General features: G+C 39.4%; 2 protein-coding genes across 2 annotated transcripts; both read right to left on the bottom strand.

Annotated features, from left to right (window-relative positions):
* Positions 1-39,258: 39,258 nt before the first annotated feature.
* On the bottom strand, positions 39,259-39,681 carry LOC107801595 (uncharacterized). Its single transcript, XM_016624941.2, has one exon. The coding sequence runs from the start codon at positions 39,679-39,681 to the stop codon at positions 39,259-39,261; it is 423 nt and encodes a 140-aa protein (XP_016480427.2).
* A 533-nt stretch (positions 39,682-40,214) lies between these two features.
* On the bottom strand, positions 40,215-41,012 carry LOC142176234 (uncharacterized). Its single transcript, XM_075243356.1, has 2 exons — positions 40,866-41,012; positions 40,215-40,715 (listed from the first exon to the last, which is right to left on the bottom strand). Exons 1-2 carry the CDS (start codon positions 41,010-41,012, stop codon positions 40,215-40,217), a joined length of 648 nt encoding a protein of 215 aa, XP_075099457.1.
* Between the last annotated feature and the right edge of the window lie 31,077 nt (positions 41,013-72,089).

Below are 72,089 nucleotides of genomic sequence, written 5' to 3'. Positions count from 1 at the left end.
CAATTATAAGTAGCTATACTCAATTCCTAATTTGATTCAAACAAAGTAAAACATGAAATAAATCAAATAGTTACCATTCAAACAGCTGAAACTAATCGACGACACGTATCGAATCGACTATACCAATTATAACATATACAATCAATAGCCAAGGATCGAAATCGAACAGTATTGAACAAGGGGTTCAGATTGCACTGTCAAAACAAAAAAAATGACCCTGGGAACCAATTAATCTACCAATTTTAATATCAGTTGGTTGTACGGTTTACACATACACACATTATCAGTAAATGAAGAAGGACTTGACCAAATAAAGAGGTCTGGGCAAGGTGGACAGAAACAGTCGACAAACAATTCAAAATAAAATCAACTAAACATTTGGGGCAATGAACAGACATTTAACTACAACAAACACATGAACTGATAAAAAAAAAGAAAGCAAAAATACCTTAAAATCTTGAAAAATCAGCAAGCCCTAGCTCGGATTTGAATCGACCTTTCTTGGGGTTGAACGAACTTTAATCGAAGTGTTCTCAACTGAGAACACTTCGATTAAGGTCCATTAGACCCTAATCATCTGGTTCAAACGGACACAGATCGGACTCAGGACTTCTAGGGTTCCTAAGGGCAGATTTGGGATTTATGTTTCCCTGGTTAGATTCGGACCAAACCAAGCCTGGTTTGGTCACGAGGGAGGTTAGGGGAGTTCCTGGTATGAATCAGGGTAGATCAGTGTAGATCGAAGTTCTGCTCGAATCTTTAAATGAAGATTCGAGAACCTAGGGACTGATTCGAACTAAGCGGTTGGTGGATTTGGATTCAGGGTGGTGAGGTGCATCTAGGGTGTTAAGGTGGTGGTCACCAGCGTGCTTGCCGCCGGGTTTAATGGTGAGGGGAAAGGGGGCGGCGTTAGGGTTTCGTGGGGTTTAGGGTCTGGTGAAGGAGATGACTCAAGGGAGGGGTGCTTGGATAGGGGGGCAGGGTACGATATGGAGGCTTTTATACGGGGTGGATGGTTGGGTCTTGGCCGTTAGATCACTCGAGATCAACGGACTGGATCCACAGGTTAATCCAAACAGTGTCGTTTGGTTTAGTATTGGGGTCGGGTTGGTCCGGGGTTGGTCCGAGGTTGAACGGGTCGGGTTCGTATGTGGGTATGGAGGTGTGACGAGGGCCGTTAGATCAGTGTGGTTTGAACAGCTGAGATGGGTCTCCCCCTGGAACGACGTAGTTTTGGTGTCAAACTACGTCGTTTGGAGGCCTGGGAGATGGTTCTGCTTGACCGGTTGCCTCGGGCTACTTTTTTGGGCCTCAGATTTTAAAATAGGAAACGAGCCCAATCCTGATTTCAGACCAATTTGCACTCTTTTTCTTTTATTTCTCATTTAAAACACAAAACCTAATTAAACAAAATTAAACCCCATTAATTAACACTTAATACAATTATTACACACATATTAAAAATATTAAAAATAGGTGAAATCATACCAAGGCAACAAATAGGACAAAAGATGCATATTTTGTGATTTTCCTTTTAATAACCGGATTACGATCCAACTACACACGACACATTTTTTGTATTTTGTTTGATAAAAAATAAAAATGGACAAGATCACAAATAACTAACAAAAATACCACGTAAAATCCAAAAATTGTACAGCAAGACCATTTGCTATTATTTTTTATTTCTTTTGGAGTGATTGTCGCGTAAACAAAAATCACGTGCTCACAGCTGCCCCTCTTTGTTCGGAAACACGAAGAGTTTTCGTGCAAAGATAAAGTGAGCGGATATGAGCAATTTTTGCCTATTGGAATACTCCGTGTGAAGCACATTTTGAAAAATTTGACCGAATCTTCGCTTCAAAGATTTCCTACATATCCTGGGCTAAACAGAAATCAGGTCAATGTAGTTCGGGAAACTTTGGTAGCTGGGACTACCATGGGATTGCAATGCTTGCTGTTACTGCTGTTGCTGTTGCCACTAACTGCTTACCAACTCCCTTATTACAACCAAAGGAAAATTGAAGCTGAACTAACTACTTATGCTTGTCAACTGCTAGTTACAAGATTCCTATCTATGTTTTTTTGCAACTTGATCTTGGGTCTTAGCTGATTCCGCTTGTAGACTTCGATCCGAATCTTGATGCTTGCAAGTTGTAGGCGCTTGTTCATTTCTGCGATATTGAGTGAGAAGGGATCGGACGAGCTCGGAACCTTGATCAAATCTTGGAGCGATCCGCCCTTCGTTTTTCCCAATATCTCGGAACATCTTTTTTTTGTCTTTTTCTTCTTTTCTTTATTCTGGGTTGAGACTCATCTCGTGGGTCGTATCGATCCATGCTCCTCGAGGTCAGACCTGCGGGGAAAAACAAACAAACGAAATTTTCTGCCCCAGTTTCACTAGGAAAATTTCGTGAGTTAATTGATAGGAAGTTTATAGAATTGATGAAGGGATTGGAAAATTTCAGTCTACAAAAATGCAACTCAGAGGCTGGAGCCCTAATGTCGCCAAAAAAAATGCTCAGTTCAGGGTTGGAGCCCTAATGCTGGCTAAATGGAAAAAGTTCAGTTTAGGGTTGGAGCCCTAATGCTGACTAACAGACAATGCTCAGTTCAGGGTTGGAGCCCTAATGCTGGCTAAATGGAAAAAGTTCAGTTTAGGGTTGGAGCCCTAATGCTGGCTAAATGAAAAAAGTTCATTTTAGGGTTGGAGCCCTAATGCTGACTAACAGACAATGTTCAGTTTAGGGTTGGAGCCCTAATGCTGGCTAAATGGAAAAAGTTCAGTTTAGGGTTGGAGCCCTAATGCTGACTAAATGGAAAAGTTCAGTTCAGGGTTAGAGCCCTAATGCTGACTAACAGACAATGCTCAGTTCAGGGTTGGAGCCCTAATGCTGGCTAAATGGAAAAAGTTCAGTTTAGGGTTGGAGCCCTAATGCTGACTAAATGGAAAAGTTCAGTTCAGGGTTAGAGCCCTAATGCTGACTAACAGACAATGCTCAGTTCAGGGTTGGAGCCCTAATGCTGGCTAAATGGAAAGAGTTCAGTTCAGGGTTGGAGCCCTAATGCTGACTAAATGGAAAAGTTCAGTTCAGGGTTGGAGCCCTGATGCTGACTAACTGGAAAGAGTTCAGTTCAGAGTTGGAGCCCTAATGCCGACTAAATGGAAAAGTTCAGTTCAGGGTTGGGGCCCTGATGCTGACTAACAAAAAATGCTCAGTTCAGGGTTGGAGCCCTAATGCTGGCTAAATGGAAAAAGTTCAGTTCAGGGCTGGAGCCCTAATGCTGACTAACAGACAATGCTCAGTTCAGGGTTGGAGCCCTAATGCTGGCGAAATGGGAAGAGTTCAGTTCAGGGTTGGAGCCCTAACGAAAGTATTTTCCGGAAGTTCTCCCGTGACTTCTTTACCTTTGTACGTAACCAACGTTCTTTGATAGTTCCACGGCACTGTGGACGGGTTGGTCATCGGCTTTTGTGGCACGCGTCCGATAACCACTGGCTCATTCAGCCGAGGTGGTTGAATCGTCCCCCGGACCACATAGGCCCCTTTTTGTACGTACATAGGTTTTGCCCTTTTGACCTCGAAGCTCTGCGGCTTCTCTGCTCGACCTCGCGAGATGTAAAGAACTCCATTCTTCACAGGCACCGTCTTCTTCTCCACCTTCTTTTCGGGCTCGCACTTTACAGTACTAACCTTTTCCCCCTTTTCTAGTTTCTGGGCTGTTTCAGGCTTTTTCCCTGCGTCGACGATGGCGATTATAGCTTTCAAAGCAGGGTCAAATTCTTTGTCTTCGCAAATCATTCCGATCAACGGCCCGTTATTGTGAGCTGGCAACGGATTGTTAGTCACATTTGGGACCTCCTCGTCCCTTAGCACTATTTTCCCTTATTCTATTAAATTCTCGACTACCCTTATCAAAGCCCAGCAGTCATTTGTATCGTGCCCTTCTGCTCCTGAATGATAGGCGCATAAAAAAACCCGGTTTTGTAAGAAGGTGATGCCGGATTGTGCCTTGTCTGAGGGACCGGCTGCAGGAAACCCAACTGGACTAGCTTCGGGAACAAAGTAGAGTATGGCTCACCGATGGGCGTGAAAGTCCGCCTTCTAGGTGGTTCCTGAGGGCGGAAGTTATTTTGAGGAGGCTGTGGGTTATAGTGGTTGCAGTATGGAGGCTGATATATGGGAGGTGGAGCTTGGCCTCGATTGGCTTGCTGCAGTGGATGGACATATGGTTGGGTGTTCATAACCATGTAGGGTTGAGGAGCATATGCCACACTTTGGTGGGGGTAGTAGTGTTGTGGGGTCCTTTCTGGAAAACGGGGCCTGGGATTACGATATTCCCTTGCTTCTAATGCTGCCATGGCCGTTTCTTCCTTTTTCTTTCATCATGCCATTCCTCCGGACCCGCTTTGGACGGCTTGGGAGGTTGCCCTTATGGCTGCCTGACTCAAAATTCTACCCGTTTTCAGACCATTCTCCACCATCTCCCCAATCTTAATCGCTTCTGCGAAAGGCTTTCCCATGGCTGACATCATGTTTTGGAAATAGTCGGACTCTTGAGCCTGGAGAAAAGTAGTGACCATTTCTATCTCGTCCATGGGAGGCTTCACCCTCGACGCCTGCTCGCGCCACTTAATAGCATATTCTCTGAAGCTTTCTGAAGGTTTCTTTTTCAAGCTTGACAGAGAATTTCGGTCTGGTGCAATGTCGATGTTATACTGGAATTGTCTCACAAAATCTCTGGCGAGATCATCCCATATATGCCATCGGGATATGTCCTGGTCCATATACCATTCTGAGGCTATTCCTACCAGACCTTCCCCGAAATATGCCATTAGCAATTCCTCTTTTCCGCCGGCTCCCCGCAATTGGTTGCAATATTTCTTGAGATTAGCAATGGGGACACCGTGCCCATCGTACTTTTCAAACTTTGGGGTCTTGAAACCCACTGGTAGGTGCACGTGAGGGAACATGCATAGATCGGTATAGGAGACGCTCTTCTGTCCGCTCAAACCTTGCATGTTTTTCAAACTCGGCTCAAGGCTTCTCATTCTTTTGGCCATCTCATCATGTTCAGCAATTTTGGGGTTCTGATCCTGCCCAGGTGCAAACTCGCACTGAGGCTGTGGAAGATGAGTGCTGGTGGCGAACCGAGTTGGTTCCATTGAGAAAGATGGTGCTTGGAATGTAAACGAGGATGAGTCAAAATTTGGCTTGTACGCAGCAGGTTGTGCCGTGATCGGGCAGGGTGGTGCAGTAAAGATGTTTGCGTTTACATCCGTTGTTGACACCCGGGGATAAGAATCAGAGGGCGATCCAGCAGAGAAGGCCGAAATGGCTGGGTATCCGAATGGGGCAGCCGGATAGCTTTTGGGGACGTTAGAAGTCCCGCTTGTCATGGAGAACAACTCAGGGATGACACTTGGTGGCTCTTTTCCGTTATTCCAGTCATCCAGCATTTCCAATATGCGGAGCCGCAGGATTCTATTCTCCTCCGCGGTTGCGGACTCGGGCGTGAGGACGGCCGAGATCGAACTCTCCTCGGAAACAGGAATTGTCGGCAAAGGGATTTCTGAAGACATTTCTATGCTTCCTTTTGACCTTGTGAAGTAAGTGTGAGCACCGCCTCCTGACTTAACAACAGGTAATTGAACACTCCCTTTCGACCTCGTGAAGTATGAGTGTGAGGCCAGACTTTCACCAAACCAACCGCCTTTCTAAAACCTGGAAAAACTCAACGACAAACGAACGGTTAGTTCGAAACAAATAACAGATAGGCAATCTCACGTTGGGGCATGATGCACCTATACAGTTAAGTGAATTCCTATATGTTTGCGACGAAAGCATGCGTCATTCCGGCTTCCTTTTTAGGCTTCCCTTTTTATTTATTTATTTATTTATTATTATTTTTATTATTTTTCTTTTTTTCTCTTTTTGTTACTGTTTTCAATTTCTATGGTTGAAATGTGACCGGATCCGATGAGGATTGCCTACGTATCACGATGCCACGCGAATCAGATCATTACGTAGTTCAAAAACAGATGAATGTAAAAGAAACACATATTTTATTACTGAAACGATCTATTACAAGAAACATTTTTGAAAAACAAAACTTGAAAATAAACATAGACTCAAACAGACTAATGCACCCTGATGCGAGAAGACGGACAGAATATGCTATGATACAGACTCGACCTATGAATACATTAAAGCTTCGAAAATTGGTGCCCGCAGGGCATCGTTCGGCCTTGCCGCGGTCCTAGGTGTGAGATCCCTCTCAAGTTGCTCCAGCTCATGCATGGTTTGCTTGACATAACCCATCACTGCTAAGAGAACGGTAATGCTGGTCATGTTCTTACACCGTAGACATCGTCTGATGATGGCGTGGGCAATGGTCCTGATCCTATCTCTGGTTTGTTTCTTCTCTATGAGCTGGCGTTTTATCTGATCAGTGCACGTTTTTAAAACCTGGGAATCTTGTATATGCTGATTCTTCAGTTGTCATACTTCTGCCTTTATTGGGGCCAACTGGTCGTAACAGTATCTGCTCTCAAATTGGAAATCCTCGGCCTGCTTAACTGCCTTAACCTCAAGCTTAGCCATCTCTCTCTTCATTTTAGCAACAGTTTTCTTGTGGTCGCGTTTCAATTGGTTCAAGTATCGGCGATGCTTATCCGCTCTTGTACCCCACTGTGCTTTGAGCTCTGCCATGACATTTTCAGACTCTTCTAAACCATCTCGCCATTCCCTGACCTCTCTTTTCAACCCTTTTATCAACTGCTGGTCTGATCGACTTCTGGGCTGTTCATCAAGAGACAATCTCAATTTCTGGATTTGGGCCTTAAGTTCTTCATTTTCTTGGACCAATCTATTCTTTTCGCTTCAATCCGCAGCGATTTGTATGCTGTTATCGAATTTCAGACTGTCAATCAGTAGCTTCAAATCACCGATCTCTGCCCGATACCCCTTTTCTTTTGCTAACCAGTTCCATTGCTCTTGGGACGACTCAACGAAATCTTTGAGATGAGGTCTTTTTGTCGGTCTGTCGCAGGATATGCCACCTCTAAACCAAGCGTGATACCCGGGGGCAACTTCCCCTTTTGCCGTATCCATCACACAAGTGTTTGCTGTCAGATGTTGGCACTCACTCCAGATTTGGCGAACTTCTTCTTCAGGGAAATGACTGTCCGGACTGATTTCAATCACTTGGGTACTCAGATCTTCATCTTTTGGCACGACTTGATACCTCCCAAGTTGCCTCAAAACCCGATACGATGCATATGGTTGGATGCTTTTAAGTCCCATTAATAGAAAGTGGGGCCTGGTTGCCGGCATGTATATGATTTCCTCGGCGGGCAACCATCCGATCGTCCACTGGATTTGGTTGGCTGTGAGAGTTCTGAAAAATAAGGTCCATGCTGTGACTCCCTCGGGTAGACTGAACCCTTTGATTCTTGTGTAGAATTTTTCAATACAAGTTTTCTCGGGAGAACCATAACCCAAGAGCGGGGAGCGGTGACATAAATGATCAGTCATCCATATTTGCAGCAGTAGGTTACATCCTTCAAAAAAGTCGCCCCTGGCTCGGCAAGAAGTAAGAGCCCGGAAGATGTCAGCCATAATCATAGGCGCCAGAGTACTTTTACCTTGGGTGAGTAAAGTACTGACGACCCCAGTTACTTTTAGATCAATGTTTCCGTCTTTTCTTGGGAACACTATAAGACCCAAAAAGGCTGTAATAAAAGCTACCAGCCTGTGTTCGTCCCACTTTTGTCGGTTGCCTCTACTGTATAGTTTGAAATCCGGCTTATTGAACCCGCCCACGTGGCCGTATCTAGCATATATGAGGTGGAGACTGCAGAATCCTTTGGCAAGATCTGGATGGTGAAACGTTCGGGGTATTTTTACGAAATCCAGAAACCGGTGTACCGTGACGGCCCTAGGTGAAATCAAGTATTTGAACCTTAACGGAGCTTCATCACCTCCGATGTATCCCGCTATTTCTTCCAATGTCGGGGTGAGCTCAAAGTTCGAGAAATGAAATACGTTGTGTGCTGAATCCCAGTAAGTGACCAATGATCTGATAATATTACCCCGAGGCTGAACGTCTAGTAAATCCGAGAGGTCTTTCAGATATTTCCTTACTTTGTCTTGCCCCTCCTTGCCTAAGTCGTTCCACCATAATCGCAACTCAAAAGGGATCTTGGTCATTATTGAAAAGGGTTCGTTTTGTATCGTGCTCATCCTGCACATTTATTAGGGTGATTATGCTAATGAAAAGACTTTTATTAGACTCAAAATAAAACTATCTAGATTTTTTTTTCAAGATTTTTTTTTATTTATTGTTTTTATATATTTTTTTTTCAAAACGACGAACTCGATTTTCAAATGCGGCCTTTTAGAACTTCGAGAATAAAGACTTTAAGGCTGCGAGGATCAACCGATCAAAAATGATGACCGAAGATGGCCGTTTATGCAATGTCAGCCTTCCGGCGTCCCGCTTGGGAACATTCGGCTGTTTTTACAAAAAAAACGGCATCACCTGACTCTTTATAAAAGTGCGACATTTTGTCATTTTTTTTTGTTTTTCTTTGTTTGCTTTTTTTTTTTTTTGCAAAATGGGAGGTTGGACCCGATGAGAGTTGCCTACGTATCTCACACCCTGTGAGAATCAAACCGGCGTAGTTCGGTCGGATCAGAAATAGGGAAACAAATAAAATCTTTTAAAGAAAAAGAGGAATAACTATTTTTCTGGAATTTTATATATATATTTTTTTTATATTTTTTTTTGAAAAGAGACTAAGGAAATATTTATAAATTTTAAACTTCTTTTTCACTCTTTATTTTTGTTTGAAATTTCGAAAATCTTTTAAAGAGATACTACAAATGAAACAATAAATTTTGAATTTTGAATTTTCCCCCCTTTTTTTACTTATATATATATTTTTTGGATTTCGAAAGTGATTAAAAGGAAAATTTTCTTTTTTTTTATATATATTTTTTTAATAAATCAAACTAAAAGACAAACTTTGTTTTCATTTTCTTTTTAAGAAAATTCCTGCCAGGTTTTGACACTGCTTGGACATTGGTTTTATTTCTCCCAAAAATAAGTAATTATCTCCCTACGCTGTTATTTTCTCTCTTTTTTTGGACCCTTTTTTAGAAACCGGCCAGCATGCAGATCTGAAGCAAATAAATGTGCAAAACAAACGGGATGCAGCAGGATGGTCTTTTCATTTCAGGTTGCCTGTCCTAGACGGACTCAACCCCTGTGTTGAGCCCCCTATGTCAAATGCAACATGATGCAAATAAACGTTCCTACTAGGGATCCGGCATGAGGTTTCGTTATACTAGGTTTATAACCTGGGTATATGTTCTAAATTGTGTACCCGAGCGGACAACTCGAGTCGAGGAAGGGGCAACTTACCGGGAACCAAAAGGCCATCCGGCTTCGTAACTTGTCCGACCTCTTTCTTATTTCAGGTATTGACACTAAAAGAATAGGGAGTCTCAACCAGTAAGCACATCCCCTGAGGTGAAGAGAAGGGTTCGACATAGTTTATATACATTTCAGATAATATCAAAGCGGTAAAAGACAACATTTAGCACGTTATGTCAAAACATGTAATAAATATCAGATGATAAAGCCAAATATAACAATTATTCTAAGCTCGAATTCTTGAACCCTGAACCAGTGGTTCTGGGTTTAATTCCCCAGCAGAGTCGCCAGAGCTGTCACACCTTCTTTTTGCGCGCCCGGCCCCGAAGGGTTGAATGCGCGACGGAGTTTCTCCAATTTAAGTGACAATATTCGAAATGAGATTATTTATTTAATTCAGAGTCGCCACTTGGGAAAGGTTTGGCTTTTGGTGTCCCAAGTCACCGGTTTATCTTGAATCCCGAATCGAGGAAAATATTCGACTTTTCCAAATGAAGTCTGGAACCAGAAATTCTAAGTAAGGAATTCTGTTAACCCGAGGGAAGATGTTAGGCACCCTCGAATCCCGTGGTTCTAGCACGGTCGCTTAAATTGTTATAATGGCTAATTATCTGATTTAAATACATGTTGTGACTTATGTGCTTTTATTAAGTTTAAACCGCTTTTATTATTATCATTTATTTTTATAGAATTGCAACGTCGTAAAAATGCGTCTCGAACCACGTCACAATCAATGCACCCGTGGTTGTTAATGCGTTTCGACTCCGTTGAGATTTGAATTTGGGTCACATAAATGCGCACCCGAGTTTAAGAATGTAATTTAATTAAATCGCGCCTAAAGAGTCTAATGCGTTATTACCTTTGGGGAAGGCAGTGAAATTCACTAAACCGTCCATCCCGAATTCTAATTATTTATTATGATCAATTATTGAGGGCCCCACAATTTGCATTTTTTTTATTTGGCGAGGCTCGTCTCATTATTTTTAAAGGATTATCTTAGCATGACTACATTTCCTATATTTTCTTTGTTTTCTTAAAATAAATGGAAGAAGGAAAGTACATTCTAACTAAGTTACATGTTTGACCTAACCCGGATTCTTGTTAGTTATCTGGTCAATTATTTACGAGGCGGGAATTGTTTCGTGCCTTATTCCATAGGTAAACATGCTTTAATTTGATAAAGGGCATTGCATACGAAATTTGACGAAAGGCTAAACTTACTCCAAATATTTCTTGAGTTGAATTTAACTAACTTATTTAGACTAGATTAAGGGAATTAACTACTGGAAACTGTTACTAATGGAATTCGAACGTGGTCCTATATACTGCCTAACGGGATCCGATAAAAGATTTAAAATAAATCAGAACTACGTTGTATTTAATAAGGTTGAAGCATTCTACCCTATACATACAATATATAGCTGAAAAGGAATCTAGTTATCACTATGTCGACTATTCATGCATTCTACGAATTGCATAACTGCATCCTTCGCACAACCAAACAACTATGAATCATAATACTAAAAAAAACTAAAACTTCAGTTAAGTATAAAACTAACTATCATTTTATGCTATTGAATTACAAACTAGCGAGTTACACGAGTTTATCAATATACTATGAGTATTGCAGCAACTAATTAAACTTCTTCAAAATCTTTCATTCTCATGCTTTCAACTGTTACGATTACATCGATGTAGGATTCGAAATGTGTACCTGGAATGCTGAAATGCAAAGAAGAAGAAGAGGATAGGGAAAAGTCAGCAGCATCAGCAGAAGATAGCAACCACAAACAACAAATAACAGCAGCAATGGCAAACCCAGGCAGGATAAACCAAAAGTAACTCAATGATTTAGTTCCCAATATTCAAGTAAGAGAGTAAAGCCCAGTTGAGACCCAGGAAACTCCAATGTCATTCCAAACAGGTAACAGATGGATCCGATACAACAAAAGAGTACAGTTGCTGATTTTCAAATACTTCAAAGCAAGGACCCTTAGTCTAAACTGAACCAGTAGCAGATTAGAGCTAGTGTTCAAAAAGAAAAGATGAAGAAAACAGTGTTTTCAGTTTCAATCAAACAAACAAAAATCTCTTTCTATCTTCCCCTGATTTCTGAACTCTCTTTTGCTAAGTTTCATAACTAAAACCCTGCCCTTTCTATTGCCTCATTGAATCTTTTAAATTCAGAAAATGTTTTCTTTCCTCCTCCTTCCCTCTTTTGTGTGTGTGTATCTGTATGTGTATATGTCTCTGTGTATGTCTATGTATATCTCTCTCTCCTCTCTCTCGTGTCTCCTCCTCTTTTTCAATGGAAATTCCCTCCTCTATTTATAATTGTTTCCAGACCAGTCACCACCTGTAAAACCATTCAGACTCCCTCCTTTTCTGCTGTTTTTCCACTCAAACTTTTAAAAGTAAAACCCCTCCCATGATATTCCCCTGACAGCCCTTCTATCATCTTATTAAACTAAACAGATGTATGGTCAGCCTAAATATGCCCTGACAGCACATGCTGTCAAGTTATTTTAACCTCTAAAAGGCCTTAATGCACATGCTGTCCACAAGTGCACATGCCCTCAATTCAGACTGCAGCTATAGACCAATCCTTAATTTTTCTGATTCAAATACACCAATTATAAGTAGCTATACTCAATTCCTAATTTGATTCAAACAAAGTTTCAACAGGAAATAAATCAAATAGTTACCATTCAAACAACTGAAACTAATCGACGACACGTATCGAATCGACTATACCAATTATAACATATACAATCAATAGCCAAGGATCGGAATCGAACAGTATTGAACAAGGGGTTCAGATTGCACTGTCAAAACAAAAATAATGACCCTGGGAACCAATTAATCGACCAATTTTAATTTCAGTTGGTTGTACGGTTTACACATACACACATTATCAGTAAATGAAGAAGGACTTGACCAAATACAGAGGTCCGGGCAAGGTGGACAGAAACAGTCGACAAACAATTCAAAATAAAATCAACTAAACATTTGGGGCAATGAACAGACATTTAACTACAACAAACACATGAACTGATAAAAAAAAGAAAGCAAAAATACCTTAAAATCTTGAAAAATCAGCAAGCCCTAGCTCGGATTTGAATCGACCTTTCTTGGGGTTGAATGGACTTTAATCGAAGTGTTCTCAACTGAGAACACTTCGATTAAGGTCCATTAGACCCTAATCATCTGGTTCAAACGGACATAGATCGGACTCAGGACTTCTAGGGTTCCTAAGGGTAGATTTGGGATTTATGTTTCCCTGGTTAGATTCGGACCAAACCAAGCCTGGTTTGGTCACGAGGGAGGTCAGGGGAGTGCCTGGTATGAATATGGGGTAGATCGGTGTAGATCGAAGTTCTACTCGAATCTCCAAATGAAGATTCGAGAACCTAGGGACTGATTCGAACTAAGCGGTTGGTGGATTTGGATTCAGGATGGTGAAGTGCATCTATGGTGTTAAGGTGGTTGTCACTGGCGTGCTTGCCGCCGGGTTTAATGGTGAGGGGAAAGGGGGCGGCGTTAGGGTTTCGTGGGGTTTAGGGTCTGGTGAAGGAGATGACTCAAGGGAGGGGTGCTTGGATAGGGGGGCAGGGTACGATATGGAGGCTTTTATATGGGGTGGATGGTTGGGTCTTGGCCGTTAGATCACTCGAGATCAACGGCCTGGATCCACAGGTTAATCCAAACGGTGTCGTTTGGTTTAGTTATTTTAGAGTTAAATTTGCAATTATGTTTTGCGAACGTATACATAATCGCAATACTAATCTAAATCAGACCTAAAGCAAACTACGAATATTCAAAGCAATATCTATGCTAACTTTATATTTATATAAGGGCCATAAATTATAGGATTTTATTTGTGTATGGCACACCTCCAATTATTAGTTCTTGATCTAAATTTGTGAGGGCCATGTGTTATAAGTTTAAAGCAAGGCACACCTCAAATTATTTTAAGAAAAAGGTTATATATTTTAAAAGGCAAACTAAAGGTACTCCTATTTTTAATCTAAATTAAAAAAAGTTATCACAACCACGTAATGGGAGCCATACCCGTAGTTGTAATAATTTAATTGTGCGCCTAAAGTAAACTACAGTATTCATGAGCTGTTGAGGCCAATTAATACGGTTATAAAAGTCATAGCCATATGGAATTCATTTGCTGAAAGAGATGCATTAACATTATTAAACAAATTAAATCCAAAGGGAATCTCTCAAAGCTCACCGATTCAGTTGAAATCGTGGCAAACTTAGTCGAAACCAATTATGACTACAAGTAATTAACACTACAGAAGAAAAGACTGAGATTTTGATTAATTCTACAATGACTTTTGATTTTAAAAAATGAATTACGAGTTTGGAGAGGAGAGTAATGATTTCAAGAGCTTTAGTAACTGATTTTAAAGGCCAAGAATCTGGATTGGTAACTTAATTAGATTCTTAATGGATCTGGATAGAATATGCAAGGATGGGCCGCTTGGCACGAAGAATTGGACTAAACAAAAATTTCAGTTCGGCCCAACAAGAAGGAGGTGTTGGTCGATCCCGACACAAATTTAATTTTTTTTTACAAATCATTAATCTATCCATGAAATCAAACTCACATACAAAATCAAGAAAGATATTAAAGGCCAAACAAATTACAAATATGTTCAATTACAATTCCCTATTCAAACGTTGAATCATCAAAAATCCTTTGGAAAGAAAAAATCTCATTGTTTCTTGTTTCTGGACTATTTTGCCATTTTTTTAAAGTATTATTACAAGTCAATGTTCCCGAGTATTATTTTAACAACTAACACAATCTACATCTGCAAAAAAAACGTCAGGACCATACTGCTTTTTGGCCTAGAATACACTTGCAAAAATTATTCTCCAAAATTACTACTCCACATGTAGAGAGCAAAGATACAGAAGCAACACAACCTTCATGACTAAATAGATGAAAGCAATTATATCATTTTAGACCTTTATGACTAAATCGATGAAATTCTAAAAGAAAAAAGATACACTTGTTCTCAATAGGATACTCAGTTTCTAGAAGGAAGTGTTTCAAATTAACAAGTGAACTTCATTTCCGTTTAGAAAAATTAACATAGAAAGAGCCACAAATCCTTCCACTTTGTGTTGCTACTTATAATATGAATCTCATAATGGACATATTGTTCACCAAATCGTACATCATATGACAAACAATATCAGATTTTATTTATTCATTTGCATAGGTAAATACAGAGAAGACATGCAACTCACCTGGTGTTAGAAGGAAATCACTACCAACCAAACAGAAATCTAAACGGAGAAAACAGATAGAATCCGTCACATTTGACAAAAACATCAGCAACCAAATAAAGGCTGAGAAAGATATGAATTGAGCCCAGCCAACGCAAAATTAGCAGTCAAAATCAACATAAATAAACGGCAAATCCACAGCTTCAAGGACCAGAAATCAACTCGATCCAAACTCATTCTTGAGAAACCAGAATCAACAAAAAATGCTGAAAACATTTTTGTGCTTTTCTCTGATTTTTCTTTTGAAAATGAAACTCGAATGAAGAAACAAACTCAGACCATTTTTTTATTTTTTATTTTTTGAACAAAGGGTGTCGAATTAGAGAAGAGAAGGTAACAGAAGAAGAAAAACTTCAAAACCCTAGAAATTTACTACTAAATTTTCTGAAGATCTTTTTTTCGATTTATTCTTCTAACATAGCAAAAAAACTTACCTCATATATATAGCCTTCAAAGATATCAAATTTTCTGCCCAAAAAATTCGAAAATCTTCATATTTTTGAACGTTTTTTTTGGATCAATGGAAGGCATGGATCGATTTACATCTATACACGGCTCCTATTCATCCAGCAAATCATTCCTATAGTACAGAAATCATGTGATTTTGAGAGAATATCCATATTCTTTCTAACAAAAACCGTTGGGAATCAAATGACGTGGAGGGGAAGGGTCCCATTTAAGTGAACTCGCCTGAGTTCCAGGCAAGTTGAGGGCTGGGTCGAGGGTTGAAGAAGAGGAACAGTAATGGTGCAACGTTTCTGTGTTAGGTCTAGGGTTTGGAATTGGGGAAATATTTATAAGATGGGGGTTTATATGGAGGGGAAATGGGCGGGCCGGTTTATTTTTGTCACGACCCAAACCGATGGGCCGCAACGGGCACCCGGTACCTTACTCAACCAAATACCAACGTAATGCATCTTTCTTATTACATCATCATATACACGTGACATACGGGCCTAATAGGCCAACATAATCATTTATAATCTCAAAACATAGGCTGACAAGGCCGTACAATCTTTCACATACACGATATATGTCTACAAGCCTCTAAGAAACATAAATATCATAAAGGCCGAGACAGAGTCCCGCCATACCAAACAATATATGTCTAACTCATACTAACCAAACAAGCAACTCCGAAGCAAATGAAGCACAACAACATCTTCCACTGAGCTGATAGCCTACATGGAGGGCTCTCGACCTATCTATCGGGACCTGCGGGCATGAAACGCAGTGTCCCAGGCAAAAGGGACATCAGTACGAATAATGTACTGAGTATGTAAGGCACATAAATAAATACATAAAAGACATGGAAGACATATAGAGTACATGACTCAACCTATAAGTCTTAATAACTTTGTAAATCATAAATTACCTTTAACGTCAAGCATATGCGTATGAATGTCATGTCGTGCATAGGTACATATTTCATAATATCATCAGCCTCTGAGGGCATCCCATCATATCATATCGGCCACTGTGGGCAAAATCATCATCGTATACCAGCTGATCAGGTGGTGGTGCGTATATAACGCCATAACCTTTCTTATATTTCATATACATATATACATACATATATACGCGTATATAACGCCATTTGAATCATATTTACATATATATGCGTATATAATGTCGTTTGAATCATATTTCGGCCACTGTGGGCAACATCATCATCATATACCAGCTGATCAGGTGGTGGTGCGTATATAACATCGTAACCGTTTCCCATATCCCATATACTTATATTTACATATATACTATGCGTATATAACGCCATATGGTCATGGGTCAATGTATATGAATGCAATGCATTAAAAGTACGTCAATAAAATCATTCGGAAGGTCATAGGACCACTTTGCCTCTTGAGCAATATCATAAAGTAACATCTTTTCAACATTCGTATTTTTCTGAGACCCATGGACAGATGATAAAATATTATGACACATGGGAATTAAAAGAACATACATATTTCTATTACTTCTATGAGTAGAGTCACTTATGAAATTTGTGCATTTTCACGTTTCGTTCATATCATATGGATCATGCCAAAAGAAAGAAGGGATAGCCTTAACATACCTAGAGTAGAGAAAACTCTGTATAATACTCTTGGAGAAGATTGCACGTATTCCTTTAGGACCGTCAAATTTTATGTTGCTACGATTGTACCAAATTCTCATTGGAATCGTGTTGTTGCTCGTTGGATTGAGCATAAAATCATAGGAACTGAAACAGTTGTTGTTCTTGAACCAAGAAATGAAAATATTTTTATTGAAAATAGCTACTATTCTTAGTTCATTTGTTTGGGCTTGGTTTCCACATTTCCTTGGTTTCAAAGTTCATAGGATTTAATGTTTAAATCTAAAGCAATGTTCTGTTGCAAGGTTAGTCTTTTAAAGTGAAGATGACTTGAAAGTTTTAAAAGAAACCAAACCTTTACATACACCTTTAATGATTTAGTGTTTTACACGTAGATACTAGGTGGCCCCTAACTTTATATGACTTAATTAGTCATATGCTTGGTAAGCTTTCTTGCTGCCACATTGAAATTATTAATGTTTATCCCCTGATTAGTTAATTAGGCAATGTTTCGTTACTCGGTAATTAATTAATTGCCCAAAAAATTGAGAATTATTCCCACTTACTTAAAATATTACTCACTTTTCACATACCTTATACACCTTTATATTATGGTCATGTAGTACCTTGTATGACACTAGTCCATAAATACCGGGTATTTTAGCTCGGGTCATTCCCCAACATGCCAAACTTTGACAAAATTCATTTTCTTCGATATTACTTACCCTCTTACCTTCACGAATTTACTTGTCACTTATAATCCTTATAATCTCCAAATAATCTTTTCCTTGGACTGATGTCAATTACCTTACGACAAATTCAATGTACAACACTACAGGGTGCAACATCGTCATAATGTAGTACTGCGGGACGTGACATCCCACTTCCCGGCTCTCATTAATTTATTTATGGCGTATTTTCATGTACGAAAATATGGGGTGTAACAATTTTTTTTGGCTGGCCGGTGGAAAGGGTTATTTTGGCTTGAGGGTTAAATGATTTTTGGGATCAGATCTGGGTTGGATGAGAATTAGCCCAATTTCAAAAGATAAACCTTTTTTTTTCAATTCTTTCTTTTATTTTCTAATTTCTTTTCTTTTTCTTTTAATAAAAATCCTAAAAAAATTAAAATCTTAAATTATCTAAAAGTGTGAAATTAACTAATTAACTTAGTTACAAAAATTATAAACATCACTTAATTCTAACTTAAAAGAGAAAAATCAATAAACTAAAAATTAAAAGACAAAAAATATAATAATGAGATATTTTTGTGATTTTTAAATTTTTATAAAACAAATAATTACTGCTTAATTCAAGAAATGTAAAAAAAATGCATGATATTTTGGTATTTTTTTCATGATTTAAATACAAATCAAACATGCACAGAAATGCAAATAATTAAGAAAATTCTAGAAAATTTCTAAAAATGGCAAATAATCAACAGAAAAATCTATTTCCTTGGGATTCTGTAGGAGTAATTCTGATAGGGCAAAAATCACATGCTCACAACTTTCCCTCTTTGCTCGAAGACACGAAGGGTTTTCGGGCAAAGATAAAATGAGCAATTACGAGAGATTTTTGCCCATTTGAAACTCCGTGAGAAGCATTTTTTGAAAGAGTGTGACCAAACCTTTCTTCGGAGGTTGCCTACATATCCTTGGCTATAAAGAAATTAGGTCAGCGTAGTTCTGGAAGTTTTGGTAGCTGGGAATACTGGGAAACTGTGATTTCATTGCTGTTGCTGCTGTTTCTGCTTGCTAAGCTCCTTATTACACCAAAATAAAAAATAAAAAGCTAAACTAGCTAAGCCTATCAACTACGAGTTACAAGATTCCTATCTATATTCTGAAGCTTGATCTTGAGTCTTGGCTAGTTCTTCGTGGAGACTCTGATCTGAATCTTGATGCTTGCTAGATGCAACTACTGCTTTATTCTTCTTCAGCTTTTGGATCAAGGCGGGACATGCAATGCTTATAACTTCAATCATACCTTGGGCAGTACACATCTTTTCTCCGCTTCTACATTTAGAGTTCAACTTCTTTTTCTTGTTCTTCTTTTATTTAATTTGGGTTGAGACTTCTTCTTTTGGTCATCTGAAACCTTGTGCCTCATGGTAAAAATCTGTTCAGGCACAAAAACGAACAAACTAACGAAGTTTTTCTGCCCCAGTTTTCATTAGGAAAAATTCGTGAGTCATTGTAACAATATCTAAACTACTTCATTATTCAATGCAATTAAAATCGGGATTGTGTATCGCTGAGGAAAACGAGATTAGGGAGTGAAGCCCTATATCTATACTAAAAACCAACTATGGAGTGGAGACCCTAGGTTTAATATAAAGTCAACTAGGGAGTAGAGACCCTATGTTGGAAAAGAGACTAGGGAGTGGAGACCCTATGTCTAAAATAAACTCAACTAGGGAGTCGAGACCCTATGTTGGAAAGGCGATGTAATGGCCCGAACCGTCGTTTCCTGTATTTTCATCCCGTATTCCCCGTTAAATGCTTATTCATGTTTCAATATGTGTACTTGGTGAATTTGAATCAATTCGGATCGAGTTTGGTATGAAATGGGACAATTAGTCTCTTTAAGGAAGAATTAGTTTGGAAAATTCAACCGGACGTTGACTTGTGAGTTAGAGGGTTCGGAATTGAATTTTGATGATTCGGTTAGTTTCGGGGGATGATTTAAGGCCTATGAGTGCAATCGGAATTAATTTTGGAGGTCTGGTGAAGAAATTAGCTCATTTTGGCGAAGTTAGTATTCTGGCGATTTCCGGTTGATAGGTAAAATTTTGATCCTACGGCCGGAATGGAATTCTGAGAATTTCTGTGGCTTCGTTATGTCATTTTGGACTTGTATGCAAAATTTGAAGTAAATCGGACGTGATTTGATAGGTTTCGGCATCGGAAATAGAAGTTGGAAATTCTAAAGTTCATAAAACTTGGATTGGAGGTTGATTCATGATTTTAGCATTGTTTGATGTGATTCGAGGCCTCGAGCAAGTCATTAATGTATTTTGGGACTGGTTGGTATTATTGGTCGGGGTCCCGGGGGCCTCGGGTGTGTTTCGGATGCCCAACGGGTCATTTTTGGAAGATTTTTGCCGTTTTGAGCATAAATGTAATGATCTAAAGGTTCATTTTTAGTTCTAGAGATCCAAATTTGATTTTGAGACTGCCAGAATTTAAACCATGAATTATAGGACTGATCTGGAAATTTTAGTTTAATTTCATCAAGTCGCGTTTGGGTTTTTGACGTGAAATGTGAGTTAATTGTTTAACGAGCGAAATGGGTACTGAACTGGGCAAACGAGCTCCTAATTGAGTTTCTATTGAAGTTTTGTGTTCATATTATTATTTTTGACTCATAGGAACAAGAATCGTCTAATTCCGAGTTCGTATGATGGAGTTAAAGCCATTTTAGTGAAAAATGGCTGTGCTGCAAATTTCTTAAAAGCTGCTGTATTTTCTGCAGCAGTGCCCCCGAGTGAATAGTAACCGCGCGGGTAAACAGTGAACAGTGACCTCACGCGCATGAACAATGCCCCCGCGTGAACAGTACCGAAAATTTCTGGACAGATTTAATGTCCAACAGTCCGAGTTTGGTCATTTTTTTTGACTTCCAAGCTCGGATTTTGGGCGATTTTTAGCAAGAAATCTTGGGAAATCTTGAGGTAAGTCACTTGTGATTATTTCTACTCTATAATATTGAATTATCATCGAATAATCCGACTAAATTACATGTTTTTGAGGAGTAAATTGAAGATTTAGGCCTAGGGATTTGAAAATAAGATTTGAAGATTTGAGGGGTCATTTGAACTTCGATTTTGGTAAATTTAATATATACGGACTCGTGGCAAGACGAGGAATCCGGTGATGTGACTTTCGTAATTTTTCGAGAAGTGGGCCCGGGGCTCGTGTTTTGCGAATTTCGTGAATTTCGATATTTTTCGAGTCTTTTTGATTGGGTTATATTCCCTTAGCCTATTGTAATGTATTCGTTATGGTTTTGACCAGATTCGACGTGCGAAGAGGTAAATTCGAGAGGCAAGGGCATAGCGGAGTAGACATTGGACCGTCTTTAGGTGAGTAATGATTTTAAATGATGCACTGAGGGTTTGAAACTCCGGATTGCAGAACATACTGCTATGTTGAGATGAGACACGCGTTGTATGACGAGCGCGAGGTCATTTACTATTGGGGATTGTGACTAGGTCCATCCCAGTTGATATTTTTACCGTGTAATTGATAAAAATTTATTGTTTTTCACTATGATTGGGCTTATTGCCATATTTGGGCTTCGTGCCAATTATCTGAAATCTTTTGTGAATTTACATCACTATTTTCCTCATGAATTGAAATATTATTTGAACTCAGTCCAATTGAATTATATTATTTTGTGAACTCAGCTACATTTATACTTAACTCGAGATTTAATGATATTTATAATGTTGTTGAGTTGAGCACTATTGTTTTACTGATGCCCAAGAGGCATATGATTATTTTTTGGACTGATTGAGGCCGAGGGCCATACGTGAGGATATGTTGAGTGATGTGAGGAGGCTTTCAGGCCTCGAGTGTTATATGATGAGGCTTTCAGGCTTCGTGTGTGATGTGTGAAGGCTTTCAGGCCTATTGATATTGCGCTTGGGCTGTAGGAGCCCCTCCGGAGTCTTTACACACCCCCAGTGAGCGCAGGGTATTCAGGTGAGTTGGGAGTGGGCCAGAGAGGCCGTTGCGTGTGTGTGGTGAGTTGGGAGTGAGCCCGAGGGGCTGATGTTGTGTGCTGGTGAGTTGGGAGTGAGCCCGAAGGGCTGATACTATACTGAGATTTACATATTGAGCCCGAGGGGCAAGATTTTGATTTATCCTTACTATGGAAATTATTTGTCTTTACTATTTTAAAAGAAGAATTATCTGATACTCACTATTTTACTGTATAACTGATTTTACTGCTTGGGATAGCGCTATATTGTGCCGTTATGAGATTTCATGTTTTCAGTCGTTATTTATTTTTATTACTCACTGGGTCGGAGTACTCACATTACTCCCTGCACCATGTGTGCAGATACAGGCAGAGCTGAGTTCGCTCCTGAGCGCTGATTCTTTCCAGACCAGGCGGTGACTAGGAGTAACGAGGTAGCTGTTGACGTCCGCAACCCCTTTTTCTCCCTTATCTTTGTTATTTATGATAATTCCAGACTTTGTAAAATATTAGTAAACTCTGTAGTAGCTCATGACTTGTGATACCCCGACTTCGGGCTGAGTTGGGAGGGTTTTCCTTGTTCTATCACGTTTATTTTGCATTTAAGATTATATTACCCATAATTTAGACCTATTCCTGCTAAGTAATTATAAAGAGATGTACTGTTTTGTTGATTGGCTGGCCTTGTCCTCACGAGAGGCGCCATCACGACCGGGTTGGAATTTTGGGTCGTGACAAGTTGGTATCAGAGCCTAGGTTACTAGGTCTCGTGAGTCATGAGCTGGTTTAGTAGAGTCTCGCGGATCGGTACGGAGATATCTATATTTATCCTCGAGAGGCTGCAGTACCTTTAGGAAAATTTCATATTCTTGAATTCTTATCGTGCATCCTTGATTCAGCTGGAAAAAAAAAAGTAACTCTTACAATTCCATCCACGTGTTCGTATGCTCGAACGAGTGCTCAGTATTAGATGTGCCTTGATGGCTTGTAATTCCCCGGACCAAGGGCGAGACGTAATCGCTATGAGTTTGATGTTAGGCCAGCGTGGAGGACTTGAGGCTAGATCCTTGCCTATGGCTTGAGCACCGAAGTGCTGATTGTGCGAGCAAGAGTTTTGAAATTATATGTCCGGTATTGTCCCTATTAGTGGGAATGATGGTTGGATAGCCACGTGAGGAGTATGTTAGTACTACGAGATATATCTATATGACTTGGAGGTGATGTGGAAGGGCATCAGGATAATAGATGAACTACTAAGTGTTTGATTTTCATTGTGATCTGATGTGTAGCCCCAAGTTATGGGCGCGCGAAGAATCTTTTCATGTCTCCTGTTTGGAGTGAAGTAAATTTCATGTTACGGTATGAGTTTAGACTCAGGAAGACTAAGTGATTGTGTAATGTGAATGACGGTGGAAGGTATACAAAAATATTAATTAGAAGTGAAACATGTGGGTTATCTCCTGCGGAGTGTTCTAAGGTGGTGCGATTCTTATACTGTCTATTAGAAGATCTCATTTACAAGTAAAGAATATGCATTGAAATCTAAATTTGGTCGCCTAGAGAGTGGGCTTAACTATTATGTGAGTGAATGCAAGAATTGCAGAAGAGTTAAAATTCTAGATGATTTGTGTTTCCACAAGCTTATGAAGGAGTGAGTTCAATCTCACTATGGTATTACAACAATAATAGAGTATGTGCGTTATGATTTATTGAGTGCGTTTTGATCTATGTATTTGATCCAAGTTGGGGAGTTTGCTAGTAAATAAGTTGATTGCACGATTTTGTGCTATATTAGTTCCAGTTTGAGCGTGTTGGTGAGTCGGTTATTGCTTACGGGGATTAAGGTCGATCAAGCGGTGGACGGGCCTGTTTTTTTTATGTTATTGCTTCAAATGTTGTCATTACATGAATTTTCCAGTCTGCCACAGAGATGCCTCTGTATTATTCGATCCCGGTTCCACCTATTCTTATGTGTCCTCATATTTTGCTCATTATTTGGGTACGCCCCGAGAGTTTCCTTCTTTACCTGTTCACGTATCTACCCCGGTGGGCGATACTGTTGTTGTGGACTGTGTTACCGGTCATGTGTTGTGATTATTGAGGGTCTGGAGACCTGAGTTGATCTATTGCTATTGAGCATGGTGGACTTTGATGTTATATTGGGCATGGATTGGTTATTTCTGTGTCATGTTATTCTAGACTGTCATGCTAAGATAATTACTTTGGCTATTCCGGGTGTTCCGAGGATCGAGTGGCGTGGCATGACTGATTATGTCTCTAGCAGAGTAATTTCTTTCTTGAAAGCCCAACGTATGGTTAGGAAGGGTTATCTATCATATCTGGCTTTTGTGTGGGATGTTGGAGCTGAGACTCCTAGTATTGATTTTGTCCTAGTTGTGAGGGACTTTCCTGATGTATTTCCTGCAGACCTGCCAAGCATGCCGCCAGACAGGGATATTGATTTTGGCATTGACTTAGTGCCGGGCACTCAGCCCATTTCTATTCCGCCATATCGTATGACACTAGCAGAGCTGAAAGAATTGAAGGAGCAGCTTCAGGAACTCCTAGATAAGGGGTTCATTCGGCCTAGCGTGTCCCCATGGGTTGCACCTGTTTTATTTGTGAAGAAGAAAGATGGCACAATGAGAATGTGCATTGATTATAGGCAGTTGAATAAGGTAACAGTGAAGAACAAGTATCCTTTGCCTCACATTGATGACTTATTTGATCAGCATTAGGGAGCGAGAGTATTTTCTAAGATTGATCTCCGTTCGGGCTATCACCAATTGAAAATCAGGGAGTCGGATATTCCCAAGACTACCTTCAGGACTAGATATGGTCACTATGAATTTTTGGTTATGTCTTTTGGGCTGACCAATGCCCCAGCAGCGTTCATGCATTTGAGGAACAGTGTATTTCAGCCTTATCTGGATGCATTTGTTATTGTATTCATTGATGATATCCTGGTGTACTCGCATAGCCAGGAGGAGCATGCCCAATATTTGCGTGTAGTGTTGCAGAGATTGAGAGAGGAGAAGCTTTATGCAAAATTCTCCAAATGTGAATTTTGGCTAAGTTCTGTGGCATTTTTGGGACATATAGTGTCCAGCGAGGGTATACAGGTTGATCCAAGGAAGATAGAAGCAGTGCAGAGTTGGTCTAGACTGTCCTCAGTCACAAAGATTCAGAGTTTTCTTGGGATAGCAGGCTATTATCGCCGATTTGTTCAGGGGTTTTCTTCTATTGCATCGCCTTTGACCAAGTTGACTCAGAAAGGTGCCCCATTTGTATGGTCCGGCGAGTGTGAGGAGAGCTTTCAGAAGCTCAAGGCACTTCTGACCACAACTCCAGTGTTGGTGTTACCATCAACTATAGGTTCATACACGGTATATTGTGATGCTTCCAGAGTTGGGATTGGTTGTGTGCTAATGCAGGAGGGTAGAGTTATTGCTTATGCTTCTCGTCAGTTGAAGCCCCATGAGAAGAACTACCTTGTTCATGATTTGGAGTTGGCTGCTATAGTTCATGCCTTAAAAATTTGGAGGCACTATTTATATGGCGTATCTTGTGAGGTATTCACTGATCATCGCAGTCTTCAGCATTTATTTAAACAAAAAGATCTTAATTTGAGGCAGCGGAGATGGCTTGAGTTACTTAAAGACTATGATATTACCATTCTATATCATCCGGGAAAGGCCAATATAGTGGCTGATGCGTTGAGCCGAAAAGCAGTCAGTATGGGGAGTTTGGCTTACATCCCAGTTGGGGAGAGGCCTCTTGTAGTTGATGTTCAGACCTTGGCCAATCAGTTGGTGCGGTTAGATATTTTTGAGCCTAGCCGGGTATTGGCTAGTGTAGTTTCTCGATCTTCCTTATATGATTGCATTAGAGAGCACCAATATGATGATCCGCATTTGCTTGTCCTTAAGGACAGAGTTCAGCATGATAATGCCAAAGATGTGACTATAGGTGATGATGGCGTATTGAGGATGCAGGGCCGTATTTGGGTGCCCGATGTTGATGGGCTTAGATATTTGATTCTTGAGGAGGCCCACAGTTCGCGGTATTCCATCCAACCGGGTGCTGCGAAGATGTATCAGGACTTGAGACAACATTACTGGTGGAGGAGAATGAGGAAAGAAATTGTGGGATATGTGGCTCGGTGTCTCAACTGTCAGCAAGTGAAATATGAGCATCAGAGACCGGGCGGTTTGCTTCAGCAGATGATTATTCCTGAGTGGAAATGGGAGAGAGTTACTATGGATTTCGTGAGTGGCCTTCCTCGGACTTTGAAGAATTTTGATTCAATTTGGGTCGTTGTGGATAGGCTGACCAAGTCAGCGCATTTCATTCTGGTGTGTACCACATATTCTGCGGAGCGACTGGCTAGGATCTTTATTCAGGAGATTGTGCGGTTGCATGGTGTTCCAGTTACTATTATTTCGGATAGAGGTACTCAGTTCACTTCTCAGTTTTGGAGGACTTTTCAGCACGAGTTGGGCACTCAGGTGGAGTTGAGTTCAGCATTTCATCCTCAGACGGACAGACAGTCCGAGCGTACTATTCAGATATTGGAGGATATGTTGCGTGCATGCGTGATTGATTTTGGAGGTTCTTGGATTGAATTTTTACCACTTGCAGAGTTTGCCTACAACAACAGCTATCAGTCCAGTATTCAGATGGCACCGTATGAGGCCTTATATGGGAGGCGGTGTAGAACTCCAGTGGGTTGGTTTGAGCCCGGTGAGGCTAGGTTGTTGGGGACAGATTTGGTCCATGGTGCCTTAGAAAAGGTGAAGGTGATTCAGGAAAGACTTCACATAGCTCAGTCGCGTCAGAATAGTTATGCGGACCGGAAGGTCCGAGATGTGTCATTTATGGAGGGCGAGAAGGTTTTGCTGAAGGTTTCGTCGATGAAGGGTGTTATGAGGTTCGAAAAGAAAGGGAAGTTGAGTCCGCAGTTTATTGGACCATTTGAGGTACTTAGGAGGATTGGAGAGGTGGCTTACGAGCTTGCTTTGCCGCCTAGATTGTCGGGTGTTCATCCGGTATTCCATGTGTCCATTCTCCGGAAGTACATTGGGGACCCGTATCATATGTTAGATTTCAGTACAGTACAGTTGGATGAAAATTTGACTTACAATGTGGAGCCAGTGGCTATTTTGAGTCGATAGGTTCAAAAATTGAGATCAAAAGATATAGCATTAGTGAAAGTACAGTGGAGAGGTCGGCCCGTGGAGGAGGCTACTTGGGAGACCGAGCAGGAGATGCGGAGCAGGTACCCGCACCTATTTGAAACTCCAGGTATGTTTCTTAACTCGATCGAGGACGAGCGTTTGTTTTAGTTGGGGAGAATGCAACGACCCGAACCTGGGGGGGGGGGTTGTTTGAGTTCATCTTATTTTTCATAGGATCTTTTTTATGTAGTTGTGGAATTAAATGCTTTTTCATGATTATCTGTAGCTAACGAAATTAACCTTGAAATTTCTTTTATATTATCAAGTGTGTATTCTAAGTATTTAATATCTTTAGTTTTTTGATATTCTTCTATATTTTTTTCTAATATTATTTTTGACATATTTATATGTTTTAGAATTTCTAACCAGTACTTAAAATATTTGTAACTATCAATTTTTGATTTGTTCATATTAATACTGAGATGTATACCTGTTGATACATATATCCATGGTTTCTATATTTCTCAGTGTTATTTCTTTTCTGTGTTGATAACTTTCAAGTTTATCTTCATAAAATTCAATTTCATTTTCTATAGTTAATAAAGCTTTATTACGTAATTTATTATATCTAATAATATCTTTGCAGGTTTTAATATTGTATTTAACACAATCTATTTTTCTATTTATGTTACTGAGGTTTTTAAAAAACTGGCGATTGCCTCCTGCTTGAGATCCCCCATGGTTGAAATTTCCTGCAGACTTAGCTCTCTTGCTGAATTCCCTCTCCTTCTCTCTCCGTAGCCGCTCTTCTTCCTTCAACCTGTGTTCGTTCCATTGAACAAACATCTTAGTGATGGTCATGTCATTATTCTGAGTAGCTATATTAGCATCAGCAAAAAAATCATCTGAAAGCCCCAACACAAACCACCTAACTCTGGCCCTCATATCACGTACCATTTCCGGAGCATACTTGGCCAGAGAGACGAACTTGAGGTAGTACTCATTCACACTCATATCATTATGTCTGGGTCTCTCAAACTCCAAAGCCTTAGCTTCCAAAACCTCAATGGGTAGAAAGTGCTTAAGGAACGCATCTGCAAACTCCTTCCAAGTCGTAGGATCCGCATCCTCCCCTCGGGACTCTTCCCATGTTTCATACCAAGTGTTGGCAACATCCTTCAGCTGGTACGCAGCAAGCTCTACTACCTCAGTGTCTGTAGCATACATCACTCGAAATATCTTCTGAACCTCATCAATGAAGTTTTGCGGATCCTCATCCTTTTTGGACCTTGTGAAGACGAGAGATTTCATGTTGAGGAATTCCCTAGACCTGGAACTACCCATCTCATGAACATCAATTGTTTCCTGCCTTTGAGCCTGATTAGCAACAATCTGGGTGAGCAACTGGATAGCTCCCCTGATATCTATGTCTGAAGCACTGGGCACTGAGCCCGATGCAACGCCTTGGGCTGGAGTGTCCTCCTTCTGAGTAGCATTAGTTGTGGCCCCCTGGATAGTAGCTGTTGACCTCCAGGTGTACTTTCTTTTCGCAGGCATTTTTCTGAAATACGCAATTCACATGGGTTAGAAAGATTCCTGAAAGCAAAGCTCTAACTGCACGATCTAGAGTATGAAAGAAATGAAACAATCTTAGATGTCTTGGTGGTCAACTGTTTACATGTGTGGCGCGTGCACACACATAAAAGAGACCCCCCACTAGACACGACTTCGTAGACTCCCTAGGACTCTTGAACCTAGGACTCTGATACCAAGCTTTGTCACGCCCCGGACCTGAGCCTAGACGTAACACGACACTCGGTGCCTGACTGCATGTGACCGAGCGAACCAACTGGCTGGATGAATCAACATGTGGTGTAACTATGAGCTATATGTAAATATAAAACCTAATAATCTACTAAAGAGTCTGACTGAAATATCATAGATGTGGAAAATACTGAAAGGTCTGCAAGTATAAACAAGTAGCCAACAAGGCTAACACATGAAAACCTGCTAATATCTGACTGACTCGTTTATAGTCTACGAAACCTCTAAAAAATACTAAAAAATGCTAACTGTTTACCGGGACAAGGTCACCGGTATACCTTATTAACTGAAATGCTATAATGACTAAAACAAAAGAGAGATAAAGCCCCGGAAGACTAGGGCTCACCAATAGCCGATACGAGATGTCCTAGCAAGTAGAATCGTCAACCTGCAAGTCGTTACCTGCATCGCGAGATACAGGCTCCGGGCAAAAGGGACGTCAGTACATTTGAATTGTACTAGTATGTAAAATATCTGAACAAAAGAACTGTCAATACTGAAACTGAAACTGAACTGCTAGCTGATAAACTGATAACTAAACAAGGAAGTAAGGATGTGAATACTCCCTCTTCTGAATGATGAACAACCTGTTGAACTGAATATTAAACTGCGGCCTTAAACTACGACCTCAGGCCCAATATATATATGTGCACAAACTGCGGCCTCGGGCCCAAGTATATGTATACATAACTGCGACCTCAGGTCCAAAATGCATAAAGCATAAACTCCGGTCTCAGGCCCAAATGCAGGTGTTCAACATTCATGAATATAAGATCAGGAACTGAGAATCATATTACAATACATGATACTAAAAAATGAGCCATACCAAGTTACATGATACTGAATTAGTGAATAGGATTAGACTGAGATTAGTATTCGTAATAAGTTGATTTATCATATCTGAAACTCATAGAATATCGAATGATTATGAGACTATTCCATCTAGAGAATAGAAGTTCTACTACTATTCAGGGAACCGAGGCATAGTTACATTCTCAGGGAAGCTAGTAATGGCCATAATGAATGGGACGTAGGGAGAATCATAGACATTCCCAAACGTAAAGAGTTAGCCTTACATACCTCAATTTCTCCCCTTAGTGATACTACAATGATCCACAATACTAAGAACCTTCAATCTATAATAGCAACATCTAATGGAACCCAATATTAGTAACAAATTCCATAACTTAAGCCATTTAGGAATATTATCAAACACCTTGTAAGCCTAAATCTCTACATCTCATCGTCATATAATTAGTTCATCTAACTACTACCATTCATCAACAATTTATCCCACCATCATGATTAGCCAATTTATAACTCCCAATATCACATATATGACCATCCATCCACACTCAACCAACAAAGTTCCATTAAATAAACATCTTTCAATCTCTATAATAGTTGTGTAATCAAATTGGGAACTTATGGTTTCCAATCATCATACCAAGAGTTCCAATACTTATTCATACTCATATTCCCTTAATAAATCCATACATGTAAGTATAAGGGTGTAGGATTACCTTTTTGGAAGAAATCTTGCAAAACCCTCCTTTGAGTTCTTGAAGAAATCCCTTGAAGATCTAAGTATTTTATGTGTAGATTTCATCAATATGTATAAATGATGACATTCACAGCAAGATAATGGGGATTACTTACCTTGACGATGGGAGGGGTTTGAGGTCTTGATATGGTGGAGGAATACCCTAAAAGTCGTCCAAATAAAGTGGGGAAAATAACCCCTGAAGGTTTTAAATCAAAATAGGGTCAGGTTGACAAAAAAATGCAGAATTGCACAGCCGCGGCGCCTGGAGTGACACATGGGGTGATGCATGGGGCGGCGTGGTAATGAAAAATGTGTTTAGAAATGAAATTTGGAGGTGCTCTGTTAATTTACACAGCCGCACCGCATGGGGCGGCGCGGTAGTGTAAAAGTCTGCGCTGCTTTTGGTAATTTGGTCATAACTTCTGGTAGGAGTGTCCAAATGACGAATGGTTTGAAGCGTTAGAAACTAGACTAAAAGACCTTTCATTTGATGGGTTGTGAATCACATAATACCTTAGATAAATGTATATATGATCGTGCAAAATTTGGTCTTGTGCATGCTCATTTGGAATTTTAGTTTGTCATGCAATTTTCAAACTTGACTAAGACTTAGGCCTATCCTTGGACCCCAAATCACTTATGATATGCCTCGTACACTTATTATCATAACCAATTGATAACAATCACATGAATACTCATTTAATACATCCACAACGGATTCAAATTTACGGGGTGTTACAAACGAATTATCGTTGATTTTTCTTCGATTGAACCCTTTTTACCTATTCCTGACTTGGTTCATTCGAACTAAGCCTGTAATGTTGATTTTACTGGCTGTATGATTGATTTCCTTTCCTTTTTATTTACAAACCAAGTACTAATGGACTTTTGCCTTAAATAAACGCTATGTATTTACCCTTTTATGCTACTGTGAAAAGATTTTAATCAAATTTCTTTGCTCAATTGTATTCTACCTGTTTTAAATAAAATCCCTTAACTGAAGGAAGATCATATGAGACTGATTTCAAAGTTATTTCCTTACCTTTATTACTCGTTTCCTACACTATAAAAGGGACTACCTTTATACACTTTTGACACCACTTCGAGTTCAATACCTCGAACTTTTAGATCAATACTTTCAATTTACTTACACACTTTATTGCTTTGAGTTCAATACTGTTACAACATTTTGCTTTTTTCTGGGATCTTTGGAACTTTTGCTTGCAGTTTGGCTTTTTCAAGACTACTTTTACTTGTTTGTTTTCCCTGAAACTGGTATGTTCTAATTTAGCTTTCCTGCCTCACCCCTATGTCTTTATTTACAGTTTTCTGCAATCTGTTTACTTTGTTGTTCATGATTAATGTTAACTATGTATTTTATTTCCTTGCATTTGTTTCTGTTATGAATCCCTACCCTTATTCCCTTCTATGTGCCAGTACTCCCAATTGTTGGGCATGACCACCAGCCTGCCATGGCTTTCCTGATCCCCCCCTATGCACTTACACTTACTCTTAGACTCTTAAGTTCTGCCCTCCTCCTATGAGCCTTGCTCTGGGACCTTGAGTTTCATCTGAACTTGGACATCTGAGGGCTGGCCCTTCCACACTGCACTATGATCTTAATTCTGCAATGTGTTTGGGGTGTAAGCACTGCCCGGAGACCCTTTGAGACTCTTAGGAACTTTGACATATTCCAAGTATGAGAAAGGCTTTTGGAAATCCGATCCTGGAAGTTGGTTTATCTCATATTGTTGGACTTTGAGTCTGAATTAGGCTGTTTGGTTGTAGCTGGAACTTCTGATGTAATTTTTACCTTTTTTTTCTCTGAGTCATTCGGGTCTATCATAATTTGTAATAACTATTGGGATGGCTAGTGGAAAGAGATGGGATGAATGTGTGCAAAGGGGTAGATAACTTGCCTATAGGATTTTCTGATTCCTACATTCACATAAGCAACATGCCTATAGGTTACTTATAAATTTCTGCATCTTAGAAATTATGCCAATAAGTTCTGCATTTTTGCATATAGAAATCTTGTATCTAGGTTTCTGCATTTCTGCATATAGAAATCATGTATCTAGGTTTCTACATTTCTACATATAGAAATCCTGTATCTAGGTTTCTGCATTTCTGCATATAGAAATCCTGTCTCTAAGTTTCTGCATTTTTGCATATAGAAATCATGATCATAGGTTTTCTGCACTTCTGCATATACATGTCATTAGTCAAACAATCATAGGTTTAATAATAATCAACTTCATTCTAGATATCATGCCTATAGGACTCTTGCATTTTTTCAATCGTTTAAAAACCAATAACGCTTAGAAATCATGCCTATAGGAGTAATCAATTGAATCAGTTTCGCTATTCCATCTTTGAGTTTAAAATCAGTAGTAATATCGTTTACAATCTGCAGAACTATTGTTTATAAAATCAGTAATCCTTTCTTTAAAATCAATATTGTTAGATGTCATGCCTATAGGTCTCACCTAGGCAAACCATTAGGTGATTAATTAACTGTGTCGGTTTTGATAAACTTCAACCAAACAAGGCTAATTCAGACTCCTCATCTGAGAAATATGTGATAAATCAGCCTGTCCTAACCCTTTAATTCAGACCATAACCAGTATTTGAAGTCATACTATATATCTGCTCCTCTGAGTGAGGAGGCTTGTTTGAGCCTTAACTACTATTTGTTTTCCCCCTAATTGCTTATGTGTTTTGTTTGTCACCTAGACTTTTTATCCTTTTAAAACTCTGAAAAGCCCCAACTCCCTCCCCTTTAGGATTAGTAGTCTCAAATGCCTCCGGGACTAATAGGATTGGGATGGGTAATAGCATGCAAACGATACTATTTCGCGCTTTAATACCTTAACGGGGTGGGAAGGGTAGATATGGATATGATGACCGGTGCGCTAATACAACGTGTAGCCCCTCTTTTGAGAAGTGATTACCAGGTATTGCATTGATGTGATCCATATTATTTGTAAACCTAGCACCCCCTTTCCTTTATTTGTTTATTTTATTCTCAAACTATTTCTTTAAAATTTCTGCTTTCTTTACTTTCGTCAAACTCTCAACTTCCTTGCAATATTATGTGAAAACCCCCCTCTACTTGAGACTTCTATTTTATTACTTGTTATTCAAATTCAATTGTAACATGGCCGGGAACCACACTAGTGGATCTTGGGGGGTGCCTAACACCTTCCCCTCGAGATAATTTCTAGCCCTTACCCGAACTCTGGTTTTCCAACTCGAACTCTTCTTTAGTGTCCTAATTCACTTTAATCATTAGGTGGCGACTCTTCAACCCAAAAAACCCAATTCCCAAGAGGGAACGATTTGTCCTCCCAAATGTCATGAACCTAATTTCGCCTTAGAAAAAGGGGCGCGACAGTATAGAGACTCTGCTGGGGACTTCTTTAGGCTTTTACCATCTCATGTTACTTGTGACTTGACTGCTTTTTTATTACCTTTATTTAATGTCTTTACCTCTTTTCTGCTATAAAACTGACTTGGCTCTTTGTTTCTTTTCTTTAATGCTTTCTTTTACCGCTTTCCTTCAATGCCGTTGTAATTATGAGCAATTATTGTAATTATTACTTTATGAACGTGCAAATACGTGAAAACTTGTTTCATTCTTGTAATTGCATATTCAACATCATATTCCACTTGTGCCAAACAAAATACCATAGCAATGCTTATAATGAGTGGTTGGGACCTTCCAATATTATCACCCCTAAATTTGGCAAAGGCATATTTGTGGTAAAACGTGTCGATCAGCGGTGCAGTCGACAGTTCCGTGCCTTTCCCATTTGAGTTGTCCGCTCAAGGGTACCAGTATAACACCCATAGAAACCTTACTCTAATCAATTATGCATGCATCACTGTCAAACCTAGTCGAGTCAGTTATGTTGTTCTCATAATGACTCTTTAAGATAGCCTTGTCCAAAGTCCACTGGGTTTCCTAGAAACCCAAACAGACGCTACCATGTCTGTGTATTTATTTGGAGAACTAAATGTCGCTCATACTAATTGTTGATATTTAATAACCGAGTCTGTCAGAAGTATGGCCTCACCCTTTTGTTTTGCAAAAATGAATGACAAAGTTCCCGACTTTGGTATGGTCAACATACCCTCACTCTTGCTGACCTGGTGGAGGAACCTCCCATCAAGTAACCAAATCAACGAATGGAAAGAGAGAGTCACCAGGGCTAGTGAGAAGCTGGAATATCTAGAATACAGTCTACTAGAGTTGGAAGGGAAAGTGAGGAAAAGAGTCATCCACTGTCAAAACGCTGAGGAAGGCAAATGAGAATGCTTGGCGAAGGCATGTTTACTAGAAAATCTGCGTGAGCTGGAGGATCTGATCAACTAAAACATTCAACCTAAAGAAGGTCCTTCTGGGACCAAGTAGCTAGGAGTCTTTTATTTTGCTTTAAGAATGTAATAAGGCTAATGGCTATTAGTGACATTTTATTTTCTGCTATTTTTAGTATTGTTTTGTGATTCGTCTTATTTTTATCAATAAAATGAGGCATTTAGCATTGTAAGTTCTCCAAATAAACTTGTTGTTAGGCCTACCTCGGGCACAACGAGGCTCCAAAATTAGGACATGAATTATATTATCGCATTGTGTTTAAATACCGCAACTTCTTTTTCTTTCAACCCGCACTAACTTGCTACCTTTGTTTTTATTTTTTTTGTTTTATTCCCATCCCAAAGGTTAGTTCGTGCACTCTGGCATCGTCATCATACTACACAAGATCTAAGGGTCCTCCTCCTCCTCCTCCTCCGAGTCCTATCAGAAACAAGAACAAGGGAAAACTGGAAGATTTAAAGGGTAGAGGTTCCTTAGGGTATTCAGGTTTCCAAAGAAAGTGCCTCCCAGCTCGAGCAAAAGTTGTTGAAATTTCAGGAAGAACTGGACCAAGTTCAGAACTTGGCAAGCTTGTCGTTTTCCCTCACCATCCCCAGATGTCAACTTTCCCAACACTCAAAACCCCATACCTCCACAAAATATCCCGAAACCACAAAACCAACCCGCTCCCCATCACCACTGCAACATATGCCACACTTCAAACAACACCCCACTGCTTATCCATAAACCACTAAACTCCACAAATGATAATATCCACAACACCCCCATCTATGTGGAAACCATACCACACTATACTCAACCTATTTCAAGCACACCTGAGTCTGATGACAAAGACTCTATTATCAAGAATCTGGCTGCCGAACTCAAAAAGCTGACTAGCAGAGTTCAGGGTGTTGAAGGAAGCAAGGGGATTGAGGGATTGAATTATGAAGACCTTTGCATTTAGCCAGATGTCGAACTGCCCAAGGGGTACAAACCTCCCAAGTTCGAGATGTTTGATGCCACCGGGAATTTCAAAGTTCATTTGAGGACATACTACGATAAGCTGGTCAGAGTAGGAAAGGATGAAACGATTCGCATGAAGCTCTTTATGAGAAGTCTGAAAAGGGATGCTCTATCTTGGTATATTAGCCAAGACCCGAAGAAGTGGTCGAATTGGGTGGGTATGGCGTCTGATTTCATGGACAGATTCAGATTTAACACTGAGAACGCACCAGATGTATTCTACATCTAGAACTTAAACAAGAAACCTATGGAGACATTTCATGAGTATGCTACTCGTTGGAGATCAGAAGCTTCTAAGGTCAGGCCGACTTTAGAAGAAGAACAAATGAATAGGTTTTTCGTCCGGGCTATAGACCCACAATACTATGAAAGGTTGATGCTGATTGAAGGCCAGAAATTTTCCGACATCATCAAGCTAGGGGAGAAGATCGATGAAGGCATTAAAAGTGGTACGGTCACAAACCTTGAGGCTTTGCAGGCTACCAACAAGGCTTTACAGTCTGGTGGCCCATCCAAGAAAAGAGACGTAAGCGCTATGATGGTTGCACAAAGAACAAAATCCCCAATTGAATACCAAACCTACCCAATACCTCCACTCACCCCAAATTACCAAGCACCCTTGCCCTCTTACCAAACTCCACCACCTACTTACCAATCACCTCCACCTCCACCATATCAGCCCACTTCGCCTAGATACTCTCAACCCGCACCTGTATACCAAGCCTACAACACCCAACAAGCCCATTATCAATCACCTACCCCTCGCCAAAATTTCCCTAGACCCCGACCAAACTTCGACTGCAGACCCCCCAAACAGTATACCGCCATTGCTGAACCTATCGACCAGCTGTATGAAAGGCCCAAAGCTGCTGGTTACGTCACCCCTATCCTTGCCACAAACCCCAAAAACCCCTCCTAATGGGTAAACCCAAACAAAACTTGTGAATACCATTTAAGCATGAAAGGGCATACCATTGATGAGTGCCACTCTCTGAAGGATAAGATCCAAGCTTTAATTGACAACAAGATCATTGTGGCAAAGCAGCCTACTCCGAATGTCCGTAACAACCCTCTACCATACCACAAGGGTTGAGGTGTTCACATGATTGAGATAGAAGACGATTGGGACCCCAAAGGGTTGATTGGATTGATCGCCGAAGGTGATGAGTCAAAGAACCCAAAAGTCACCCTTAACCCGATTGTGGTCCAGATGCAACCTTCTGGAGATGCCGAAGTGAACATGTCCATACCACTTGAGTTTGAAGCACCTTTTTCTGCAAAGACGCCAGGGCCTATTGAGGTCGAGTTTGGGTCCCCAAAGGCACCTGTAGCATTTGAGGTTGTTGTATTACCTCCCAAAGCAATGGTGCCCATTCCAGTGGCAATGACAGCCGTAACACCGTACCACCTAAAGGCCATACCGTGGGATTACACCGCCGAGGCGAGAAGAAAGGGAAAACCAAATCTAGAGAAGCAATTGCAGCATAGGGTATGACAAGAACCGGTAGGATTTATACTCCAGAACATCTAGCTGAGTCTAGTGAGCAGGCCTCTGGACGACCAACCATTACTAAAATTGGGCCTGATGATCTCTGGAGGAAGATACGAGCCAAAGTGTATTCGGTCATTGATCAATTGAACAAAATGCTAGCCCAGATCTCTATCTCGGCTCTACTACAAAGCTCTGACACATATAAGAATGCCTTATTGAAGGTGCTGAGCAAGGCATATGTTCCCAACAACATAACTAGAGGAGAAATGGCAAACATGGTAGGGCAAGTATTGGAGAATCACAAAATCACTTTCCACGAAGATGATCTGCCACCTGAAGGGCTAAGCCACAACAAGGCATTGCACATCACTGTGCAGTGCGAAGATTATTTCATCACCAAACTGAGCTAGTAGCGACCCTCTCTCGTGAGATCTTCCTTATATATCTTGTGCTGAGGATCGACCCAAGCGGGAGTCGCTTTTGCTATCACTGAGGCAATCCATCAACATTCATTCTCCTTATTTTTGAATTTTTCAGTGTACTCAGCTGTGCCTTCTCTCCGTCTTTTGACTTAGAACTCATTAAGGGCCTCAATGTTGAAGAAAACAGTCTTTTCCAGGACAAGCACTTGGTCGGTGAAAACTTTGTTGCATTTGTGGTATTTCATCCTGGAGGCCCCATATGTGCATAGAATTCCCTCACAAGGGTTTCATTGTACTCCGTGGGTGGCTTAGTGAAGTTCTCCAATGTCCGTGTTTTTATGTTTTCCAGGATATGGGGGTATTTGTCTTTGAGCTCGTTCAAGCTCAATTGTTTCTCGCCCAGGATTTTGCGCTTTGTGAGCCCTTTTCTAAATACCTCCTTGGACCCATCAACCCCAAATCGGAGCTGGAAATCTTCACCTCGTTTCCTTCTCTCTTCAGCCTCTATGTTGATTGAGGGCCTGAGCTCCTCCGCCTCAGACTGGAGGGGCTCGGCACGTTGTCCTCTATCCGCAATCGCTTACTGATGGAAGCTCGCCTTGATGTAGAGGATGAGCGTCTCTTTTAACCCATATTTGCACAATGGTGAAGAGTGAGTGACATCATTAACAATACGGAGAAGATACAGATGAATCAAAGGCAAGAAAGAAAGTGCGATCTTGTTTGCGATCACAAAACCATAATGCGGACCGCAGACTTGTCGTAGATCTTATAGTCTCAACTGGTGGTCTCATTCGGTGGTGAGTTATGCGGTCGCATAACCACTATGCGGACCGCATATCCATCGCAGAATTGACATGGCTATATGGTTCAAAACTGAAATCTCTATATCACTCTGCCGTGAATTTGCGATACGCATGTCAAATATGCGATCGCAAAGACACCACATTTCATCATCATCTTCAGAAGATTTAGGGTTTAGTTGTGAGGCCAAAATGCAGATTGCATTTTCACAATGCGGGCGGTAGATACCTTCTTCTACACAGGTCACCCAAGCTTTCAACAATGGCGGTCCTATTTCATTCTACCCCGTACCCCAAATTATTTTCATCCCAAAAGCATTTACACTACAGAGAAGCAAATACACAAGCATCTAAACACATCTTTGCACAGGATTTAAACGAAAAATCTCTGAACCTACAGTGGAAATCAAAGATAAAATGAGGGAGAAATGGGTACATACCAGCAGAGTTTGATGATTGGGATAATGAGTGTGACAAATGGAGTCCTTTGGTTGCACACAATTTGAGCTTGATTTGGTTCGAAGTCTGTTCGTGTTCTTCCCCCTTTTTGTTTGTTTTGTTTTAAGTAAGTGAGAGACGAGAGGGTTATGCGAACTTAGCTTGTTGATTCTGTGATGGATAGGACACCGCATAACACACAGTGCGACCACATGTGTGTTATGCGATGAGGTTAAGGACCAAGCCGAAGGGAGGAAAATGCGGTGCAAAACGCGGTCGCATTAATTAAATGCTGACCGCATAATGCACCACCTCACCGCATTTTCAACCACAATTTTAACCCAAATCTCTGCTTAGGTTTGCGGTTAGAGTGCGGTCCGCATAGCTAAAATGCGACCGTATTTGTGCAACAAAATTCATCTAGTGGTTTATCTTCCACTTTTTATGCATTCGTACCAATTGTTGTGATCTTTTGAACCCCCTGCACTCTGACACACACTTTAAATAGCTCAAATAAATCTATCTATCAAAAACTAAAAATTCATAGAACAAAAGAGTGTTACCACACATGGGTTGCCTCCCATGAAGCGCTTGATTTTACGTCGCAGCACGACGAAGTTGATGTTCCTTTGGTTTCACTCAATGGTCGGGCATGGGCCATTTTTGAGAGCCAGCTGCTCCACGAAATATTTTTCTCCATCAATGCCCAAGTAGTGCTTGATGCGTTGGCCATTTACCTTGAATGTCCGGGACCCATCTGTTGATTCTAATTCCACCGCTCCATAAGGAGAGGCATTGACCACTTTGAATGGACCGGACCATTTTGATTTAAGCTTGCCCGGAAACAATTTGAGCCTTGAGTTAAAGAGCAAGACCAAATCACCCGTCTTAAACTCTTTTTTCAAGATCTTCTTGTCATGGACAAACTTCATCCGTTCTTTGTACACAACTGCACTTTCATAAGCATGGAACCGGAATTCCTCCATTTCATTGAGTTGTGTTAACCTCAAATTTGCAGCTTCCGCCCAATCTAAGTTTAGCCTTTTCAACGCCCACATAGCTTTATGTTCTAATTATACGGATAGATGACATGTTTTACCAAAGACTAGCCGATAAGGAGAAGTACCAATAAGGGTTTTGTAGGCCGTGCGGTGTGCCCACAATGCATCATCTAGCTTCCTTGACCAGTCGGTCCTATTTGCATTCACAGTTTTTGCTAGAATGCTCTTGATCTCCCGGTTGGAAACCGCAACTTGACCACTTGACTGCGGATGATAAGGTGTGGCCACCTTGTGCTTTACGCTATACTTCTCAAGCATCCCCGAGAATGCCTTGTTACAAAAATGAGATCCACTGTCACTAAGGATGGCTCTAGGAGTGCCAACCTAAGTGAATATGTTTTTCTTCAAGAAGGCGGTCACACTCATTGCCTCATTGTTTGGTAAGGCAACTGCTTCAACCCATTTGGACACGTTGTCCACATCTACCAAGATGTATTTCATCCCGTGAAGTCGATTCCCCACATGTCAAAGATCTCTATATCCATCACAAAGTACATTGGCATTTCATGCCTCTTGGAGATTGAAAATTGTCATTGACATTGGTCGCAAGCCTTGACTATTTGATTGGCATCATGGTAGATGGAAGGCCAATAATACCCATATTCAAGAACTTTAGCCGCCGTTCGATATCCTCCATGATGACCCCCAACCGGTGAGTCATGGCATGCCTTGAGAATTGGCATAACCTCTTCTTCGGGAACACACCTTCTGGTAATATTGTCAGCACAAAAACGGAACAAGTATGGTTCCTCCCAATAGTATTGCCGACAGTCTCTCGAAAACTTCTTTCTTTGATAAGATTCCAATCCATCCGGGATAAGTTCACTAACCAAGTAGTTAGCAATATCGGCATACCAAGGAGAAAAAGTGCTAGATAATGCCAATATGTGCTCATTAGTGAATGCATCATTGATTTCAAGATCTCCCTGTGGTCTCCCTGCTTTCTCAAGCCTTGACAAATGATCCGCAACTTGATTTTGAGTTCCCTTGCGATCTTTGACTTCGAAGTCAAATTCTTGCAACAAAAAGACCTATCGAATTAAACGAGGCTTTGCATCCTTCTTTGCCATGAGATATTGAAGAGCCGCATGATCAGTGTATACCACCACCTTGGACCCCAACAAATAAGCCCAGAATTTTTCAAAAGCATACACAATAGCATGAAGCTCTTGCTCAGTTACCGTGTAGTTCATTTGTGCCCCAATGAGAGTTTTACTTGCATAGTACACCGGGTGGAGAACTTTGTTATGATGTTGGCCAAGCATTGCTCCAATGGCTATACCACTGGAGTCACACATGAGCTCGAAAGGAAGTGACCAATCGGGCATGGCAATAATGGGTGCCGTGGTGAGCCTTTACTTTAACTCCTCAAAAGCTTTAAGACAGTTCTCATCAAACACAAACTTGGCATCCTTTTCGAGGAGTTTGCACATGGGGTTAGCAATCTTGGAGAATTCCTTGATGAAATGCCTGTAAAACCCAGCATGCCCTAGAAAACTTCTAATACCTTTCATGGAGGTCGGTGGAGGAAGCTTAGAAATAATCTCAATCTTTGCCCGGTCGACTTCAATAATTTTGTGCCCAAGCACAATGCCTTCGTCAACCATGAAGTGACACTTCTCCCAATTTAGCACAAGGTTGGTCTCTTCGCATCACTTAAGCACTTGTCTAAGATTATCAAGACAGTGCTCAAACGAATCAGCAACCACCGAGAAATCATCCATGAAGACTTCAAGAAAGTCCTCAACCATGTCGGAGAAGATGGACATCATACACCTTTGGAAAGTGGCCGGAGCATTGCACAAGCAAAATGGCATCCAGCTAAAAGCAAAAGTGCCATACGGGCAAGTGAATGTAGTTTTCTCTTGATTTTCTAAAGCGATGTTGATTTGATTGTAGCCAGAGTAACCATCAAGGAAACAATAAAATGACCTCCCCACTAGCCGATCAAGCATTTGATCAATAAAAGGCATAGGGAAGTGGTCCTTGCAAGTAGCACTGTTAAGTTTTCGATAGTCCATACAAACTCGCCATCCGGTCACAATTCGTGTTGGAATGAGCTCATTCTTCTCATTTTCTATCACGGTTATGCCGCCCTTTTTTGGCACACATTGTACTGGGCTCACCCACGAACTGTCGGCAATGGGGTAAACTACCCCGGCATCCAACCACTTGATAATCTCCTTTTTTACTACCTCTTGCATTGACGGGTTCAACCGCATTTGATGTTCCACACTTGGCTTTGTTTCGCTCTCCAGTTGGATTTTATGTTCACAAATTCCTGCGGGTATTCCACGAATGTCCGCAATGGTCCATCCAATGGCTTGCCTATGTTCTTTCAAGACTTCCAACAATTGGTTTACCTACACATAATTCAGGAAAGACGAAACGATTACGGGTAAAGTATCATTAGAGCCAAGAAATTTATACCTTAATTGCGGCGGGAGAGGCTTGAGCTCTAGTTGTGGTGGCTCAATGATTGATGGTTTGGCGGGAGGTGTGGCCCTATTCTCCAAGTCAAGAGAAAGCTTTGCCGGAGTGTAAGTATAGGATCCAAGACCCTCCAATGCATTTACCGACTCCATGTACCCATCCATGTCCTCACCATCAAAGTTTACCAAGATAGCCGCCAATGCCTCACCAAGGCATTGTTCTTCCATTTTCAATTCGACGACATCTTCAACCTCATCAACCACATCTATCACTGAAATGCTCTCATACTCATGGGGTAATTTCATACCCTTGCTCGCTTGAAATGTGACTTCTTCATCATTCACCCGGAACTTAATTTCATTTTGCTCCGAATCCATGAGTGCTCTTCCCGTGTCTAGGAATGGTCTCCCCAAGATGATAGGGATCTCTTTATCAACAGCACAGTCAAGAATTACAAAGTTGGCGGGCAATCACATCATCAACAATTCCTACGAGTCGCTTAATAGATCGATCGACCATTTGTAATCTCATGCTTGTTGGCCTCGGCATCCGTAATCCCGCTTGCTTGTAGATGGCAAGTGGCATCGAGTTGATGCTAGCCCTATTGTCACAAAGGGTTTTTGCAAAGTCACGCTCCCCGATAGTGTATGGAATAGTAAATGCTCCCGGGTCCTCTTTCTTTTGGACAGGGCTTGTGGCAATAATAGAGCTAACCCGGTGAGTCATGTTTACCACCTCATTCTTTGTGGTCCTCTTTTTGGTGATCAAATCCTTCAAATATTTGGCAAATCCCGGCATTTCTTGAAAAGCCTCCAAGAATGGAATGTTCACCGACAATTGCTTTACAGTATCATAGAATTTCGCAAGCTTGCTATCATCAACCCTTGTAATAAGTCTTTGAGGAAAAGGCAGAGGAGGTCTAGGAATAGGAGGTGGAGCTTTTGATGTCTCCTTCTCCTTTTCCTTCACCCCTTCTTGGTTCACTTCTTGCACCTTCTCTTTTTCCGGAACCCTTTTAACTTCAACAACCCCTTGCTCTTCTGCTTCAACTTCTTGTTCGGCTTCTTCCCCAACAACCTCTCGCTCAATGTCACATTGTAAAACCTTCCGACTTCTAGTAGTTATTCCCATGACGTGAGAAGTTGAGCCACTTCCATCACTCTTCGGGTTCGCAATGACATCACTAGGAAGTTACCCTTTTTGCTTTGGGTTTTGCTCTCTTGAAAGGTCTTTCATTTGCATCTCTAACTTTTGGATAAATGCGGTGTGAGAGCCAACTTCGGTCATGTTTCTCATGGACGTGTCAGACTTTTCTTGGTTTTGCAATACTCTTTCAAGTATGCTTTCTAACTTTGACTCACTTGACGACCCTTGATTTGCATAATGACCTTTTGGGGGAACATATGGGTCGGAGCTCCGGTTTGCAAAGTTGTTGTTGTTGTTCCAATTTCCTTGATGCGAGTTACCTTGATCATTTCTCCATTGTTGGTTGCCTTGCCCTTGCGGGTTTGGCCTCCACTGGCTTTGTTGCCCTTGACCATGGTAGGGTTGCCTTTGATAGCTTGCTTGAGGGTTGTTGATATAATTTGCTTCCTAAAAATTTTCATCTAAGATGGGTTGGACATCTTCCACTGCATTCACTTTCTTTATCTGATTCTCGGTAAACACCTTTGTCAGCACATTTACATTTGTTGCAAGCCCGACAATCACTTGATCCCTCTCTTGATTTTCCTTGATTAAGTTGCTCAAGGAAGGAGAGCCATATGAGATTCCTCTGGTAGTATCCTCTGAATTCCATGCTTGGTTGTGCTTTGCCATTTTGTCTAGGATTTGTGTCACTCTTGCAAATGATTTGTCCATGAAGGATCCGTCAGCTGCATTCTTGGCGATGGCTTGGTTCATGGGATCCAAACCCATATAAAATTTTTCCAACAACATGGAATCCGGAAAACCATGGTTTGGAGACCTCACAAAGTATAATTTGAAGTGATCCCATGCCTCATGCAATTGATCTCCCTGTATCTGCTTGAAAAAGAAAATATTATCCCGCAACTCAGACTTTTTGCTCTACGGGAACCACTTGGACAAAAACGCCCGGACAAGTTCAGGCCAAGAATGGATAGAGTTGGGTGGCAGATTCTGGAGCCATTTCCTCGCATCCCCAGCTAGAGAATACTTGAAAAATCTCAACCTCAGGGAATCGTCAGAGACATTGTTTTGTTTGTGCATTACACACACACCCAAGAAATTCCTAAGGTGTTGTGTTGGATCATCATATGTGGAGTTTCTGAAAAATCCTTCTGCCTTGAGCATCAGAATTAGATTGTGTTCCACTTTAAATGTTGCAGCTCCAACAGTTGGTGGTACAATGGTGTTAGTATCCTCAATGTACTCCTCAATGTCTGCGAAAGGATTCTCTCCCATTTCTGTCTCCGCATCATCACCATATTCAGAAATGTTTTCCTATAAACACCAAGCAAAGCAAGAAAAGTGTGATGGAATAGAAATAAACGTTAAGTAAAGTACACACTAAATAGTAATTTCAAAATAGTATTCCCCGGCAACGGCGCCAAAATTTTATACACTCAAATTAAACTTTAATAAATAGTGTAAGGTGATCAGTGTCAAATATAATAACCCAACAAGGTTGGGGTCGAATCCCATAGGGAATAGGTGTGAAAAGGTTACTCTTATAGTGTGTTGTTCGACTAAAGTCGTATCTCTATTCGGTTAACAGTAACAAGAGAATGGTTTTATAGTAACAAGAGTATGAATTGATTTTGTTTGAAAGTATCAACTAATTGGAATATTTATAGAGTAATTAATTGGATTAAAGAAACCAAGGTTGTGTCCCCTTTAATGGAGTGTAATGCTTATCGGTGTTAATATGATATATTTCTAATGGAAGGTTCTTTTGATATGAAAATGATGTCTAAGTGACTACCCAATATTTCCCAATAGTTGAGTAGTATTTCCTCTTTATAATTTTCTCAAATATAAAAGAGTTGCAATTTAGAACCATCAATATATACCAAGTAAAACCCTCTTATTCCTAAGCGATTCTATTAAACAATGTTTAAAGCCTTGAGTCATTGATATTTACTTCTACCAAATTCTAACCCACTTTCCCAATAAAAGCAAGAATTTATTTGCACTTGTTAATGTTTGCAACCACCAACAATAAATGAAGAATGAGAAGTAAATAAATATCAACCAACCATTATATATATATATATATATATATATATATATATATATATATATATATATATATATATATATATATATTTATGTTAAACACCCATTAGCATAACACCCATTTAGGGTCCACAACCTTAGTATTTAAAGTTAGCTACCCATACTACAATACAAAAACCAAAGAGTATTTAATGTCATAAAAGCTTACAAAGTAGAGAATCTTCACCCAAAAGCTTCCAAAAGTGAGGAATATTAATGTCTTGGAATGTGGTTCAAAGTCTAGACAAGATGAGCCCACAAAGGCATCATAAAACTATTTATAGTGGACCCAAAATCGGGACAGCAAACGGACAAAAATGCCCTTTTAGGTCTGATATGCGATCGCATTCTTGTCGCAAAGCACGTATGCGGTCCGCATCTTGAACATCCTCATCGCAGACTGGAACCCTAGTTTACAGGTCTTCTTTGCATTCCAATTATGCGGATCGCATTGCAGAAATGCGATCGCATTTTGCATCGCATCTTCGTCCTTCAGTGACCTTCATGGTTTGTTTGAGGTTCATCCTGCGGATCGCATGTTGGTTCACCGGTCTCATTATGGACCGCATTCTTGACTTGAGATTTAACCCAGATCTCTACTTTTGTCTGCGATTTGACGTGCATTCTGCGGCTCGCATGTCTGATCTACGATCGCATAGTGTATCGCATGCCAACATTTTTGATACATTTTGCTCTTTTCTTGTATTTTTGCTTCCATTTCCATGTTCTTGGGTTCTCAGTCCTTATATAGTTTAGAAACAACAAAACTACATAAGTAACAGAGATAATTGCATTAAAACAAGCTAAAATCTAAGCAATTAGTAGTGAAATGTGCCGAAATGCTCCGGCACATCACTTCCCCTTGCCAAACATACACATTCTAATTGACAATTGTGCCAAGCATGAACTGTAGTCGTTCGTTGATTGTTTTGCTAATTATCATTAGATATTGATGGATGAGTAAGACGCGGAGAAAATGGCTATCATTACGCCGTGAGGGATGTATTGTTACACGATGATGTCTTTTGGTTCAAAGAATGTTAGGGCCACCTACATGAGGGCCATGACTACTATTTTCCATGACATGATACACAAAGAGATCAAGGTGTATGTAGACGACGTCATCATCAAATCAAAGAGAGCCACTGACCCCATGGAAGATTTGAGGAAGTTTTTCAACATACTAAGAAGGTACAACTTGAAGCTGGATCCCTCCAAGTGTGCATTCGGGGTTCCTGCCGGAAAACTACTTGGGTTCATTGTGAGTCGCTGAGGAATAGAACTGGATCCGTCAAAGGTCAAAGCCGTCTAAGAATTTCCACCACCATAGAACAAGAAAGAGGTTATGAGTTTCTTGGGAAGACTTAACTACATCAGCCAGTTCATAGGTCAATCCACTATCATTTGTGAGCCAATCTTTAAGATGTTGAAGAAGGATGCCGTAACCAAATGGACAGATGATTGTGAGAAAGCCTTTTACAGAATCAAGGAATACCTGTTAACGCCACCACTTTTGGTCCCGCCTGAGCCGGGTAGACCTCTATTACTCTACCTTGCAGTATTGGATGGAACTTTCGGTTGTGTTCTGGGGTAGCATGATGAAACGGGAAGAAAAGAGCAGGCCATCTATTATCTCAGCAAGAAGTTCACCCCGTACGAGGCCCGGTATTCTATATTGGAACGCATCTGTTGTGCTCTAACTTGGGTAGCTCAGAAGTTGAGGCACTATTTCTGTGCCTATACTACTTATCTCATATCAACAATGGATCCTTTGAAGTACATCTTTCAGAAGCCCATGGCCACTGGCAAGCTAGCCAAGTGGAAAATCCTGCTGAGTGAGTTCGACATTGTTTACGTGACTTAGAAGGCAATTAAAGGACAAGAACTGGAAGATCATGTTGCTGAAAATTTCGTGGATGGAGAATACTAGCCTCTAAAGACGTATTTTCCTGATGAAGAGGTATCTTTCATAGGGGAAGATATTGCAGAATCCTATGATGATTGGAGAATGTTTTTCGACGGAGCAACAAACTTCAAAGGAGTTGGCATAGGAGCAGTCCTAGTATCAAAAACCGGCCAGCATTATCCGGTGTCTGCCAAGCTCATGTTCCCGTGCACCAACAACATGGCTGAGTACGAAGCCTACATCTTAGGGCTCAAGCTAGCCACTGACATAAACATTCAGGAATTTCTAGTGATCGGAGATTCAGACCTGCTTATATATCAGGTCCGAGAAGAATGGGCAACTCCCTATATGTTGGTTTATGGTACAAAAGCAGTCATTCCCGCCGAGGTAGAAATTCCCTCCTTGCGAATCATACAGGAAGCAGAACTTGACGATGCAGAATGGGTAAAGAGTCGCTACGAGCAGTTAGCTCTTATAGATGGGAAAAGAATGAATACAGTTTGCCATGGTCAACTTTATCAGAACAGAATATCCAAAGCCTTCAACAAAAGAGTCAAGTATGACACATCCCAAGTAAGCACTGCCCGGAGACTTTTTGAGACTCTTAGGAACTTTGACACATCCCAAGTATGAGAAAGGCTTTTGGAAATCCGATCCTAGAAGTTGGTTTATCTCATATTGTTGGACTTTGAGACTCAACTAGGCTGTTTGGTTGTTGCTGGACATCTGATGTAATTTTTTACCTTTTTTTTCTCTGAGTCATTTGGGTCTGTAATAATTTGCAATAACTATTGGGGATGGCTAGTGGAAAGGGATGGGATGAATGTGTGCAAAGGGGTAGATAACTTGCCTATAGGATTTTGTGATTCCTGCATTCACATAAACATCATCCCTATAGGTTACTCATAAATTTCTGCATCATAGAAATTATGCCTATAAGTTCTGCATTTCTGCATATAGAAATCATGTATCTAGGTTTCTGCATTTCTGCATATAGAAATCCTGTATCTAGGTTTCTGCATTTCTGCATATAGATCCTATCTCTAAGTTTTTGTATTCTTGCATATAGAAATCATGATCATAGGTTTTTCTGCACTGCTGCATATACATGTCATTAGAAAAACAATTATAGGTTTTATAATAATCAATTTCATTCTAGATATCATGCCTATAGGACTCTTGCATTTTGCAATCGTTTAAAAACCAATAACGCTTAGAAATCATGCCTATAGGAGTAATCAATTGAATCAGTTTCGCTATTCCATCTTTGAGTTTAAAATCAGTAGTAATATCGTTTACAATCTATAGAACTCTTGTTTTTAAAACCAGTAATCCTTTCTTTAAAGTCAGTATAGTTAGATGTCATGCCTATAGGTCTCACCTAGGCAAACCATTAGGTGATTAATTAACTGTGTCAGTTCTGATAAACTTCAACCAAACAAGGTTAATTCAGACTCCTCATCTGAGAAATATTTGATAAATCAGCCTGTCCTAAAGCTTTAATTTAGACCATAACCAGTATTTGAAGTCATGCTATATATTTGCTCCTCTGAGTGAGGAGGCTTTTTGAGCCTTAACTGCTATTTAATTTTCCCTTAATTGCTTATGTGTTTTGTTTGTCGCCTAGACTTTTTATCCCTTTAAAACTCTGAAAAGCCCCAACTCCCTCCCCTTTAGGATTAGTAGTCTCAAATACCTCCGGGACTGATAGGATTGGGACGGGTAATAGCATGCAATAAGAAACGATACTATTCAGTGCTTTAATACCTTAACGGGGTGGGGAGGGTAAATATAGATATAATGACCGGTGCGCTAATATCACGTGTAGCCCATCTTTTGAGGAGTGATTACCAAGTATTGCATTGATGTGATCCATATTATTTGTAAACCTAGGACCCGCTTTCCTTTATTTGTTTATTTTATTCTCAAACTATTTTTTTAAAATTTCTACTTTTTTTACTTTCATCAAAATCTCAACTTGCTTGCAATATTATGTGAAAACCCCCCTCTACTTGAGACTTCTATTTGCTTACTTGTTATTCAAAGTCACAATTGTAACATTGCCGGGAACAATACTAGTGGATCTTGGGGGGTGCCTAACACCTTCACCTCGAGATAATTTCTAGCCCTTATCCGAACTCTAGTTTTCCAACTCGAACTCTTCTTTAGTGTCCTAATACACTTTAATCATTAGGTGGCGACTCTTCAACTCAAAAAACCCAATTCCCAAGAGGGAACGAGTTGTCCTCCCAAGTGTCATGAACCCGATTTCGCCTAAGAAAAAGAGGGCGCGACAGGGATTAACTCTCCCCTCTGGTAGTTGCGTTGGAGTCACGAACTTATTTCTCGAAATGAGGATATAACTTTATGGCATATACTCTTTAGTTGTCACGAGGCCCATCACTTTTCATCTTTTCATTCATTTGAATATAGGTTCTGTAACACTACTGTTTTTATCCATGTATCATACCTTATTCATAATACATCATATTTCGCTCTTCTCATTACTCTGCTAATATTTCTGCATATCCCTTTTCTTGTGAAAACTTCAATACGACATTCTTTCGCTTTTAGCTCCCCTTTGCCCCATTCACTGGCTCTTTTAATTGCCTAACATTCCTTCTTTACTTGGGGCGGGAGCCACACTAAAGAAATATTTATTCCTTTAAGGCTTCCAGTGCTCATATCTAGCTTTAATATTTTAGGGTGCACCATATAGGTGTCTCGTGAGGAGATCTACTAGCATACTTGCAAAGCTACCATGAAGAAAATCAACCATTTCACTCTCTTTCATTGGGGGGTCAACCCTCACGGCTTGTTCCCTCCAACAGAATCCATACTCTCTGAAACTCTCATCGGGCTTCTTCTCGATCTTTGTTAATGAAAGACGGTCTGGGATAATTTCAAGATTGTACTGAAAATGGCAGGTGAAGGCTTGGGCCAAGTTGTCCTATGTGTACCACCTGTTGTGATCTTGTCTGGTATACTATTCCAATGTCGATCCGCTCAGACTTTGGCTAAAATATGCCATCAGTAATTCATCTCTTCCGCCTGCTCCCCTCATCTTACTACAAAATCCTCTTAAGTGTGCTACTGGGTCACCATGCCCATACAGATCAAACTTATGCATCTTGAACCCTGCTGGTAACTAAACATCTGGGAACGGACATAAATCCTTATAGGCCACACTTACTTGACCTCCCAACCCCCTCATATCTCTGAATGATTGTTCTAAGCTTTTGACCTTTCTGATCATCTCCTCATGTTCGGGATTTTTGGGTGGCTTCTCGGTCTCTATCGGGAGATCAAGACGAGGGGTGTAAGAATATGGTTTCGGAACCTTGAAGGTGGGTTCAGGGGGATAATATTGGTTGTCGTAAGTCTGGAACAGAGGTTCACTGGAAGATCGGTGTAATGCAGCAGGTGGAGATACCACAAAAACAGGTGTGATTAGTGAAGGAGGGTGCAGGACTTGTCTGGGTGGAAGAGCTTGTGATGTATAGGAAGTGGTGTCGTGGCATTGTTGGTACAAGGGAAAGGCCGGAGATGAGTTCACAGTGGGAGGTTCTTGAGGTTGAGCCAATGGTGGGATATAACTAGGGTTGGCGGGATAAACCGGTGGTGGATGCCCCTTTGCCCATGCTTGGTACATTTCAGCCATTTGCTGCTTTAACTTATACATCTCTTCCTTCATCGCATTAACATCCAATTATTCCATCTCATTTGACGGGTCGACAATACTTGCCTCTAATTTCGCTTGTCTTTTGATCGGGTGTCGTATGAGTGAGTTGCCAGAATTCCAATCAACTAACCACCTGCTTGAACTGAATACATCAACAACAACCTTGTTTGTGATTAGAGCTTTAACAAATTGGTAACCGCCCATTTTGGGGAATGAATGCACCTAAGCAGTTAACCGTTTATATTATGCATTTGATCGGCTGCTTGCGTTATCCCGGCTTTTCCATTTACACCTTCCTTCTTTTTCCTTTTCTCTTTTCATTCTGGCCTTTACTTTTCTTTGTTTTTATCCTCTCATTTACCTCTTGTTTTTCCATTGTTTCTTTCTCTTATTTTCTCTCATTTCTTTTATTTTTCTCTCTTGTTTTCCTCTCTTTTTCTTTTGGTTATGGTTGAATCCTATGGAGATTGCCTACGTATCATCACCCCGCATGAATCAGACTTAATGTAGGTCTGGGGGATAAGTGTGAGTGTAAATAATAAAACATTTTTGGGATTTTCAATTTTTCATAAAAGCAAATGCTTTGATTACAAAGACTCAAAACTAAAAGATTCCAAGAGAAACTAATAGACGCTGATGAAAAGACGAAGTACAGACTCCAAAAATAAACTATCATACTCCTACAAAAGAAAATACAGACTCGAAAACAATTGACAGACTCCAGCAGAAAGAAAATATGGACTCTGAAATCCTTGTGTCAAACTCTTCAATGCAACTTTTCTCTGTGGATCCGTAACTCATATACTGAGGGCGATGACACAGGTGCTCGATCATCCACATCTGTAATAGCAAATTGCATCCTCGAAGAAATCTGCCACAACTTTACAAGCTGTGAGAGCTCGGTATATCTCATACACTATCATAGGGGCAAGAGTGCTCTTGGCATTGGTAATCAGGACCTTGACGACTCCATCCACCCGCAAATCGATATTCCCATCTTTTTGGGGAAACACCACGAGGCGTAAGAAAGCTACCATGAAGACGAAACGCCTATGCTCATTTCATTTTGTTCAGTTTCCTTTGCTAGAAAACCCGCTTTCCAGATCGTTGAACCCTCCTACATGCCCGTACCTCTGGTATATAAAATGTAGAGTGGAAAAACCACCCTCCAACTCGGACTACGGGACTCCCTTGCTTGTCTTTAGCAAATCCATGAATTTGTGAGAGTTAACGGCTCTTGGAGCGATAAGATACTTATGCCTCAGCCCTTCGGTACTTCCCATATAACCTGCTATCTCTTCCAAGGTTGGGGTGAGTTCAAAATTCGAGAAGTTAAATACGTTATGGGCCGGGTCCCAAAACGTAACCAAAGCCTTTATGATATCTCCTCTAGGTTTGATTTTTAACAACCCGGTGAGACCTCCCAAATGTAGATCAACTTTATCTTGCTCCAATTTTCCCAGATCCTCCCACCATATATGCAACTCCAAAGGGATCTTGTTCCTGACTATTATCGGCAAACTTGGATTCGTGCTCATTCTACACATTTATTAGGGTGTTTAAGCGAAAATCAAGACTCATTTGACTTAAAGACAAAGTTGACACTTTTTTTCTTTTTTTTTTAACAAAAATAAAATTCAGTCTTGCAAATACGGCCTTTCAGCACCTCAAAGACGAAGATTTTAACGATGTGTTGGCTAACTGGTGAAAATCTTGAAAAATGACCACAGACGGCTGTTCTTGCAAAAGCAGCCTTCCGACGCCCTTTTAGGGACATTCGGCTATTTCTAACAAGAAGGGCATCACCCTAATTATATTCAAATAAAAGTAAATTTTTTATTCTTTTAGGCTATTTTTGCAAAAAGGAAGTTGGACCCGATGGGGGTTGCCTACATATCCCATATCCGGTGAGAATCAAACTGGCGTAGTTTGGGCAATTTTGATAAAACCAACCTTTTCTGTTCTTCTAAAAATTCTTTTTCTTCTTTTTTCAAAATTTCGGCAGAGTTTCAGTATATTCTGGGACGTTGGTTTTCAACACAGGTAATTGCCCTTCTTAGCCCTCACACTGCTATTTTCTTTTCCAAATTCTCTCCTTTTATTCAAAAGCCGGTCAGCATGCAAATTTGAAGTAAATAAATGCACAAGTAGCAAGTAAGATGCATCAGGATGGTCTTTTTATTTCGGGTGCACCTGTCCTAGACAGACCCAACCCCTGTGTTGAGTCTCCAAAGTCAAAATGCACATGATGCAAACAAACGTGCTTACTAGGGATCCGGCATGAGGTTATACTAGGTTTAAAAATCTGGGTTTATTTGTTCTAGACCTGGCTTACCCGAGCGGACAACTCGAGCCGAGAGGGGATGCGTACCAGTATCCAAAAGATCATCCGACTTTGCAACTTGTCCGAACCTTATTCTATTTGGGATACTCCACTAACAGAAAGAAGTCATGACCAGCGTGCACTCCTCAGGAGAGAGAAAAGAGGGGTTTCGTAGTAGTTTATATATACAGTTCAATTAATATCAAAGCGGTAAAAGCAACATTAGGCCCAAGCATGTAATAAAATCAGATAATGAATAAAGCCAAATATAACAATTCATCTAAGCTCGAATTCTGAACCCTGAACCAGATATTTTGGGTTCGGTCCCTAGCAGAGTCGCCAGAGCTGTCACACCTCCTTTTTACCTACACCCCCCAAAAAGGGTGTACAAGGGAGTTTTTCAAATTTAAGTGACAATCGAAACATGATTATTTTATTTAAAGATTTAGAGTCGCCACTTGGGATAGTTTATGGTGTCCCAAGTCACCGGTTCAAGTCCCGAATCGAGGAAAATATTGACTTTGTTTAACAGTCCGGAAATAAGAACTCTGAGTAAGGAGTTCTGTTAACTCTCTGAGAAGGTGTTAGGCATTCCCGAGTTCCGTGGTTCTAACACGGTCGCTCAACTGTTATATTCGGCTTAATTATCTGATTTTAGTACATGTTCAAACCTATGTGCATTATCAACCTTAACCGCTTTTATTTATTTTTAGGAAGATTGCAACGTTATTAAAACACGTCTTGAACTACGTCACATAAATGCACCCGTGGTCTTTGACGTATTTCATCTAACGTTGTTGAGATTTGGATTTGGGTCACATAAATGCGCACCCGAGTTTATGAATGTAATATTATTAAATGACGCGCCTAAAGTAACTACGCGTTTGCGCTGTGCGAGGGCCATGGAATTTACTAAATGTCACGCCTCGAATTCTAAGGATAAACAAGATTAGTTTAACGAGGGCCATGCAATTTGGGATTTTATTTGGCACGACGCACCTCATTTCCAATTTTAAAAGGAAACCAAACTAATTCTCGGAGGGCCATCAACTATTTGCATTGTCTAATACGGCTCACCTCCCAACTATTTAAAGAAGCTTAATTTTCCAAACACTAACGGGCCAGGACTTTACTATGGTTCAAACTAACAAAGTACGTTTTTTAGAAAAAGGGGCTGATGGTTCGAAATTGATATTTGGGCCTAGCATGAGGTCCAGCAGCCTACCAACATGAGGTTGCTCCAGGTGACAATTAGCACCAGTCCAGGACCTACCTTAACAAACAATAGGATCTCCAAATCGAGTCCGTACATAGCACAAATCGTCAAATTTTGGCATTCGAATTTACAAATCAAGTTGTTTTACGACATCCAACAGTTAATGATTGAAAATCTACAATTAAACCATTCCTAACGCTAATACATTATTGTTCAAATCACATGCCATCATCAACATGATTTCAGCAAAATATAACTAATAACATAGACTTAACCTTGTCCAATTCCAATCATGGTAACCAAGACAATTAATAGATCAATTCCATGAAACCTTTAACATTAAACATCACAGATTCTTTTTACTAACATGCATACAACTATTTGCATACACTGATGTACTAAGTGTAGGGTAATCCAACCAACCTTCAAAGATGACAACCTCAGGAGCCCTTAAATGAATGTCATTTAAGCAAAAGTTATTGACTCTTCAAGTAAATCCAACACACAGATACATCTAGGCTAATGATGAGATGGGTTTTAGTACATAAATGAGTGTGCTAAGCAGTAGTATATCATGCCACCAGACATCTAATACGAAGCTAAAAGTTCATTTGAATACACTTGAAATGACTGAAGTAGAATGAAAGTCCATTTTTACGATTACAAAAAACTACATAACATTCCTTTAAATCATGCAAAGTTCAGTTAAAACATCAAACAACAATAAAACTACTCAAATCAGACTTGAAAAGGAGCTCAAATCTGGACATTGAAAACCACTTTTCATTCAATATTTAAAAGTGTACCTGAAAATGAACAGAATTAAAAGATGGAAGGTTATCAGTAGCAAATAGCAGGGATCATTCCAGAATCAGCCAATGGAATAGTGAAATAAGCTCAAACCAGCAATGAAATAGTATTTCCCAACAATAAATCCAAGCCAACTTTAAAAAAATACGTAAAACTCAACTCATTTTTAGCCCAGAATCAAAAAGAACTATCACAACTTCAACGATTTTAATTGGTATATTCGGAATAACAATAATCCTAACAAAATTTCCAATTAGCTGCTTAGAGAACCTCCAGAATTATAAGTTATTTCTGAATTTCCTGAAGAAGCAGCCGTTTTTTTTAACTTTCAGAATTTCTATCTCTCAACCTTGCCTTGAATACCAAGTTAGATAGCCTTTATAGACAAGGCATCTAGTGTAGCTAAAGGAGGATCAGATTTGCACCTAGACCCTTTTGCAATTTTCATTTTAGCTTAAGTACCCCTAGTTTAATTTCAGTTTTGCAAAACAGTCCCTTCCCAAGCTTCCTAGAAGCTTCCCCAATAGTTACCAACAGATTCTCACACTTAAATTTCCTAATTTAACCTTTGAATCCCTATTTTTCAGGAAACCAAACGGATCAAACTGACCTAAGGCGAACCATCTATGGGACTTCAAAAACCCGGGCCAGTCCCTTTTTTTTGGGCCCAGGTCCAAGTCAGAAGTTCAGGAGAAACAAGAAGGCAGAAAATGAAAGGCAATTAGGATTTCAATCAGCCTTTCAGACCAAATGCTTTCAATCAGCCCTAGACTAAAGGGAACAATCAAACAGACTAACCTAACGAATTCAAACCAAACTGAATAACCTAATAACTAACCATTAGTCTTAACTTAAAAAGAAACACATGCAGTGATGACTTTGAGAACACAGAAGAAAAAGAAGAAAAGTAGAAGAAGAAAAAATATTAGAAATACCTATCAAGCCAGGCGAACACAATCTTGAATTAATCTTCAAAGAAACCTTGATTTTTTGGCCGATATAGACCTTTATCGTGTGTTATCGCCTGAAAACACACGACTAAAGTCGATCTCAACCTCAAATCTTTAAAAATCTCACCAATCCGCTCTTTTGGGATTTGAGGTTAAATTTCGATCTGAAATTCGAGAGGTTCCAAGGTGATTCAAAGGCGAGTGTTCAGGTATTTAGAATGAGGGGGACTTGGTTGTCACGGGGTGTGATTTTGGGACCAATTGGATGAGTTAGGGTTTTGGTCGTTCTCTTCGATTCAAGATTCGAGAGGTTGGGCTGGGATTCGAGGGAGGAGGTTTGGAGATTTGTAAATAGGAGAAGGATAGGTATCTATGGTGTAAAAATGGGGTCGATTGGAGCAACGCCGCCGGCGGAGACGATTTTCGGCAGGCGGTTCACGACGGAGGCGGTGAGGGTTCTTTGAGGGTGTGTGGGGACGATGAGAGGGGTAGGGGGGGTGTTTGGACACCTTTATAACAAGTCACCCCCACTTCCTAACCGTCTGATCCCATAACCTCGACGGTCCAGATTGAAGCTAACTAAACAGGGTCGTTTGGGTTGAAGGAGGGGGTGGACCAGGTCAGGGGAAGGGTATGGGCTCAGAAGGGGCGGGTGTTTGGGAATTTTAATTGGGCTAGGGGAAAATGAATTAATTTTGTCCCAGAAGATCTGATCCCCTTTAAATCAAATTTTTCTCTTTTTCTTTTTATTTTCCAAAATTCTTTTCCCTTCTTTTTTTTATCAAGCAAAATTAAAAATAACACCTAAATTACTCTCTAAATCGACTTATGCTACCAAATTAAATTAATTAACCCTAGATAATAATTACCACAGCTAATTAAATACCAAATTAAAGAAAAACCATCAAAATTCGAAACTAAAAATTTAAAAATGCAAAAATAAGTTATTTTTTGTGATTTTTCCATTTTTATAAAACATTAAATTACTAATTAATTAAAGAATGCAAAATTAGATTCTAAATGCAAATGCAACATATTTTTGTATTTTTCATTAATTAAACAAAAATAAGAATGCACGGACAAATACAAACAATTATCAGAAAATGCCACAAAATCCACAAAAATTGTAAATAATGTAAAGAAGTTATTTTATTTTGAATTTATGGGAGTAATTTATATAGGGCAAAAATCACATGCTCACACTTGGATTGACTTGATCGACCCCGGATGCATTCCTCGGGGAATCCCTGCACTCGTCGAGGCCTCAGCTGATGTTTATTCTTGGCAAGGCGTCGACAGGTTTCAAGGGAGGCAACCGACCCTAGATCCCATGCCTTCGGGGTCACTCTTCGAAGCATTTTGTTAGGGGAAAAATTGGTTCCCTGGTTTTCACCGCACATAGATAGTCTTCGTGTTTCTTGGAGGGAAGTGATAAGATCCGGTATAGACATATCATTCCCTAATATTCTAAAGCGGTACTATGCCGATGGCGCAGCCTTCTTTCGATAGGTATCGAGGTACTTTGCCTTTCTGCTTTTTTCGGGGTCTCCGAAACGTCACGAGCCTTGGAGTCAAATCATTGTTGTCAGTTCATCTTCTAAGGACGCATTGATTGCGCATGCCATTACGTTTTTCGAGGGAGGTAATGGCGCAGTCAGTTGCTCTTCCCTTCCTATAATGGAGCTCCTTGTGTCTGGTTTTTCTACTCAAACTTTCTTCGACACTTATCTCTCCTTCCTTTTCTGCCACCTTGAAGTTCCTCCATTTTGTTGTGTTCGAGACCCAATGCTTCAAGATTTTATCCTATATGTGCCTTGACTCATTTCCTGATCTTTTTTCGGTTGGACAGAGTTGTGCCGTCATGATATTTCTATTGTTGTTGTTGTAGTTGTTGTTGCTACTATTCTTGCTACTGTTGCTACTACTGCAATCGTTGCTAGCTCGAGGCAATGAGGCGAATGGCCGATTTCTCCCGACTCTAGGGGTATTTTTCGGACTATGCACCACTACTCAAGAAGGGTCTCGGATTATACACCGCTACTCATCCTCCTCCCTTGGCTCGGCGTGTTACACCTCTTTTAGATTCCTGGGGGGTCTAATAGTGGTTCCCGCTGGCTGTTGCCTCCCGGGCCAAGGTAACGTCCCAAGAAGTGGCTTGGTGGGGTTGATTTTCGCGGGCTTCACGACAGCCAGATTTTTCACCCAGCCACTTCTTGTGTCCTTCCCTCCCCTCTTTTCCTTTTGAAGATGCTATTATAAGGAAACGAGGTGAGGTCCCTGAGGGCCTTGGACTTCGAAGATATTGTCTTTGAGGTCATATGCCCGAGGGGATGACGACAGAGACATCACACAAAAAGTAGGCTAGACCCATAGTCTTTTGCTGTCTGTATATCTTCAGACTTCTTTTTTGCGTGATGATCACCTTCACGGGCTTTTGTAATTATATGTAAAGACCCCTCAAGGGCCATTGTTTATGTATTTCTTATGAATATGAATAAATCTTTCAGACTTCTGCTTTCCTTACTTCGCTTTGCTTTTGTATGCTCTCATGCTCTTTAAGGCTCTTTGAATGCTTCCTTTTACTTGTGGACTTTCGGCATCTGACTTGAGAGCGAGCATTCATTCTGATAGGTCCGGGCTATCGGACCCTCCAAACTGTTTGGAGATTATTGAATTCTGGAACCTTCGGGGATATTATCCTATATGAAGGTCATCTCCGGGTACCCGGGGGTATCCGTCGATCTCGATGTAGATAAGCTCTTTTAAGTTGCACAGGGTTGACTGAGTTTACTTGTATTTGGGCGCTTTCTCTGACCTTCTTGGAGCTTTTGAATTATAAAACGGCTTCACATAGGGTTCCTCGTGCCACGACTAAAATAAGACTAGTAACATTGGGCCGCCGGATTTTTACCGTGAAGGTGTGGTTAGTGTTTTTGTTCTTTTGTACTGGACTTCGAGAGGAGACTTGACCGATGGCTGGCGGGTTTTTTCGAATGCAGTCTCCGGGAAAAGATCTGCCTGCTCTATGATCATCCAGATCGCTATCGGGGGATTGTTCCATATGAGTGCATGTTAAGATGCAACTGTATCTGCTGGTTGGTTTCCTTTTGTAGACGCCTTTGTGTGCTAATCTTGTGTTAGTGAGGGCGTTGTTGACCTTTCGGGGCTTTATCTTACTGTGATGGAGACTTCCAGGGTTGACTGTTATTACCGGCGCCGGGTATGATACTGATGGCTGGCGCCTTTGATAGTTCTTGAATTTATCATTGTTCTTCTTATACGCGATGTGAGGTTGCTTTCTCTTCCTTGGGGGTCATCGTAATCTACCCTTAATAGCTTCTTTATTTGGGGAAGGAAGAGACTGGGCTCAGGCGAGTCGTTCCTCCTGGGTGTTGATGTCGGATGGTCCCTTGGGAGCGCGGGAGCGCCCCCTCTGAGGGGTCGTAGTATTTCAAGCGGGAAATGATGATAAGGAAATGTGTAATGTGACAGAGCCTTTTATCCAGGCGAGTCCGTTTTATCTTCCATGGGGAATGCGTCAATTGATCCAGGTGTTTTCGGAGCTCTTGATTCCGGGGCAACGGGCCCAAACTATGGGGGCTATTTGATGGAGTAGGTGGCTTCTTGTAGTATGTGCTACACCCCATTCTATCCTTAGGGATAACTCCTATTTATAGCAGCTGTAGAAAAAATGAAGGTTTAGGGGTACCTTAAGGGCGACATCAACTTTGTTAGAGTAGCTTGTGGAGATTAAGGGCCCGAGTGTAGGATCAAGCTTCTGAGGGGACGAATATTTTGGACAAGGTTCCCGCCTTTCGAGGTCTAACTTCCTTTGTGGCAATGCCAGAGTTCAGCCGGGTATGACTGGTGAACATCGAGTTTGATCTTTTAGAGCCGAGATAATTGGGGACTTGGGCCGAAGCGACACTAAGCTGAACCAAGGCGGATCGGGAGATGGAAATTCGTATGAAGGGTGCTATTAATGCCCAAGCCAAAATGCAGCGCGCCCTCGATCAAGAGAAGAGGACTTAAGAGACTTGTTCGTCGCAGGTCCCGAGGATAGGTATTCGATTAGGTTGGTGCAACGAGCTCCTTTTATCTGGAGGAATTGGCTTGAGCAAGGGGAGAACCCGTGGCACTTGGTCACTTCTTGTTGAAGTTGCGGAAGGCAATTTTTGATAAGTTGTATCCCCTTTTAGCACAGAGTGTAGATTTTGTTGTTTTTTGTCGCTTTTTTTTCCTGATATATGCGGAATATGCCTGCAGATGGAGAGTGCACCTTTTTGCATATGCAATTTTATAAAAATGAATTTTGAATTTTTGTTTCTTTTGTACCTTTTTCTTTCTTATTGCTTTCGACCGGGTGCGGTGATTTTGATGTTTGGTGGGATCTCTCGTAGGTCCGGAACTAGTTGAGCAAATCGGGGACTTTTAAGCACGACATTAGATATGAGCAGGCGTTGGGGCCTTCGTGTCTGGTCCGGCTGCCTAGGCTTGGTCTCTGAGTCGGGCTTCGACTCTAGCCTTCAGGTTCTTTGAATTTTTTCATGCCCGTGCGGATAAGTAGTATTTGTTTTGATCTCTCACTTTTAGCCATTCACTGCTTCAACTATTTGCTGGGTCCAGTCTCCGAGTCGTACTGTGACTGGTGCTTCGATTGACCCTTAAGCTCTCTTCTGCCTGCATGGGCGAGTGATGATGTCCTTTTGTGTTTTGGGTCGAGGTGACCTCATAGGCGTCTGGCCTGAAAATTTACTCAGTTGGTGATGTTGGCATATATGTCGTGCCCTTAGGCATGTTGCAGTTTCTGGGTCCAGTCTCCGAGTTGCATTGTGATTCGAGCTGTAATCGACCCATAAATTTTCATAATTCTCTTGGCCGGTGATGGTGATATTCATGTCGTGCCCTTAGGCACGTCACAACTTCTGGGTCCGCTCTCCAAGTTGGGGTCTGACTCGAGCTTAATATACCCTCAAGTTTTTGCACTGGTTCAGACTGGCGACGATGGTTTTTATTTCCTACCCTTGGGCATTTTTGCAATTTTCGGGCCCAATCTCCAGGTCTCTTTATGATCCGAGCTGTAATCCACCCTCGAATTGCCTTGAATTTTTGGTTGGCGACAGTGGAATTCTTGCCGCGTCCTTAGGCACATCATAGCTTCTAGGTCCAGTGTCCGAGTCGCATTGCGATTTGAGCTGTAATCGACCCATAAATCACATTGTTTCCCTGGACAGCGATAGTGGCATTTATGTCGTTTGGTCTATGCAAATAAACTAAAAGAAAAGGAAAAACGTAAAGAAGAAGAAGAAGAACTAAAACTAACAAATGAGATAGAAAGATTCAAATTACAGTTAGAAGAAGTACAGGAGAGTCCATCAAAAATAAGTATAAACGAAATAAATGACCAAAGTGATAAAGACACAGAACTAGGAGAAAACTATTCAGAAACAAGTGAAACATACACAGAACTTATAGAAAAAACAGAAAAGATAAAAATAAACCCAGAAATAAATACAGGAGATATGAACGAAGATAAACCAAGCATATCAGGAATAAAAAATCCAAAACAATTAAACCCAACCTATTACAGAGTAAGTTATGATGCATATGACAGAAACAAAACATTATGGGATAAAAGGTTAAATAAGAAATGGGCACCAAGACAGATAACTGAACAATACAATTTTTTAGATCTAGATTGTGTAGCAGATATAAATAAAACAATACAATTATGGATAGGATATATCTCAAAACAACTAATAGATAATAAAATAACAATAGCGGAAACACCAGGATATATAGAAAGAACATTAATAGGAACTGTAAAATTATGGTTACAAAATTTATCAAGTGAAAGCTTAGACACATTAAGGAGTAATAAAAAACTTGACGGTACAACTACAACAACAGTTACAGATATATTAAATAAATATGAAATAGCAATAAGAAATGAATTTAGTAGTATGACAACAGAAGTGGAAGAACAAAATAAAGAAAAAATTACAAATAGAAATTTAATGAAAAATTAGCAATATGTAATATGTGTTATATAGATGAATATACTTGTGCATTTAGAGACTATTATTATAAAGGAACATATAGTCCAGATGTAAGTAAAGAGATAAGAAAATTATATTTTACAAAATTACCAGAACCCTTTAGCTCAAAAATAATAAAAAATTGGAACGAAGCAGGACTAGCAGATACATTAGGAGCAAGGATAAAATTTCTACAAAACTGGTTTATAGAATTATGTGAAAAATATAAAGAAAACATGAAAATGGAAAAAATATTAGTAAAAAATTTGGCATGTTGCAAAAGTAGAATAGAACCCCAATTTGGATGCACAGATAAATATTACAAAAAAGAAGGAAAGAAAAAGAAATTTAAATCAAAATATTCAAAATATAAATATAGGAAACCAAGAAGAAGATATTATGTAAAAAATTATAAACATAAAAAACCATATAGGAAAAAGAAAAACTAACAGAATGTACTTGCTATAATTGTGGAAAGCTAGGACACTTAGCCAAAGATTGTAAATTACCAAAAAACCCAAAGAAGAAACAAATTACCGAAATACTAATTGATAATGATAAATATACACAAATAGAATATGTAGATTATGAATTAAGCAGTGAAGACAGCATATATGAGATATCAGAAAATGAGTTCTCTGAAAATGAAATAAACAAGGATATAGAAGAGTCAGATGAAGAAAATTATGACTGAAAAAGATATACAAATTATACAACAAGAAGAACACCAAGATGAACAATCTTCAGAACAAAAAATAATATTTGACGCTAATATATTTGAACAAATAAAAGGAAAAGAATTGGATCTAAGTATAGACAAAATATTAGAAGTACCAACAATAAAGAATTGGTTTAAAAGACAAAAAGAAGAATACTATGTAGTAAGCCAAAGAGAACATATAATAGATTGTAAATACATCAAAGGTAAAGCACAAATACCAATTTTAAATAAAAGACTACTAAATAAAGAAATACAAGATATAAAAGCAAAAAATCCAATAAAATATGTACACTTAGGAGGAACGGAGATCCTAATAAAAGCATGTTTTAGGGAAGGAATAGATACCCCTATAGAAATATACTTGGCAGATGATAGGATTGTACAACCCTATAGAAAAGAGTATAATAAGTGCTGTAAGAGGTAACTTAATATACCAAAAATTTAAATTTATAGTAAGTGCTAACTATTCAGTAGCAGTAGATGATAAAAATATAGATAAATCATTAGTATTATACTAGAAAATGTCTGGAATAGAATTAGCACCAGGAAGTAAAATATTCACAGCAAGATGTAAAAATCTATATGTCTTAACAACAAAACATAAGATAACAGCTAAAAATAAAATAAATAAAATAAAAATAGAAAATCCATTCGAAAGAATAGTATCAGTTATAGACAACAATGATTACAGTTATACAGAAATAGACATGGATGAAGATTTAGAAATAGTAAAAGAAAGATTAAGCACATCAAAACGAATAAATAATGAAATGCCAGAAACATCATCAAGAAGTACATCAAGAAGTACATCAAAAAGAATAAATTATACCACTCCACAAAAATTAATAGAACAAAAAATAGAAGAAATAAACTCACATCATTATTATATAACAGGAATAATGGACCAAAGAAAATATTTAATACTAATAAATACAGGGCAGGAAGAGAATTATGTTATAAGAGAACTAATACCAGAACAAGAGATAGTAACAATAGAACAACAAAATTCAGAACTACCAAAAGCGTTAAGAAAAAACAAAGAAACAACTGAAAAAGAATTAATTATTGGAGGAATACTAATATTAATAAATTTTAAAATATATCAAGGAGATAAAAATATTATACTAGGGATAAAATGGTTGGAAAAAGTCAAACCATATAAATTAGAAGATAGGTAATTAACAATAAGTTATGAAAATAAGAAAATAATAATAAAAAGAACTTTGATATAATGCCAAAGATATACATACTTGCCAAAATAATAGTAGAAGGATATTATAATAGATATTATACACCTATGGTGGATACAGGAGCAGAAGCTAATATGTGTAGACATAATTGTTTACCAGAAAGTAAATGGGAAAAGCTAAAAAACCCCATAGTAGTAACATGATTTAATAATGAAGGAAGTATGATAACATATAAAGCAAGAAATATAAAAATACAAATATGGGATAAAATATTAACCATAGAAGAAATATATAGTTACGAATTCACAAATAAAGATATATTATTAGGAATGCCATTTTTAGATAAATTATACCCACATATTATAACAAAAACACATTGGTAGTTTACTACCCCGTGTAAACAAAAATTAGGAGCAAAAAGAGTAAATAATAAAGTAAGAAAAACAACACCCTGGATTAAAGGAAGTGAAAAGATTACCCAAAAATTAGAAAATGTAATACAATGTAACCATAATATAGAGATAATCATTTTCTCAATAAATAAGATAAAACCACTACAAGATAAACTAGAATTACTATATAATGATAATCCACTCCAAGGATGGGAAAAACATCAAACAAAAATAAAGATTGAACTAATAGATGAAAATAGCATAATAACACAAAAACCTTTAAAATACAATTTTAATGATTTAACAGAATTTAAAATGCATATAAAAGAATTATTAGATAATAACTACATACAAGAAAGTAATAGTAAACATACTAGCCCAGCATTTACAGTAAATAAGCATAGTGAACAAAAAAGAGAAAAAAGCCGTATGGTTATAGATTATAGAAATTTAAATGCAAAAACAAAAACATATAATTATCCGATACCAAATAAAATACTAAAAATTAGACAAATACAAGGATATAACTATTTTAGTAAATTTGACTGTAAATCAGGATTTTACCATTTAAAACTAGAAGATGAATCTAAAAAGTTAACAGCATTCACAGTACCACAAGGATTTTACGAATGGAACGTATTACCTTTTGGATATAAAAATGCACCAGGTAGGTATCAACATTTTATGGATAATTACTTCAACCAATTAGAAAATTGTATAATATATATAGATGATATATTGCTATATTCTAGAACAGAGAACGAACATATAAAACTACTAGAAAAATTCATACACATTGTAGAAATATCAGGAATAAGTTTAAGTAAAAAGAAAGCAGAAGTAATGAAAAATCAAATAGAATTTTTAGGTATACAAATAGATAAAAACGGGATAAAAATGCAAACCCATGTAGTACAAAAAATAATTAACTTGAATGAAACACTTGATACAAAAAAGAAGTTACAATCATTTTTAGGATTGGTTAACCAAGTAAGAGAATATATTCCTAAATTAGCAGAAAACTTAAAACCATTACAGAAAAAATTAAAAAAGGACATAGAATATCATTTTGACGAAAAAGATAAAATACATATACAGAAGATAAAAAATATGTGTAAAAAATTACCAAAACTATATTTTCCAGATGAAAAGAAACAATTTACATATATTGTAGAAACTGATTCTAGTGATCACAGCTACGGAGGAGTTCTAAAATATAAATATGATAATGAAAAAATTGAACACCATTGTAGATATTATTCCGGATCATACACGGAACCACAATTAAAATGGGAAATAAATAGGAAAGAACTATTTGGATTATATAAATGTTTGTTAGCATTTGAGCCATATATTGTTTATAACAAATTTATAGTAAGAACAGATAATACACAAGTAAAATGGTGGATAACTCGGAAAGTACAGGATTCAGTAACTACAAAGGAAATAAGGAGACTTGTATTAAATATACAAAATTTTACATTTACAATTGAAGTAATACGAACTGACAAGAATGTTATTGCAGACTACCTATCAAGACAAAGGTACCCAAACAGATGAAAGCCAAGAATCAAAAGACATATTTACAATCCTTACTACTCTATCCTTACAGATGGAGAGTATGGGAAAAAGATTACAACAGCTAGAAAGTCAGCAGCATGACTATAAAAATGCGGAGCTAAGTCGATTGGAAGACTCTAAACTTCCAGAGGTAGAAGGAGACGTTGGGAAACTCCAAAAAACCCATAACACAGTTACTTTATATACAGCTGCAGGTACAAGCAAACAAGTTAGGAAAAAACCACATATCAATGTAAACCTATATACCGTATTTGATAAGCCATTTACATCAAAAAAGCCAAGAGAAGCAATAGTTATAGCCCCACAAACTTCAACCTATGCTAATAGCCTACACCACAACAAAAAGGTATATAACCATATTACTCAAACATATATTGAGAATATATATAAAATCCAGACATTTCTGAACCTAAACCCTAGATCAACGACTACTACAGATCCAACACAAGATTATGTAACCCAAAAACTACAGGGATATAATAGGCTTATAGCCCAGCCAAAAACAAAAGCAAACCTAGTAAAAACATGTTACAACTACGGACTACTTAGCACAGTATATACCCATGACGGAGAAGAAATAATTGCAATACCAGAGCTATACAAAGCATTTGTCACCTTCAAGAGAATTACAAAAGGCAACCTATTCTTCATCAAATTCTATACAGCACCAGCGGAAATACTATATGATGAAATAAAACCCATAATACAGGTGATAAAGATAGGACTAACACGAGATATGATTATACCAGAAAGGATAGAGAAACAACCCGAGATACAGAAAATGGAGATACCAAGTTTCTATGCTAATAAAAGAATAATTGGTATAGCAACTATTATTCAAGAACTAGCTAACAATTATCTACAAGGAAATGCTATCTGGAGCTACTATTCCAGAGACCAGTTGATGATATATGACAACTCGAAGGAACTACGACAAGGAGATATGGATGAAGTCCAGAAATGGATTTTATCATTATTAAAACCAGAAATGCAACCAACTACCAGAGCATTGAAAAAAGAATTTATTTCAAACGAGTTATTAACAAGATACTGCAAACTAGTAGGACACAAATATCCAGACCACATATGTTCAAAGTGCAACGGAGATGATAACTATGTACCAGAAGTCCAACTAGAATGAAGGTATCAACAAGAAGACAAAAGAAGAAGACAGCTACTGGAAACATATAATGTAAAGTAAATAGTACTAGTCGCATTCATGAACAGTAAAGGTCGTTCATGAATAGTAAGAGTCATAAAGTAAATAGTATATGTCATAATCATGAACAGTAAAGGTCGTTCATGAATAGTAGGAGTCATTTGTAAACAGTAAGAGTCGTTTTAATTTTCTTTATATAGAATGTAAATCCGAGGAAGGAAGACATCCTCACCCTTACCCTCTCTCTCTAATATTCTCTCTTATCTTCTCTCTTGTAAGAAATATCTGAGTTATTTACAAGTATCTAAAAAAGCTATGGAGCATTCAAACGAGTTACAAAACCAGATAAGTTTATTTATAATCATGTTTAACTAAACTCTTATATTCCTTATAATCTCTTAAATATCATAATTGTTTATCATGTTATAGTACTGTTATAAAGAACATCTTGAGAAAGTTTGCCTGTCTAATAATGCTGAGAGTAGTTAAGCCCAGACTATGCCATCCTAAAGTGGAAACCAGTAGGCAAGGAAGCCGTTTAGGGGAGTACACAGAGTTGAGGCGCTGTTAGGGTAAATGATTGAAGCATGAAAAACATGGTTGTGACCAGAAAAGATTGTTCAGTATAACTTATTAAAATATGATAAACTCTATGATAAACAAAGAGGTTAGAGGGAATATGTTAATAAACACATGATAAGGATAAATAATAAATCTAAATGAACAACCACACGTATTTATTAGAAGAAAATATTGACTACAAAATACTTATGTTATATATCTTTAAGAGACTTAATAACGATGTTAAAAGAAAAATTTACGATATTTTAGTTACTTTTGAAATAATAAATCTAATGGAACAAGCATTTACGGAACTAATTGTATCACATGAAATAGATATATGAGATCTATATGAACTAGATTTATATTCAGACTAATGATCACATATCAAGTTAATAAAATCTGTTTGTAAATGAAACATAATACTTTTCATTATATAAGATTCTATGAAACATAATACTTTTCATTATAAATGAAACATAATACTTTTCATTATATAAGATTCTAAAATCTATTTAATACTCTGCGAAGGGTACGATTTATTGGTTTGGGCCACTTGGTATCCCTGATTTTGCAGATAGCGAACACGATGTCCGATACGTCGATGCTGATGTTGTATTTCGATAAGTGGGGCGCATTTATCGGTGCCATGTTTCTATCGAACTTGGTCTTATTGACGAGCCTCCGAGGGTCGTGTCCTTGATCTATCCTCCGATCATTGTAGGGTAGGTTGCGCCTAGGGGCATTCCTTATGTCTTCAAGGTACGGTTGGTACCTTTATTTGTTTGGTTTCGTCTCCTTTTCCAGGAGTCTGTTTGGGTATACTGAGCGCGAAGGGGCTCCCAGCTGGTCATCCTCGGCCCTGATCTTTGACTAGTATCGGTTGTGAACGTTCGACCAGGTCACAGCCAAGTATTCATTAAAATTTTGTTTTAGCTACTTCAAAGCCGTCGAGCTTCGTTCGTTCAGGCCTTGGATTAAGGCCTACATCGGCCAGTCGGCGGAGACTGGTGGTAGCTCCATTCGTTCCATCTGGAAGCGGGATATGGACTCCCGCAACATCTCATTTTCTCTCTGATTGATTTTGAAAACGTCGGATTTCCTCGTTGCTACCTTGATGGCTCCGGCATGTGCTTTCACAAAGGAGTCCGCTAGCATGGCGAACGAATCTATGGAGTTGGGAGCCAAGTTGTGGTACCACATCATGGCACATTTTGAAAGCGTCTCTCCGAATTATTTTAGCAATACGGACTCGATCTCATCATTGTTTATGTCGGTACCTTTTACTGCACAGGTGTAAGAAGTGATGTGTTCGTTAGGGTCGGAAGTGTCGTTGTACTTAGGGCGTTCCGGCATCCTGAACTTTTTGGGGATGGGTTTTGGGGCTGTTTCCTCGAGGAATGACCTTTGAATGAACTTCTTTGAATCCAAACCTTTGAGGACTGGGGGTGCACCTGGGATCTAGTCGACCCTAGAGTTGTAAGTCTTGACTTTTTTATCGTTGGCCGCAATCATTTTCTCACCTGATTCGATCCTTTTGGTGAGGTCTTCAAGAATTTTTATGATGGCGGGATCAGCCATTAATCCGTTGTTGCTCAATCTTTCGAGTATTCGCTCGGCAAGAGGAGCCATCTCTAGTGCAGCTGTGCTGGGGTCCTTGGGTGGCTTTGTAGTTGAGCGATGGCCAGTTGTTGTGCCTATAACATCTCAAAAATAACATGAAGACTAACTTCCTGTTCTTCCCGGGCTGGGGTTCTTTGTGCTTCCTGTTAATCGTTGTGTCGTACGCTCCTGTCGGTGCGAGAAGTTTTGTCGACTCATTGTGCGTCATGTGAATCTGCGTCCGCTAGGATCAGTCTGGGGGTGATATCAGGAGGTGCTTCAGTGGTTGGGATAGCCACGCCATTTTCCTTGTGATTTTCGAGATTGTCATTCTCAACTCTGTTTACCGAGTCAGACATTTTGACCCGAAATCAAAGGGTCTTGGACAAGAAAAATTATGGACGATAATGTGCGTTTGTGTGACGAAACCAGCAAGAAAATAATCACTATTATTTTTAACCCCACGGTGGGCGCCAAACTATTTAGCCCCACGAGAGAGACAACATTTTATAGGTGTTGTTTCAAGAACAAATTTTATTATTGGTAGTGTGGGAATTTGGACCAAAAGCTAAAGTTGTTTACCGTGAAAATAGTAACAACAAGTAAACTTTTAAATGGGATTATAAAAATACATGATCTATTCCCGAGCTGGTTGTTTAAGCAGTTAATGCTAAGAATGCTAAGTGTAATGGTAAAATACTAGTTAAGGCGAGGCAGTAATCAAACCAAAGGGGCCTATTTCCCGAGCTCGAAGATGGTCGATGGGACCTCGAGGTCGGCGTTGGTATCGATCTCGGACTATCGGGGGTAGTCGGGGATGGGATAACAATTAGAGATATGATCGAGCAAGGCTCTTTATGGCCAATACCAAGTAATAAATGAAGAACAAGTATGAAAGTGATAAATGCAAATGCAAAGTTGTTTTGAGCGAGTAATTTAGAGAGATGAGAGAGAGAAAAAATATTATTGCCCTTCAATAGGATAGTTGGAGCTCTCCATACAAGGTGTTGGTGACCCCCTTTTTATAGAAAGGGGACGCCCAAACTTGGTACCAAAATATCTAATATAAAAAAGAGAATGATATGTGACAGCCCGTTAGTTTTACATTATAAGCGAGCTGGCGTCGAGCCGCTTGGATGGACTTGATTGACCTCGGATGCATTCCTCGGGGAATCCCTGTGCTCGTCGAGGCCTCAGCCGATGTTTAGTGTTTGTAGGGCGTCGACAGGTTTTGAGGCAGGCAACCGACCCTGGATCCTGTACCCCTGGGGTCACTCTTCGAAGCATTATGTTAGGGGAAAAATCGTCTCCCCGATTTTCACCGCACACAAAAGTGTTACTGATTTTGGGCTTCAAAAATGCCACCTTATCACTCCATTATAAGAGTCATACATAAATGACATAGTGGCTGCCACGTAAGTATTTTATTAGTCTTATCTAAAAATTACGCAATTATTAGTTAACTGGGTAATGCCCTGTTACCCGGTAATTAATTAATTACCCGCAAAATTGAGAATTATTCCCACTTACTTGAAATATTACTCACTTTTCACATACCTTATACGCCTTAATATTATGGTCAAGTGGTATCTTGTATGGTACTAGTCCATAAATACCAAGTATTTTAGCTTGAGCCGTATTTTATCCCAAAATACCAAATTTCAACGAAATTCATTTTCTTAGGATTGCTCCCCCTTTCACTTTCATGAATTTACTAATCACTTGTGAAATAGCATAATCCTTAAAATCCTCAAATAATCTTTTCCTTGGACTGATGTCAATTACTTTATGACAAATTCAACGTAAAATACTGCAGGTTACAACATTGTCGTAACTTATTACTGTGAATCGTAACATTACCGTAATGTAATACTCCTGGGTAGAACACTGTCGTAACTTAATACTGCAGGACGTAACATCATCGTAATACATTACTTCTGAGGGTGACATAATCGTAACATATTACTGCAGAGCATAACATCGTCGTAATATAATATTGCGGTACATAACATATTGTATGTTCAAACATCATATATAGTCATATTATTACTTTAAACTCATTCAATAATGATTAAAAAGTTCCATATTCATTATACATCACCTTAGAACGCACAAGGTGTAACACCAAACTTGTCGAGTTTCGACAAAACTTATCTTCTTCAATTCGTTTAACTTCTAAGCCTTCCAACCATCTTGGTACTTGTTATTCATGATCTTAAATATTATTAACTTCCACGGTAACATGATTAACTTACTTTATAAATTTTTTTCAAAGATTATTTCATTTATGACCTTACATCAATTGACTTACGACGTACTCTTAAGTAGGAAAACATGGGTGTAACAAAAATGGTGGATGAATTCTTTGCGTTAGTTGACATTTCTGAAGGATATTGCAAATATTATAATAAATCTCCTTATGAGACACCTAGATGGTGCATACTAAAACAAAACAGCTAGATATGAGTACTACAAAGATCGGCACTGGAAGCCTTGAAGGAATAAATATTACCTTAGTGTGGCTCCCATCCCTAGTAAAGGGAGAATGTTAGGCATCCTGAAGAGCCAGTAGATTGAGCAAGGGAAGGTAAAAAGCGAAATAAC

Source organism: Nicotiana tabacum, chromosome 22 (assembly GCF_000715075.1).
Source record: "Nicotiana tabacum cultivar K326 chromosome 22, ASM71507v2, whole genome shotgun sequence".
Taxonomy (NCBI): Eukaryota; Viridiplantae; Streptophyta; class Magnoliopsida; order Solanales; family Solanaceae; genus Nicotiana; species Nicotiana tabacum.
Note: the sequence above shows the minus strand (reverse complement) of the source record. Positions and strands in the feature narration are given on the sequence as shown.

What these genes read in the sequence shown, in the direction of transcription:
- LOC107801595 (XM_016624941.2), bottom strand. Translation starts at nt 39,681, where the DNA reads ATGTGGGCGTTGAAAAGGCTAAACTTAGATTGGGCGGAAGCTGCAAAT.
- LOC142176234 (XM_075243356.1), bottom strand. Translation starts at nt 41,012, where the DNA reads ATGCCCGATTGGTCACTTCCTTTCGAGCTCATGTGTGACTCCAGTGGT. An exon ending in GGGCACAAATGAACTACACG is followed by an intron (nt 40,716 to 40,865) that starts GTAACTGAGCAA and finishes TTAATTCGATAG; the next exon opens with GTCTTTTTGTTGCAAGAATT.